General features: G+C 35.4%; 1 protein-coding gene across 4 annotated transcripts; it reads right to left on the bottom strand.

The window, feature by feature from the left end:
* Positions 1-22,938: 22,938 nt before the first annotated feature.
* LOC118264302 (homeobox protein unc-4) lies at positions 22,939-61,929 on the bottom strand. 4 transcript variants are annotated; one of them, XM_035576772.2, is made up of 4 exons: positions 61,501-61,929; positions 37,521-37,693; positions 27,316-27,455; positions 22,939-26,077 (listed from the first exon to the last, which is right to left on the bottom strand). In XM_035576772.2, exons 1-4 carry the CDS (start codon positions 61,712-61,714, stop codon positions 25,573-25,575), a joined length of 1,032 nt encoding a protein of 343 aa, XP_035432665.2. In that variant the 5' UTR covers positions 61,715-61,929; the 3' UTR covers positions 22,939-25,572. The 4 variants fall into 4 exon arrangements, with proteins under 4 accessions (XP_035432665.2, XP_050560649.1, XP_035432664.2 ...); XM_050704692.1 differs by having other exon boundaries at positions 22,939-26,080; positions 61,501-61,928; XM_035576771.2 differs by having other exon boundaries at positions 22,939-26,089; positions 61,501-61,924.
* Positions 61,930-72,089: the final 10,160 nt, after the last annotated feature.

The following is a 72,089-nucleotide window of genomic DNA, read 5'->3' as shown; positions in this document are numbered from 1 at the left end:
CTGATTATATCATTATTTATAAAGATAGAGAAAGTTTGGTGTTGATGGTGACCTCTGACTACGGCCGATATGTTAGGATAATGCTATGTCGTGACAAATTGTCTTGAAACATGGTTCGCAATGTAACTGACGACATAACTGACAAACGACTGACGACTTACTGATGGGATTTGTACGAAGCTGCTTACGTACGTTTTATACGTAATAGTTTCTTTTTGTTTTTTTTTTTTAGTTTTTGGAACGCATTTTTTTGGGCTGTTCATTGTGTTTATCGGTCTGTTTGTGTATATGTCGTCCCTAGTGCTTAATGTTTTTCTTTTTGTGTGTTTGTGTGCTTAGATGAGTGATTGTTTAATTGTGTTGAAATTAGAGAAGTTTCTGAAATGTTGTGATGTTGTCTAGTAGTCGATGCTACGACTATTGAATATGAAGGCACAAGTTCGACTCTCGTTTAAACGGCAATCACACTTGCACCCTTGCACAAATTGCTATATTCTCTGCTAACCTTACTATATAAAAATTGGCGTAATAACTAATATATTATGTACCCAAAACACATATAACTTATAATATATAGCTTCTAATACATCAATTAAAACGTACAGACAATCTAACACAAAAGTACAAAGAGAAGCAATTAACAAAGCGTACTCATATAAGGCAATGAACATTATTCTGAAAAGTACACACCGGGTACACATGAAGCTATACAGAACCAGTTTATCATGACCTCGCTTTGTACTACATTATCGCACATCCAAAGATCAGTTTATGCTGGTTGATACAGCTTGACATGTGTCCACATAAAGGAAAAATATACAATGTATAACATGAGACGGGTGTAATTAGCAATAAATTTAATATTCAATTATTGAAGCCAGTTAATTAACTTGTAGCTTCGGTACAATGTAATTAAATTATGTTTGTCCGTTTGTCTGTCTGTCTGCCGATGCGTACGCGCATCCTACTTACTTTATGTTGACATTTCGTGTTTGTTGCTTGACAACGTTGAGACGTGTGTGTCGTGTGTCGTGTATGACATGTTTTTGCATTATTGGGGAAATTGTGTAGTCATTTATTGTTTTCAATCATTTTAAACGTTTGTTTGCAAATGTGTTTACATTCTAATTCGATTATAAATAAAGACTTACCGCCATACTCATAGGTATTCATTTAATGGTTACTTAAACCCTTAGCAATTATGTTCGAAACAAAATCGTAACTAAATAATATTTTAAGTAATCATTAAATATCTATGAGTTCGGCAGTTAGTAAGTGGTGTAGTTGGTTCCATTCCGGCCTGTAACAAATGTATTTAGAGTTATTAAAACTTCTACTTGTTCGTATAGCTTTAAATTCTCAATAGTATAAAATGTAATTACAAATTATTTGGTCATATTAAATTAATTAAGGATTAGAGTGCTTCTCCTGCAACGAAGATGTATTAGCTAAGCTGTGAAACTATGTGACCGTTTCCACTGATACTAAGCTATGTAGCTGTACGGGGAAGATGCGCACTATATCGATAGAAGTTAAGCCATCCATAGCACGCATCCATAGCACTTATCTTTCCATATAAAAAACATAGCATAGTTAAGTCCGTTTCCACCAGTGCTAAGTTATGTGCACCATCGAATATGATTGGTGGAAGCCAAACGCATCCACAGCAACGTAGCATAGCACATCTCTGGTGGAAAAGCACCCTTTATAATAATAAAAATATACTAGACTTACCTACTTGAATACCCCTACGTTACTTAACAGACGAGTTGGTATATTATATACTGCACATTATAAATAGAATTGTTACAAAATTAATTACGCGTAAAGTACCTACAACGCATATAAAATAATTTTTAATTACATCTCACCTCTCAGAACTAGAGGTTCGCATAAAATTATTACAGTGAATAATAATTAAATAATTAATTTATTTTTTCTCGAGCGTTACCGGGTGAACTTTTAATTAATAAAGGCTATACTAATTATAATAAAAAATGACGTATTATAATTGTTGGGAACACAAGACGGTGTGGTGTAAGCACGCTCGATGGCAATCGTAAAAAGCGCCCCGCCTTTATGTTGCACAGTGGGCTTTTTGAGAATTTTCTGGGTAAAATTATTGTACATTTTCTTTCATATATGAATAATAATAAATGATAATAGTATATGATTCTATTTTTTGAAGTGTTTTCGACGTGTTTCTTGAGTTACCTATTTAGTTGTTGTTAGGTTTAATGTATCTAGTATGTCGTCATCGTCGCGTCGTCCTAATTACTCGATTGCGGCCAATCAAAAAGGAGGGTTATATTTTATTTTGTCATACAAATATTAAAGCGTTTTTTAATGTAAAGTACGTAGTCTTAAAAGTCTGTGAATTTTACAGTTTTGAAACATTTTCTTGGCAAATCGAAAGCTTACAATAAAAAACATTACTTATATTATCCATATTAATAACATCGCACGGAGCAACACGTTGTGTGATCTACAAATATTTGGTTTGTGTCTGGGAAATTGTATGTTTGTAAACGCATCAACGACACAGGAGAAAACCTAAGTGGAGCAGTTTATTTGAAAAAAAAAACTTATTTTTACAAAACGATTATAAAATCTTATTTTCCAGTCCGTTTAATTTATTTCTGTAACTATTATTACTTTCTTATTGTATTTAGTACTTTTATGCCTATCGAATGACCCACAGTGTGACTGCACCATCGGCCAATTACATAAAAGCGTTTCATTTGCCGCTGCAAAGTGTTATTGTGTGACCCCGCGCGATACCATCGACCATGGTTCCAGCCTGATTTACTCCGCTTACGTCCAGGATGCATTACCTTTTCTTCCTATCTCCTTTTGCTTTTTGAATAAATAATGATCTGCGAATATTATTTATTTATTTATTTATTTATTTATTTGAATAGAACGGTACAAGCCAATAACACTATTCAACACCTTACAAAAATTTAAAAATATAAAATTCAGAAAATTAATATAAATATTAATTATATATTGAATATGACACTTTTTGTTCTACGAAAGATTAAATAATGAGACTTTTTTTCTAGTCTATCAAGAGTCTTTTCCAGGGGACTGACGGTGACTGATTAGAAAGATATTTTTTAAGGGAGAAAATCATCCAATGGCTTTTCCAGCTTTGGCCGAAGCGGGACGGAGTGTCAGGCTCTGATGACTAAAAATCACCCCGTTCCTACTCCTGTTTTTCGAGCTGGAGCCCCGGTAACCTGCTAGTAAATCCGCAGCTCTAGAAAGAGAACCGGGTAATATACTTAGGTCTAATATCATTAAAATCGAACGGTTTACGATTTCCATAAGCTTAGTTCATGACAAAACATTTACTGGTCGTAGCAGCAGTAGGTGCTAAAAAGCTTATTATACAAGTATTTAATTACAAACTCTTTATAAGCTTTTAAAAAAGAATAATATCCTTCCATATTACTATTATTATCAATGGGATATTTTCAATTAACTCAATCAAATCCAGGATTAAACAAGGTTCAGTATGCACTGTACGGAACACACCAGTATCTGGCGGTCAGCGAGTGAGAGATCCGAAACAAATGGTCACGTATGCGCAGTATTAATTAATGATCGCTATTATTCTTACCTTATCCAGGCTCACGCACTCTTTGGACTCACCATTGTTTTTGGAGCAAAAGGCCAAATATTTATAAGGCCAGTGTACGCCGCGAGTCTGTGAGCATCGTACGTATGCTGATATTAATTATTGAATTAAAATAAAATTAGAGCTAATATTCATTAACTTGCAATTTCAAGCTTTTTGTAAGGATTGTACTAATGAGACCTGTGAGAAGATAACTGTAGTACACCATATGTAGCTTTTTTCCACCCACACTAGGATTTTCTCCTATGTCGTGTGTGCGTTTACAAACATACAAGTACACACATACATGACATCCAGAAGGAAATATTAGACCCGAAACAACAATTTGTGAATCATACAAAGAGGTGTTCTGTGTGGGAATCGAACTCACTACACATTGCGTGCCAGTTGCCCAGCCACTGCGCCAACCGTTCAGTTGTTATTTGGGCAGCTTAGTTGTAGCTTGGTATATTTATTTCGACGGTATTTGAAAACATTATTGGATTCACGAATATAGGATCTTAAAACTTTAAAAACTTTAATACTGCTTTATCCGCTCTAAGTGTGAGGTATATTTAAAATAATTACAAAAACCTTGTAGCACAAAAATTAATTCAATTAAAACTCCCTTCAGCAATGAAATGCCTGAATAATATCGCGGGGAGTTTCCATTGTTTTAAAAAGTAAGGCTCCTCCGTTCCTCGGCTCTCGGACAATCGCGTGTATTTATCACAATAATAAGGCGTTAAGAGAGTACCTTTAATAGTTTGTTAAGCGTGGTAACGTCGGCATAATAACCCGACTGCCAGCAATAACGGTAACAATGAAAAATAATAACCCACCGTCGTGATACCGGCCCGATTAACGTCCGACTTTTTGTTTTGAAATCGGTACTCGCAACAAAAGAAATGTTTGAGGAAATTTTTGAAGATATTGTTGTTTTTTGTATTATAAAACATTGTTTATTTGTATTGTTTGTCGAAAATTAAATCTCGCGTTAAATCTTTAGAAGACAGAGGTAAAGGTTTCAGTAGACAACGATGATACATTTTTTACATGATACGCTTAAAATTATTGTCATAATGCCAATGGTTGAGACATTATAATTGTTTTATTATGGTATAAGCCGGTAAACGCGCAGACGGATCAGCTGATGGTAAGCAATCGCCGCCGCCCATGGACACCCGAAATACCAGAGGCGTTGCCGGTTAGGAATTTAAGTGTTTTTGGAGAATCGGGGATTGAGAAGATTGGGAAGAAGGGTAATTGGGCCTCCGGTAACCTCACTCACACCACGAGACACAACGCAAGTGTTGTCTCGTCATCACTTCACTTAAAATTTATCTTACACATTTTGCTGTCGCATAGTGGCAGTGATTAAACTCCACTTACTTACCTTAAAATTATTCAATTCATTTAAATAAAGTATACGTGCAATTTTTATCTCCAGTAATACGATATAATGCATATTATTATTTAATTGATTCATACCTTACGTAGTTAACTGGCCAAATAATTTGCAAGTCAAAATATTTTGCGTTTCAAGTCACGCGCGGGGCTGGCATCGTTTTACAAAATGGTTTTTAATGAAATTTATACAAGACATCATCATGGTGTTTGACCATTATTTTTTATGGAGTAAAGGAAAGTGTGGGATATTGTTAGGGTTGGTCAATGGCATGAAATTATGGTGCTCTCTGAGTTAGGAGCACGTTTAATTGCGAATGGGCTGGTGGTTGCTATTCGTGCTTTTGGGTCTCATACATATGAAATTTGACTTACAACAAGTCAACAAGTCAAGTGTTGTGGAACATAAATTAGGTGCTGTAAGTATAGAAATAGATGTAGACAATGTAAAATTATTGAATACTTTTTGTCTTAAAATTAAATCAATAAAGGATTTTCGCATTTGGATATTATGCAAAGCTATTGATGAAGTCTTTGCAAGTAACCCGACTATACGGAAAAAAACCAGTAACAAATAACTTAATCTCATCTCAATCAAACTTAATGAGAAAATTGAATGAGTTAAACACAAAAGTACATTACGGAACAAGGAAGTAATCTCTAAACTTCACTTACAAATTACATTGCCAGCCAATGTTTTAACATCCATCTGAGGGAGAAGCGCGCTTAATAAATAATACAGTTTAGGCGTGCAATCTCGCGGAGCTCTGGATTACAAATGGTTGGGCGTAAGAGCCACGCCGCGCGCCGCCGTGCGCATGTGCAGATCCGCGATAGCTACGCGCTACAACGCGGGATTGCTGCAATACCGCGTTGCACTTTATTATTAATGGTTTTATTAAATTAGAGTTGTATTGCAATATTGTTCGGTTGGTGCTTTTTAAAGTGATACTCGTTTGAGATGGGAAGTGAAGTGGAGGTGTTTTATATTAAGTTGTTGATTTAGAAATATTTAATGTAGTAGATACTACGACGTAGGCGTAGTATTATCCTGATGACGAAATGTCAGTAGAACTAAAGGTACACACTTTCAGTAACAATTAAACAAATTTGATGCTATAGCGTTCTGGAATGGATTGTTGAACTAATACAATATGCGTAGACTTATGGCCCCTAATCTACAAGCAAACAAAGCTTCAATTACCAATCAAAACTCGCCAATAACCGCGCAGTATTTAGCATTGGCAACACAAATCACGCCGTTAACCCCTCCACCGCCGCGGGGGTATTTATCGGCACAATAAACTTGCGTAATTTATAACAAGCAATAACAATGTGTGCTGTATCTGAGGGGTAATTTCTCAAACGCACACCTCGCCCGTAGCAGCGGCTATCGGACAAATTAAATAGCCGTGTACGTCCGTCCGGCCGGTCGGACGAACAATCGGTAGGCTCTACTCTTATTAAATGATAAGCCTCGTAATATTAATGTTATCGTGCACCGCTAGCGGAGGGTTAAACAGTTCTGATTTTAAAATTGTTGCGTTCGTGTTTTGTTTGACAGGCTGTTTTGGGTTACAAGGAGTTTTGTTGAAGAGTTCTGGCCCTGTCTTGACACGTCGCGCGTCGTAGACAATGATAGCTTTTGAAAATTAATTCTGAGGAAAACTGTATATTGGAAAATATTCAGTTTAAAAAGATTGGAATGGTATTTCATGTTGTGGTTATATTTCTGTTGCTATACAGAGGTTTTTCCAAAATCTGCTTACCTTGCCTAACTTTTTTTTATTGAGGCAAATAAGCAGACGGGTCATCTGATGGTAAGCAAGCGATCAGCGCCGCCCATGGACGAAAGCAACATCAGAAGAGTCACAGTCTAACTCCTTTGTCGCGGCGAATTTATAGAAAATTAATGGAAGTATCTCTCTACACAATCTACCGATATTTAATAGCAACATTAATACTATCAACTCAATAGAATTAATGTGTATTTCTTCATTAGTGTTATGAATAACTTAAGTAGAACTAAACGACCATACACAAGAATTAATACGAACATCTGTTCGGACATTCCCATTACCATTTGCGAGTCGTTATACATAAATGCCTCTGTTAATCTCGCTCCGAACGAATTAAAGACATAATTAAATTACGGACCAAATCAATTTGTATCTTATGAGAACTATACACAAAATTTAATTAGCGATACCCAAGAGAAATGTCAAAAAGGTATTAAGAAAAAAGATAAAGAAACAACGGCTGTGCATACCTGCGAAGGGCCGGCACCTTGTGGCAAATTGAAAAGGCCGCGCTTGCTCTCCGAGCTAATAATAAATTCTCAAATAATAATAATTCATAAATAATAATCGTGGAAGAAACAAAATAAAAATATTATACACGTCGAAATAATAAAGGATTTGCCCGGGAACGCGGTCGACACGGGTTGACTTTTGTCGAGGATAACGGCCGGCTACATTATGAGATATTCTACTGCGGATTTAATGGTCCGAGCGAAGAGATACGGAAGGTTTTTGTAAATTAAATATGTTTTAGCATTGCTTATGAGTATGAGGTAGAGGACATGTGTTGAAATCAACGTTAAAGGGTAGGAATAGCACGTTTATCGCTGACTGTTCCGATACCTTTATCAGGCCTGTGTAATAGGCAAGCTGGTAGCGAGCGTGGTGTAATCGACCAGCATAAAGGCGCCAGTGTGCGCCGGCCCCACGAACATAAAATTGTTTTTTCGTCCAACAGCTATAATTAGACGATGCGTTACGTTTTTGTTTGGCCCACATTTCCCGATCCTCTAATTTTTGTGTTTTTTGCCGCTCCTTTTGTAGTCGTTAATATGATTACACCGTTGGGATGATGGCTTCATACGTGTTTTAGGTTATAACTTAATTTGCTCGGGTTACTTATTTGTTTTTTTATTGTTGTCCGACTTCCTGAGAGTCTGTCGTGTGTTTTTTGCGGCCGGTCGTTAGTTGGAGGTGATTGAATGTGATGGTGGGCAAATTGTGGCTCGCCTCGTCCGCGTCTCGTCCACGCTGAGCCGTCACGTATTGGGTTTGATTCCGAATGTTGACTCAGTGTGTCGTAATTGGATTGTAATCTGTTAGCAGAGAGTTTTTGTCGAGATGATTGCGACCGCGATACCACGTACACTCATACTTCCGATCATATTGACCGTTTAGCTTATTTTGAGCGTAAATTAATTTCTAATGAGGTAGGCAGGCGGCGGGGCCGGTGTGTTAGGGCTGAGAATGTCTTAATAATGCTGCGTGTCGGTTGCAATTCAGCGGTTAACGCTTCGTGCAGCGGTGATAAATGGCTAAAGTTGCGCAAGCATTTGAGCTTAAACACCGGTGTCTAACACGTTGGTAATTTGTGAGGTATGTCTAACTAACTTTATACTAAATTTAAGTTCGATAGATAACGTTTTTCCATATCATTTAAAACTAAAAACTGGACATATTCGAGTTGTCGCCAAAACACTTGAATGCGAAAGAAGTGTTTGATAAAGCGCTGCATTCGCTTCACAAGTCGGCGGTAATGGCGCGGCTCGGTTTGACAAGTAAATTGAGCTTGGACGGGCGACGTGCAAATTGGCCGACACCGCCTGCACGCAACGTGCCGGGTTCGTGCCCGTGCGTGGCTCACGGAGTGACACTCGGGTAACACGCCGCCACGAAACACTAGCTTTGAGAACTAAATTATTAATGGAAATAGTGCTCATTATAAAATTGTAAGTTGAATGCTTTTTGCTTCGAGTTTTTTTGCGAGACTTTATTGTTTCTTTAATTTTGTTTGGTTGTTGGTTCTCTATCGGTAGGTTTTGTTTTGTTATTTTATAAAATGACTAGCTATTGCCTGTGATTTCGTCTACTCAGAATTCTTTGCTGGAGTCTGTTTCCTGATTGGTATAAACTGGGTGTCAGGTTGCTCATGAGCAGACGTGCTCTATCGTAGGCCGCATCATCACTTACTACCAGGCGAGATAGCGGCTAAACGTCGACCTATCAAATATAAAAAAGGTATACCATTGAGTAGAATTTTGTATTTTAGTAGCCTATATCCTTTTCTAAACTGTATTCTTTCTCTGTACAAAATCGAAGTCCATTTTATCACGCAATAATAGCAAGATTAACCAGTTGGCGCTAGTGTCGCATAAAGCACTGTTAGCCCAATCGGTTTAGCTATGAGAAGACGACTAAAGAAGGAAAAAAGTTTTAATTAAGTCTAGTTTCTGCTTAGTAGCATCTTAAAGTTGAATTGATATTTTATATTTTCAGCAGACAGTAAACAATTTAGTCAACAAATAATATGAATTTCCTAAATAAAGCACCTTGCTCAAGGCCTAGAGCCTAAACTTAACAGCCGTCTAATATTCATCGCTTGCTTAATACAGCCTCTAATAATATAAACACAAACATAATAAGCAAGGAAGACAACAATTACTGTAGGTGTACACACGATATACACCGAGACCGACCATCAATTGCTTTCCGTGTATCTAAATCAATTTTATTGGACTATTGCACTTGTTAACTAATTATACTCCACAATAACCAGTAACATAGACCCGTATATCAATATACAATGTTCCAAATCAAGGGCCAAGTTACACTGGCCAGTATACTTCTCTTTGTATGATAATTTTAAAATCGACCTCGGCGATGAAAAATTGATTTCTTCTGATACGCTTTTGATTATATGGTTTGGGTATCGTTAGATACAATTATTTGGATACACGCCGTCGGTACGGGATTGTTTTTGGGCTATTATGTTGGTATTGATGATAATAAAGACGTTAGCTTGCGGTTGGCCAACCTGTTTTTTGAGCCTGATTATGGTGTCTATTGTTTAACAATTTGATGATATAGTTCGGGCTTGTGGCTGAGAAATTTATCGCACGGTTTAGGTTTGATTGCAATGTGGTAGAATAGTTACTTGTTGAATGGAGTAAGCTTACGTGGTCGGTTGCGAAAAAGCTTTATTTTTTATGGTAATGTAGATTTTGATCTTTCATCTTTTTAAATCTTTAATCTTACATAACTACATTGGTCCATTGGTCGATCGCCTCTATCATATGAACATGTATAATAACGCGTGAGAGAAGTTTTATTGAAAACTTAAATTTTCTTGCAGAATTTATGATTCTCTACTTCTTTTAGAAAACGTCTTAGCTACTTTTAGGAGGATAACAACATAGCTATTTGTAGACTTGACACTGAGTCTCAACCAAATATGGCTGAATGTCAGTATTTTAGCAAACACCTCTTTCTCCTTTCAACCGTTTGAACAGAGTGAGACTCGTGTACAGAACTTTTAGACCTGATTAAGTAAGTCTTCGTCTTCGTAGCTACATCTTACTATCATCGTATTTCGTACATTGCCTGTCTCCCATGGGAGTAGGCAGACCTAAGGAACGCCAATTGTTACGAATCTTACACACCTCTTTCGCTTCATCAACAGTCATCAGCCTTTTTTATGCATGCTCGTCGGTTAAAGATACTTTTACTACAAACAATAGCTTATGTATATAATAGTAAATATACAAACATGTAGTAATAAGTAATATTATTGTAATGTAAGGCTGTTTACACACAAGACGTGAGTGTTGTGGCCGTAAATAGCAGCAATAGTTGGGGCATCACGTTTGTTGGTGCAAGCCGCGGGCCTACATTTACTTACAATACTCGTAGATGATTCTCTAATGGTGTAATATCTGTACACATTGTTTGTTTGGGTACTAGGGTCTGTAGTTGAAGAGCCGGGTACTGTTTTTTTAAGGAAGAAAATCATCCAATGATTTCTCTCGTCTTGGGCGAGGTGAGAAGGAGTGTCAGACTCTTACTGACTAAAATGCAACCTGTTCCTATCCCTGCTTTTTGAGCCGTAGTCCCGCTAGATAGTCTGCAGCTCCAGATCAGGCATCAGCCCTACTGGGCTCCATCTGTAGTGGTCTGGCTCTTTGCTTTGAGCAGTGCGCGGAACGAGACGCGCATTTCGCATGGCTATGGTTCTGGTCGCGCTGATATGATATGATGGGTCCGGATGGCGAGCAAAGAAAAGCTCGCCATTCGCACATTCGCACTCAATTTATAGCTTACTAAACATATTTTACTTCAATACTAAACCAAAAATAACTGTTAAACAACCCAAACAGCGATGAAATCGTGTAGAAACACATAAAGGTTGTAAGAATATCAATATTTCATTTGATTTTTCTTGTGTTTATTGGTTTGGCAAGTGAAAATGTTACGATTCCGTGGCGACTGCGCGGAGGTGAGGTAATCACTTCATTATATGCCACCGCCGTCTAGCGTGCTGTACTACCTGCGTAGGGTGGCAAACACAGCCAAAATATGAAGGATATTTTGAGAGAAATAATCGTCTTTCTTTTAAACCTTCTCTAGTAAACTAAACTATGAGCTCTAGTATTGGGAAATGCAGTTGATTGGTAATTTTAGTGGTTAGCAATATACATACTTCAATATACAATTAATATATAAAACCAATACCTCCATCTATTATTCATGAATTTTTTTTTGTGATTTAAGCCGGTAAACGAGCGCAGGGATCTCCTGATGGTAAGCAATCGTCACCGTCCATGGACACTCAAAATACCAGAGACGTTACAAGTGCGTCGCCGGTCTTTTGCGGGTTAGGAAGTTAAAGTTATGGTTTTTGGGGGTTCGGGCATTGAGAAGATTGGAAAGGCGTCCGGTAACCTCAATCACGCAACGAATTATAACGTAAGCGTTATTTCACGCCGGTTTTCTGTGAAGCCGTCGTATCACTCCGGTCGACCCGGCCCATTCGTGTGATCTTTACTCTATGGACTAACAAACAATTCTTATAGTACACCGGTCTTTAGTTTTTCTATGGCATGGCCACCACAACTTCGTATTATAGAAAAGAATGGAAAATTGTGAAAAATTGCTTCTTGTTAAGTTAGGCCTGCGATCGCGAGCCCGATACTACTATAGGGGAACTATACACTAATCATTTCGGAACATTTCCCTTTTATATTTCATGGGAAACGCGCCCCATGAAATATAACCTCATTACGTTTATGGGACGGTGAATATATTTAATGTAGGTGATGGTAGACGTGAATTGGAAGAAATTGTGTAAAAAGAGAAATCAATTGTATATGTCCAAGGTTTTTTAATCCCCAAATGGGTGGGCAGTGGTGCAAATGCACACTACGGCACGTAATGCTACTGTACAATGCATACCCACTTTTCACCATTCATGTTATACGTCCCTTGTAATAGGGGGTGAGCTTATTGCCAAATATTGGACAAGAATTCCAGACTCTGTGCTACTACTGAGGGATTTTCGAGCTACCGAAAAATAAGTACTTTGCCTGACCCGGGAATCGAACACAATAAACATATTATTACTTTATTATTTTTACTTTTAAAATAAAAATATAAAGCGGAAAAGTTTGTTTATTTGTTTCTTTGAACGCCCTAATCTCTAGAAATTGTTTTGAATTTGTTGGATATTTATGGATGAAAGCTACAAAATATCACGCTAAGATCAATAGGAGCTGTAGTAGCTAGTCTATCTATTTTAACTAAAAATCAGGGTTTACTCACGTGTAAAATTAATGGAGAAAAGCTCTACTAGTTTGAGTCACGGAAGGACTCTTCATCATGAGCAGCATGCGCAGACGCGGCGACGTTGCGCAGCTTACAGTCAAATATATGTTATATATACATATTATATCTATCTATACTTATAACATGCATGTGCATTAATATGTGTTGCAAATACATACTTGATTTCAGTTTTATGTATGTAGACATACAGAGTATTATTGTAAAAGATACTAAACAACTATTTAAATGAATGACACATAGACAGACGTATTCGTATCTAATCTCATATCAAATGTACTTTCATCTTCTACCATGTTAAGTGATTGTAAATGTCTTCATAACATTTTATGTATTTTTTATTTTGCATTCAGATCGAAATAAAAAAAAAAACTAACATTGCAATCACACACAGACCTCTAATTTCGCTGAACAAAGTCATGCTCAAAAACTTCTAGATCGTACTTTTCTCAACTAGTTTTGAAGTCGACGTACGTAAACTCTTGACCAGATTTGGCTCAATGGAGTGATGGCCTTCCGAAACCAGCTAAGAGAGACTACGTGTATACCTGGTTGAGCACATTGTCAATTTTGAACTTCTGACGGAGTGTAGTGTAAGTGGAATAAATAAGATTACTAAACCTAACATGTGTGATGATGAATCTCCGCTTATTATACCTACTCTCTATCTCAACTTGGATTTCCACGTCGGTTAAAAGGTGACATTTTTATCTAAGTAAAATGTAGTCTTCTTGAAATCAGAGTACGGAGCAGGATATAAGCGAATTCATGCAGACAAAACAGCAGGCAAAAACTAGTTTCACATATTCTAAATTATGTTATTTATGTATATTAAACCGCGTGAGAAACCTCTAACACTCCATAACCGAAGTATCAGCCATTATACACCATGAAAGTCCAATATAAAAAATTAATACAATTTCCTGAAACCGACATTTTCATTTTCAGAAACATTTTATCGTCGTACACATTTAATTTCCTGTTGGAACTTAATTAACTTATGCTATTTTTTTTTCGTGTAAAACACTTTTTTTTTTCTTTTTTTTTTTCGCTTCGTCTAGTCACGAAATGTTGTTTTCTATTAATCTGTGTAGAATGTGCTTCTGTGAGCTATTATAATTATTATTTTATGCTACTGTTTTACATAAGTAAGTAATAAGTTGTGAATTTGAATCTTAATGTGAAATTTGAGTTATGTGTTTTATATATTTATAACCTTTCTTTTTGGGGCGGGGTTGTGTTTTGTGTGTGTGTATGTATGTATGTATGTATGTATGTATGTATGTATGTATGTATGTATGGTGGGTATGTATGTATGTATGTATGTATGTATGTATGTCGTGTGTTAGTTTTAGTGATTCGTGTTTAGACGATTGTTTTTTTTTATTCTGGTCAATACACTCATGATAGGAATATGATGATTCTTTACTCTGCTCCCTGAAGTTGTTGGGTAATTAATAATAGGTTTTAAATACATCTTCCTCAAGCTGCTTTTAATGGTGATTGAAAGATATAACCTATGTAAGTGCTAATAGATCTAGTAAGGGAATAAAACCTGCTAGGTTTCCTAACAGACTAGACTATTAGATATGAGTACTTAAGAATATACTTATTATGAGAATGATATAATTTACATATATTACATACCATACCTATGTAAAAATCAAAATTACATACATAAACACAAACGAACTAAAACATAAAACACATGAAATAAAGTCATAAACCCATAAATATTACATAAGTGTATACAAATTGTTGTATCACGGGTAAAAGTGCCATTAAATATAACTTTTAGTTTGTCTTAATGTTCGGCTGGGATCTGATAAGGGCTCGTCCACGGGTGAGCGGGGCGATCCTGCAATTATAAAGGAATTAGCCCAAAACAGCGCCTTCAATGGGCACAAATTGATATAATAAAAAGTAGCGTGGTTAGCGCTGACGTAGCGTCAGGGTTGTCTCTGGAAAACCGAATTTTCTATCTCAAACGCCTCATTTATTCTGTCTAGTTATTTTAGAAGAACCATAAAGCGTCGGTCTATCAACTATATTTAAAAAATAGCTTTGGTCTGCTGTCATTTTTCAGTTATTGTACACTTAAGTGTATTAAATGTTAAATATTTTTGAACGAAATTGATTAACCGAAAATGTTACACTTATTGTGTAAGCGTATTTTGTAACTTGCGAACTACTAGACCACATAGGATAATTCTATTTATTGGTGGTGTTCATTAGAAATTATGATTATTACGACGCGGCTCTTCGCCATCAACCTACACGACAGTACTTCCAAACCCATCATATAGATGGCTGGCAGACCACAACTGTGGGCTTCTCACGAAACTTCCTGCCTCGTACAGTAAAACTGTGGAATGAGCTGTCGTCGGTAGATCGGGATACAGTACTATTAGAGAAGCTGAGGCGTACTGCAGAACGCCTCAGTAGTTCTCTGTATTTATCTTATTTAACATATAAACTAAATATGTTCCATGCTGCACAGCCCTGGGTCGAGGTGTCGCCCAATAATTAAGTGATTACGTTAGAGACGCGTGTCGCCGGCCGCGCGATTTGTATCTCTGTTTCGGGCAATCATTAGCACCGACTGGAATTGCCCTGGTTCGTGTCCCGATTGAGACATTTCGTAATTATTGTAATACCAACGTTTTCGTAAGCTTTCTTCAAGATTTGTGTGGGAAAACTTTACTTTTTGATGTGTTTAAAAGTGTTTGATTTTATAGATACCGAAAAATACGCCATTTAGTCTCCTATACCACAAATTTCTTAGTAGAAAAAGTTATGGCACTAGCACCAGTATCATTTTCTGATCCCAAGTGCTACCAATCTGAATTGAATCCTATTGCATTAAAAATAAAATTCACATCTTAATTTCCTGACCATATTGATTTATGGTCAGTCATAAGAGCACTATTCGAACCACCATGTACTTCATTTCTTCACGAATATTTCAGAAAGTGAGATATTATCTACTGACTGACTGACTCACATAAAAAAATAACCATCCCTACCTAACCTAGATACAAAAATACCATTAGAAAACAATCACAATTACTCCTGATAATAATTTCAGAAACTAAAATAAAAAAAAGGTCAATTAATATAATTTCCCTATGTATGGACGAATTAATTGCTCGCCCGAGCTTAGTAAAAAGATTAATGCTTTTGATAAGCAGGCTAAATGAAAAGCTGACCGAATTGAATCATTTGGGTTCAAATGCCTTAATTTACATACACTATAATTAGTGCGTGGTTAATGCCGTACCATTGCGCTCTATAAGCTTTTTTGTCACTAGACAGAGCAAGGGGAGAAGGTCGATTGTGGTTTGTAGGTGTGTAATTAGAGGGGTCCTTTAGGTCTTTAGTCTAGTGACCACAAAATTGAATGCATAATGAGTGTCTGTTTAAGGATATGATCAAGGTAAGGTGCATATTGCTTGCCCTTTAAAGTGCGATTTTTTGCATCGCTTTTATGTAATACCTAGGATTTTTTTGCTAAATAGAGGACTAGTTTAAAATGCTATTTAAGAGACTGAAACAGGTTGTGAAAATTTGTATGTACTTAAAGATAAATGTTAACTTGTAACCTAATATTAATATTTTTTCTATAATATCTTAGGAGCATAAACAAATATGTGTTTGTTAAGGGAGGAAAATCGTGCAATGCCTTTCCCGTCTTGGGCGAGGCAAAGAGAGTGTCAAACTCTTTCTGACTAAAAACCACCCCGTTCTTACTCCTTCTTTATAGCCGGAGCCCCGGTAAACCCACTAGGTAGTCCGCAGCTCCAAATATCAACAAATATGTCTAAATACAAAACACATGTGAGAGAACTCGCATAAAACTCATTTTAAGTAAAGTAGATGAAATTGAAACGTCGATTAAAACGAAACTACTGCAACACAACTCCACTACACCACATCCAGAATTAACAAATAAGACAGATTTTTTTGTTTATTTTACGCTTCGCGACTCAAGTAGGCTGTGTAGCCTGTGTTAAGATTAATATGAGAGTTAATATATTCTCAGTTATATATAATTTGCGGCTGCTATTAATGTAAATAACTACGTAGAGAGTAATAACAAGACATTTTATTTGATATACATTGTGTTTAGAAGACGCTCTGTGTGTTCTGTGTAGTTTATTGCCTGGTTAAATATTCTGTAGGCCTACTCTATGTATATGTTTGTAAGTACCTACAGGTATTAAAGCGCGTCGCATTCCGCTGGTGCCTTATAGAGCTATCAGCCCAGTAAGGTTGATGCCTGATCCGGACCTACGGACTACATAGCGGGTTTACCGATGTTCCGGCTAGAAAAGCAGGAGTAGGAACGGGGTGGTTTTTAGTCAGTAAGAGTCTGACACTCCCTGTCGCTTCGCCCAAGGCAAGAGAAGACATTGGATGATTTTCTGATACATGGTAAACTTGTAGTAAACCGTGTCACTGACAATGTAACTCAAGAACGGCTGGATAGAATTTCATGATATTTTGTTACCAGTACCTTTAGTACGAGTTCGCTTCACGTTTAACGAAAACGAAACGAGAGCGCGTTCGGTGTTCTGTACCCTTAGTATGAATTTGCTTTACGTTTAAAGTAATCGAAACGACAGCGCGTCCGGCGCTTTGATTGGTTGGTTTAATCCATCTGGTTGGTTTAAACTCATACTAAGGGTACTGATTGGTTGGTGGCTATCTATATGAAAATAAAAATACAGTTACATAGATACTAAGACAATTTAAACCTGATAAATGAATCATCGTCATCCAACTAGCCAATCTGGAATTCATCAGAAGAAAGGGTAAAATTTTTTAGATTAGGAAATCCAGCAATTTTAGTTTCTTCCAATCCCAACAATTATGTTCTAAGTTACATGCATATGTTTAGTAGTCGAACGTCTTTTAGTATTATATATCTGTACTTACATTTATGTATAAAAAAATATGTAGCATTATTCAGTTATTTAGATCAAACTATGATACAATTGAGGTTATTAAACAGTCAGTAGTAAAATTAATTATTCGTCTATTTCAAGATAAGAATGTGAATTTATGAGCATTATCACCTAAATCATTGACCATTCGCAATTATTAATTTAAATTATGACGCGAAGTAAATTATAATATTAATATTAAAATAATGATTTATTGATTGAAACTTTATATTTATGCATCTGTGGTCAACGGTCAAATGTCTTAATTTTCGAATGAATTATGTCAAACAGATTTGTAATATAATTGTACTATGTTAAATTTTGGAAAATCAATTTCGATATCTTTTTTACTTGAGTGTAAAATAGGCCTTATTAGTTGTAGTTATGAAGTGTGGTAGTGCCATGTTTCGGAACGAACGGAGTGATACCACGGTTTCACAGAAAACCGAAACAACGCTTGCGATGTGTTTATTTGTATGTGTGAGGTTACCGAAGGCCCAATTACCTCCCAATCCCCGATTCCCCAACAACCCAAAAATCCTAATCCCCAAAAGACGAGCAACCCACTTGTAACGCTTCTGATGTTTCGGGTGTATATGCGCGGCGGCGGCGATTGCTTACCATCAGGTAATCTGTCTAATCTATATTTAATTGCTTTCATTACAATTCGGTCATGAAATCAAAGAATCCAAGTATTCTTGCTTTAATATAAGACCACACACTCCAATGATATCAATAACAAACCTAAAACCTACCAATTGAAATCATTTCAAATATCACTTAGCGCCTCAAATATAAACGCCGCCATTTTTTTAACGCTAAGATGGCGAAAATAACACGAAATGAGCGCCAAATGTGGCTCTTAATATTAAATCCCGGTAATTTACCTAAACACCCAGCTATTACGCACTTCATCCTCACCGCGGGTAATATGTTATACGAATGGGTTATAATAACAGAAATGGCTAACGATGATGCGGCCAGCGCCGGAGAATGGTTCGTATCCATTACTCATGTGAGATAGATTGCTCTGTGAAAGTCCGAAAGTAACTGGCCAGTAATCAGTTTTAATCTGTGCAACGTAACTGTTTTGACGTTTTAGCGGGAATGTTTGGCGCGCGTTTTTGTATTTCGTATTTGGAATCATGTCTAATTTGATGTTGGTTTGTTTCTATTTTTCTAGTCTTTAATTAAGTAGATTGTATTGTATAACCGTTCGTTGGTGAAAAAGGAGTGTTTTGTTTTAATTGTAACAGAGCCATGCTTCGGCACGAATGGGCCGGCTCGACTGGAGTGAAACCACGGCCTCACAGAAAACCGACGTGACACAACGCTTGCGTTGCGTTTCGTTTCGTTTCGTTGAGGTTACCGAAGGCCCAATTCCCAATCTTCCCAATCCCCGATTCCCCAACAACCCTTAAATTCCTAACTCCCAAAAATCCGGCAACGCACTTGTAACGCCTCTGGTGTTTCAAGTGTCCATGGGCGGCGGCGATTGCTTACCATCATATGGTGATATGTCCACTCGTTTACCGGCTTGTTCCATAAAAAAATGTTGTATTTATAAAAACAATTTTAAAGACAATGTTTTAGAGTTTTCTTATTTTCAGTATTAAATCACTGGCAGAAGCTAGTTTTGCATATAAATATTTTATTTCATTTCATTTTCCTCCACCAACAAAATAAATATAAATTACTAACATTCAAATACATTGAAACCTAATAAATAGAATCACGCGCACGAACTTTGACTGTGCGCGGGCGCATGAAATATGTTTCCACTTGTTATTTGTCCTTATTAAACGGTTCAAGTGATAATATGACCTCAGGCTGCTATCTTACCAGCTAGTTATTCACCATATCTTTTGGCTTGTCTGTGTTATTTTGGAAAATTCTGGTTTTTGTAGGTACGGTTGGTATTTACTTAGATTTTTATCATTGGTTATGAAAATGCCTCGAACTGCATCGTTGGTTGGGTAGTTATTAGTGTGGCTGCCAAGTACGGGGTCTCGGCTTTGTTAGTATTTTTTTTGTTTTATTTAGGTTTTTATACAGGTCTATCTAATACATACATATATAACCTTACGCCTATCTCTTATGGGGGTAGGCAGAGACGAGAGTTCCTACGATCCTTACATCTTTCGTGAAAGTTTCTAGTTACAGAGTGACTCTTCATCATGAGCAGCGTGCATAGACGCGATGATGCGTCGTGTAGCCTGGGCGACGTCACCGCGTCTGCGAAATTAGTACAGATTTTTCTCCAAATACAGTGAAACTTGGTTAAGTGGGACTTGGATAAGTGAGAAACCTCCACAAATGGAACTCATACTGAGGTCCTACCCATTGGCACTGAATTACCTCTATTAGTGGGACAACCAACCCTCTATATCTGGGATTCGTTCTTTCGATTTATCATCTTAGTTACCTCTATAACTGAGACAGCAAGTGAATTTTAATGCATAAACCTCAGTAACTGAGACAACATCGTTTTGTTTGTTGATTTACTTATTCTTATTCATTTATAATGTGCACATAACACATTGTTTTATTTTAGAATCACACCTCTTTATGTAAAATAACCCGTAGGTTCACCTCCATTAATGGAACCCTCTGTAAATGAGACAAATGTTTATTTATACCTGGTTATCTGAGACACTGGGTTAGTGGAATACCTCTAGTGATTCCAATTTGAAGGTCCCTTGATGTCTCACTTAACGAGGTTTCACTGTATTTGCTTGAGTAAACGTGTATTTTTTTGTTAAATTGGTTTATATACAAAGTTCAACTTTTCAATGAAAAATCCACACTTAGAAAACATGAGAAACACTTTTTTTTTTCAATTTGCTTTATCCAGTAAAATTGATGTTGATGTGACATGCAGCTATCAACTCGATGGATATTAGCAAGTAAAAAGTAAATGGTATGTTGAAAGGCGATATAGTGTTAATCACATAATTATACCCTGCAATTAATTAACTGATATCGCCCATACCTATACAAGGGTTGTCAATCAGATAAGCTTTTTATAAGTTTTTGCGATAAATAAAGTAAGCAGTATTAGCAGTATTTTAGTAAAAAGATTACTTTTTTCTGGGACTCAATTCCTTGGTGCTAAAGTGAAAGCTAATGCGGCTACAATCTCTAGATTTTTAGTGTTTTTAGATTTTAATGTTGAAAAACGTCGTTTTGGCCCGTTTGTTTAAGACGCCTGCTTCTCATGCATGAGGTACCAAAGTGCTAATGTGACATTTTCCGACTTAAATATACTTTTTAAGATAATTTAGACACCACTGACAAACGATGAAGGAAACATCGTGGGGAAACCTTGGTTTAAATTTATACTTGGCTTGTATTTGAAATCGCCAACCCGCATTGAGCAAGCGTGGTGCTTCTCCGTGTGAGTAGAGTTCTTTGGTCAGCAGTGGCCACTTATAAGCTGTTAATGTATTACCTGATATCTTAGTCCATCATTTATTTAATCAGCCCATAACTTTACTGACTTAAAACTTAAAATATTGCAAAATTCTCCAATCAGCAGTTGATCATTAAACAATGATAGTCTGACATAACGATGACGAAGCACGTGCTAGTCCCGATTATCTATTAATCCGTAATTATATTGTAGTGACAGCTTGTTAGCTGCTACAAATATTTATCTAATAAGAGCATCACAATTAACCAATGCTTTATCAGCCGACTGACATGATATAATGCTGTTTTTCTAGATCGCTATTGAAAGTCAAGTGTCCATTTTGGTTGAGTGGTTTAGTAGTATGTTGCCTGTCGGTAATTTTTATGCCTTTCTAAAGTAGTAGAGTTATTGGGATTTATTAGATAGTTTTTTTTAAGTTTTGGAGTTTGTTGTTAAATTACAAACCTCATATTGGTCTGCTCGTTCTTTTATTTATGTGAGAAGAGGCATTTTCCATTTTCAGGCTCATTAAAAGTATATTGAAGGAAATCCTTGTACATGTATTTATTTAATCACAATTATTGACGAGTAAAGAAGTATGTCAAAAAGTACCTCTGCTGTGCATTGTAACTTGGAGATATTAGACTGCAGTTCGTGAATGTATTATTTTGAGGAAGTCTGCAAACGTCTGTACTTATAACAGAACGTTTCTGCTTATCCTTTGCTGAGCTAAATATAAGATAATACCGCATGTGAAACCAATCCTAAATCTTCTCAGTAAGAGGGAAAAAATCTTGGAGTGTATATGAAACAAAATAATTAAAACATCGGGTTCATTTTGCGGTCACAATTACACGGTGTCACATATCAGAGGCGGCGAGCATTTTGTAAAATAATTTGCTCGTGTTCAAAATTATAAACGCCAAAGCATTCGTCATGGCGGCGTGGGGTCCCAGGGAATCGTATCAGTACTCTTTTTTTTCTTTAATTCTTTAAAACTGTTTAAAACCGTATCATTGTTTCTTGCAAATATATTTAAAATAATGTTCATAATTTTGGAGCCTTCTCAATGTCAACAGACGTCGCGGCAGGCCCAGAAGGAGATGGCGGGACGAACTTGACATGTACGATAAGGGTTGACCACAGAAAGCTCTGCAAAGCGAGGAGTGGAAGGAGGGTAGGCCTTTACCCTGCAGTGGGACGAACACGGCACGAACAGTCGACGTTCTAAAGGAGATACTTTATTGGTCCAATTGAAATTAATAATTTGCTTTTGACTTTGATATTATTTTGTTACCATTTACTTTAAAAAGGAGCCCTATATAACTTTCATAAGATGCAATATTGTATCCAATTTACGATAACACTTAATCACCATTATAATTTGAATGCACCAGGAAGAAATGTAAGTGTGAACACTCAATTATGTGTTTACTATTAAGTTGCATTAACGAGTGTTGGAGTAAAGCCATACATATTTTATAACGTTACTTTACCTGCGGTTCCAAGACGTTCGGTGTCTTTGTACCCCACAAAATGGCAGTTAAACCTCTAGTTAATGCCACGTTAAATATTTTGTTCAATATATAATCACATGCCGCCTATGGTTTGCTAGAATTCATTTGTTATTGGAATTGTGTTGTTTCCTATATTTTGATAGTTGCCGGCTGCACAATATGCTCAATTACGAGCGTGCTCGAAAGCCGACCCTAGCACATTATAATCATAATGGCAATGCGGTGTATAACTCTATTAAAGCCTCGTGTTGTTCACTTGAATGCGACAGCGACAGCCGGAGATTTATCGAGCGTTCTAAAGATGTCTGGCGGCTGGCGCGGCTCTGCTTAATTGTCTGCCGCATCTAATTGTAGTCTGGGTCTGGAGTCTGGACGCACACCAACAAATAAATCACCGATATGTGTGTTTAATCGTGTTATATTTTGATTCAATAAATTACTCACGTAACATACCTTTTTACATCTTACATACAGTGTGATAATCAATTTACAAATATCCATTTTCCACCGTTCATTCGTCTATAAATATAAATTAAAACTTAGTCAATATGTTTTGTACCTAATATATTGTTTCCGACTACAAAATGTACAGTTAGTAACCATTTATATTTTATTACTACACATTACTTTCGTTATAAAAGAACAAAATTATATTACCTACAAGGATGTGGCGTGAACTTATTGTATATTGTGTGAACTTAACGTTATATATCTGTAGGTTGGTTCCATATAAATAAATTAGGAAATACAGTCTGTATGTACCATTGTCTTAAACATAAATTAAGATGAACAGACGAATGTATGCCTTATTCGTTTGAACTATAAATCGTTATACACTGGCAAAATATTTCATAAAAAAATAAAATACACTTTAATATCTAGACACAATTCTTAATATTACTTGTAGGTACAGTTTTAAAAGAGAGATCAAAGAGTTTTTATCGTCCGAGGGTAAGAATTATTATTTTATCATTTATGTGAATTATCAGTTTATGGTGATTGTAAATTGGTGTCAGTAGGTTACGGGCGCTAATATAATGGCTCGACGTCAAATGTTAATTGTTGTAAAAGAGTAATAAACGTTATTTTGTCTCCATGTTTCCATAACAATGTACTAAAATCATTTTTATAGGTGTCATCTTATCTAGGGGTTACATTACTCTGCGTATATCAATGTTATGCTTTTGGCAAATTGCTTTAGCAAATTATTTCGTCCTTGAACGTTAATTTAGTTTATCAATGACGAACTTTGTTTGTTATATAATTGCAACTTTGTAAAGTGTAACATGATTACAACTATCTACTTTATATATTATCCTAAAGTCACTTCAATGTCGATGCTTCTTGAATGACAGAGAAAACTATCGAAGGGCCACTTTCGCCAATCATTTCCCACTTTCTGATTTTATGTTATAATTTTGTCGAAGTATATTAACTATCTATTAAATGCCATTGGTTCCGCTTCTCAAGAATATCTATGGCCTTAATTACAGCTAAGCTTGGATTTAATAACGAGTTTTACTGAGAAAATTGTACTAGGATTAATCCGTAGTAAAGCATATAGTAAATGGTGACGGAAATTCAGTCATTCAGCGAAATCTAGACAACACTGCTGACCACTAGGCTAGTTGAGAAAGGGCATGGTGAAAGAGAATAAGAGAAACATTAATAAAAATGTTCTATAGCCATTTTCAAAGTGGATAATTTCACGTGCCAACGGCTCGAGACAATGACTCCGTGACCAATCGGCTTGCACATTGTTATGTACCTATAAACTCACTGCGGAATAAGTAAAAATGGCAGTAAAGTGAACGTAGCCATAATGTTTTGCTAATTGGCTCTCTTATCGGTCGTTACGCATTATACGTTCATTAATTGTTGTTATTTTACGACAAGAGATTGTATTTCTTTCGCCAATAGTAATTTTATTTGCGCCGCCATCTTTTTTAGTTTATGGATTTGTTTTTTTTTTCATTAGTTCGCTGTTCGATGTTGTTCTAGTTCGTGGAGCCGCGATAAAGATTTTGTTATTATTTCTGTAATTTATTTCTTATGCTATGAATTAAATTGAAAATTTTATTTATGGATTAATAAAAGTCTGTTTTTTAATTAATTAAAATATATCACCTTGTGTTAATGTGGTCCTGTCTGGTTTTATTTAGCATCGATATCGAGATATCGATAACACATCTAGAAGTATTAATGTCGTATATTTTAAACCTTTTTGTAAGCATGATGTATCATGGCTGGTTCAGTTTATCGCAGTAATTGTTACAAAGTGTTTCTGTCAAGAAATTATACAGCAATGGCGTCGTAATTAAGTTAATTGCTCACCGTTCTGTCTAATGGACTGAAACTTAGTGTTTCATTGGGTTGTTAAACCGTAATGACACGTTTAAAACTACCTAAAATGTTTTGTTCCTGAAACTCAACAAATTAGCCCGTTACCTACTGACATAATCTTTACACCAATTTACGTGTACCATATACTTGTTTAGCATACATGTTCGACCTAAACACCATTCAAGTCATACGCCATTTTGTTGTAAATAAAAAAATAATAAAATTTGAAATCGCAAAAAAATAAACGAATAAAATACCACATCATCAACAAACGTCAATATAAAATTATTGCCCCGATTGTAAAAGAAAAATATATTAACATTAAAGAAAATAAATATAGATCGTTACTATATACACTACTACCTATATAATACATTGCCTAAGTCTAGTATTCACACGAGATATGTAATTATATGGTACTCATCAAGTCTTTACAAAAGCTGATTAATCTAATGATAATAACATTTTATTGTAAGCAAAGGAACATCTCTGAAATGCCTTCAAGTGTTGCTACACCACTATCGTGGCTACATCAGCAGAAATATTGGTTCCCGAAGTGTTTTCACTTTTAACGTACTGAGAGAACTCTGTTACCATCGACATTTCAGTCACTGCTGAGTCACTCAGCCACAACGTTCACTGGTCAGTCACGAATTATCCGAGAGCCTCTATTGTCACATTGTAGTCACTTTCACGTGTTAAGTAAGGACTCTATACTGAAAGGATTGTGTTTTCTCGTCCCTCCATTTTTCGAGAGGTCCTCTGTAGCGTGGCCTCCACCGCTCAGGTCTAAGGAGACTGCTCGGCCGGAGTCGAAGTCGAACTTCTCGAAGTTCGTACTGGCTCCGCCGAAGTGCTTGAAGAAAGAGGGCTGAGGGTCAGGGGTCGGGCTGAAGTGCCGCCCCGAATGGCCGTCGGACGTCGAGCTGTCGGAGTTGTTCATGCCGTCGGCGCCCGAAGGTGCCCGAAGTCGGCCCGAAAGGGAGAAGTCTTCAGGTCCCGAGTCGTGGCAGGAGTCTCCCCCCACCACATCTATCATGCTGTCCTCCCCCTCGCCGTCCCCGTCTGAGTCGGAGTACAGGCCGCTGTTCTTGTGCTGCGCCAGGTACTCCGCCTTCAGAGCCTCAAGGTCCACCGCGATGCCTTTAGCCCGCAGCTTCCTCGCTTGCCTCTCCAACGCTTTTGCCAACTTCTTTCTTCTTCTCGCCCTGTTGATAAAATCGATAGGGCCCAATTAGTATAGAATCTATAGCTTAATGATTCAGTTCAATGTTAATAAAGTTCATTATTAGGCATCGTGTATTGTTATCTTTCTAATTACTATTGTAGTGGACTGTAGGATATGAATATTTGACACTTTTATCGAAGCTATTGTGATAAAACTGTCACCGTCGATGACATAACGGAAAGAGTGCACACCGGTCCGTGCGTCACGCGTAACCTCTGCACATTGTAATGTATTTTTTATCTCTTTATGTTTTCTTTAAATTACTTGGACACCAGATAAAAGCACGATTACTTGTATTAATCATATGAAATTAATACAAAACCTTCGAACAAATTACATCAGTTAATTAATCAAATTCGCCGCGACATTAAAAATAATCGTTTATTAAAGTCGTAAAAACGCAATAAAAGTTTTTGTTTAAGAAGAACATGAGATAGGGAAATTTATTTAAAACACTTTTTCATGACAATTATTGACACAACGATTAATATTATCAGTTCTGGTCGAATCTGGATTTGGGCAATGTCACGCTTTGTGACCGTTTCATTTCAAAATGTTTTATTGATAGTTTTATTAGGTAAAACGTCGATTTGGAGATTTAATCATTCATAGAATAAAATGATGATGGGGAAAAACACAGAAAGAAATAAGTAATTAGACTTTCCACCCGCCATTTTACCAACTCATTTCTATCTTTAGGGTGCTTTTCCACAAAAGATGCTACGTAGCTATGTTACGAAGATGTAATAGCTAAGCTGTGACACTATGTCCGTTTCCCCTGTTAATAAGCTATGTAGCAGTGTGAGTAAAATGTGCTATAAAGCACCGCCGCCAAGGAAGATGCGCAACTCGAGTATTCAATCGATAGTAGGGAGGCCACACATAGCACACATAGCACGCATCTTTCCATATAAAAAACATAGCTGAGTCTGTTTCCACCAGTGCTAAGTAATGTGTACCAATGAATATGATATGTGGAAGCCAAACGCACGGTTCACAACTGGCTGCCGCGCAACGTATATCGCATGTGTAATGTGAACTTGTATGTTTGTAAACGCACCCACGGCACAGGAGAAAATCCAAAAGTAGGTTCTTAAATCATCTACAGCAACGTATACTAGATCTGGGGTGGAAAAGCACCCTAAATCTAGGTTTTCAGCCTCAATACACACTAGGTTGTAAAACTACGTTATGCACATATCTCACCTCTCCCTGGCTCTCAGCTCGTGTGGTGGTATCGGTTCTCCGGAGCAGGACTGTGGGTGTGCGTTGTGAGCTGGTCGACCCGGGCCTTTCTTCGTGTGCTCCTTCTTACGCCATTTCGCTCTTCGGTTTTGAAACCATACCTGTGTGAGAAGATAATAATATGGTTAGTTATATTTTCAGTATTGTTATAACTAGGTTAAGTTAATTCTGAATTGAAGAATTGTGATGGACTGTTCAAAGACTAATCTTGCTCATCACATTTTGCTACTTTTGTATAGTAGTATTTTTTTTCTTGTTTTAAAACGTTGCCCTTCACTCCGATTTTCTCCTGTGCCATGGGTGCGTTTACAAACACACAAATTAACATACACATCACACCCAGACACGAAACAATCTGTGGATCACACAAAAGTTGTTCCGGAATCGATCCGCTCGTTGTGCGACAGCCATTTGCCCAGCCACCGCTCCAAACATGCAACCAGTTAGGTAGAGACGTGGATTAATAGCCAGCAACATATTTTCAAGTAGGTATTGGATTATATTTTTTACTTCAACATAACTATTAAAGCGACAATCCGTATCTTTGTGGATTAACTGGACAAAAAATCACTTGTTGCACCTACAAGATTAATGTCGTCTAGAGGTCATATCTTTTTAAAAATACCCGGGCATCTGCACAAAAATGATAGTTGAGTAAAAAGTGCACCGTTATGCAAGCCATTGCTCTATTTTGCACGATTATATTATAGCGAGATCACGATTATCTATATCCGATATTTTTTGTTGAAACATTCAATGTGCCAGTAAGTAGGTAGGTATGCCTTTTTTATCCGCTTTTTAATTCACTGTGTTATAATAGTGTACCGTTAAGAACAGATTTGGTGTCACATCGTCATATGTACGGTAAACTGATTCAAACTTCAAGTGTGGGAGAGCCATTCTTCGTCACGAATGGGCCGGCTTGATCGGAGTGATACCACGGCCTCACAGAAAACCGACGTGAAACAACGCTTGCGTTGTGTTTCGTTTTCTGAGTGAGGTTACCGGAGGCCCAATTCCCATCTTCCCAATCCCCGATTCCCGAACAACAACCCTTAAATTCCTAACCCCCAAAAAGCCGGCAACGCACTTGTAACGCCTCTGGTGTTTCAAATGTCTATGGGCGGCGGCGATTGCTTACCATCAGGTGATACGTATGTTCGTTTACCGGATGCGTTTCATAAAAAAAAAAACTTTGACTCGACTAATAGGAGTAGGTGTTATTTCACATTCAAGTCATACTTATCATGAAGCTACTGTACCATGTTGGCTCTCAACACAGAATACCCTAGAAGAACAGTCACTTCTTTATCATAAACAACCTTATTCCAAAGCCATAAGAATCACATTACGGTCAAATTAAACGGAAAGCGTCCAATGAAATCTCTTTTCCAATAACACCAAGTACTTAGTACTTTACTTAAATACTTAACCGGCATCTATAAAAGGTTAGAGAAGTTATCTCGGCGCACAAAGCCATGTAAAGTGCCCGCGACCCGCCAAGAATTGAGACGTTAAATTTCAATGCGCCTGCACATTACCATCGTAATGGCGGACAGGCGTGCGCGCGCATTTGACGCGCTGCATATTGGCGCTATCTTCCGTGATGTGCGAAACTTTGTGGTAACTGATGATGACTGCCTTTGGTTTTAGGCTCTTTTTCATTTAAAATATGGATTGTAATGTATTCTTGAATACATTAAGTATCGATTAGGTATCGATAATCTGGAAACAGTCTGCGTAAACTCGATATTAATTGCTAATGATAGGTTGCCCAGAAAATATCGCAATCAGTAACAGTTAAGAAAAGATTAACGAAAAATTTAGCACCATTGTGAACCTAACTGAACCTGCCTATTGCACTAAAACAATACCACATCCAGTATCAATCCTTCCTGACTCTATGGTGTCCCCGTGTCCCGCGTGTTATTGTTTAAAAGGTTTCTGAAACTTTTTGTTGTTTTAATAACCATTCCTGTGCCACGACCATACGATTTTCGTCTGGTATCGCTTGTATAGTAATTATTATAGTACGTAGGTATGGTGTATAGCCTTTATTTTAATATCAAAACATTGAATATTCATAACTCCGTTATTGCTGTAGTATCTTCAAAGACAAACGATTAACTATCTTGAGTGCGTAAACGAATATCCCACGTCGGCGATATAATGCAGTTATTGTCAATGATTTCAATGGTTTGGTAGTAAAATACTCCGTAAGTATGGAATTTAATTGTAGCTGTAAAATTATGTTTATGGCGGGTCACTGGGACGGTCAGTCTTTGATGGTGGTCAGACCACCGCGCGGCTGCGGAGCGCGGTGCTCACTAATATTCTGTCGCAACTACGTAAGCATCATATGACATCTCTTGGTTCAGACCTTAATTTTTAATTAATACTTACATTTTTATTAGGTTATTTGTGTTATTTTTATGAGATCTGGAGGTTTTAATTAATATTTTTGTGGTAGTGACGTTGTGTTACGGGAGGTTCCTAAGTATATATGATAATGACTTCTTCGTTTCTTGGAGAATATCTTAATCCAATGGATTCAAACCTCATTTACCCTGAGGTTTTAAAACAAGAAACAGAATGTTATCGAAAATTTATCAAACCAAAATGTTACACAGCATTTCTAAGGAGTGAAATAAGCTAGTATTACGTATGAGCAGTTCAAGTCCTGTAAGCAAATGGCAATAAACGCTATTCGAACAAGCGAATACCAAAGTTAACACTAACGTTTACCTAAATGTCATTTGTTCAGGACTGTTACCTATATGAATTTCTTTACGTTTAAAGTAATCGAAAAGAAACCGCGTTAGGCGTTTTGATTACATTAAACATAAAACAAACTCAACCAACACTAAGATACTGAGCAGAAACCATTTGAGAAAGTGACAGAAAAGCTAAACATTTCCTTTGTCATCAATTTTATTAAACAAACCCACTTCTTTATCTTTTCTATACGAATATTTTCAAGTAATACCTATGTATGTATATCCATATAGTATATTATGAAAATGTAACATAGGTTTTGGTGTACGAATTGGGGCCAGCTTTACGAGCAGGCCATCGCGTTTTATTGCAAAAGACGCATAATATGAATATGACTGCCATCTGGCGAATTTATTTAATAAAAATTCTCACAGAATTCGGTATAATTAAATTGTTAAGTATAAATGGTTCACATCATATTTGTTTTTTTTTTATTCTGGTTGCTTTGTTCATACGTTTTGCTTTGTTCAGTTTAAAAGTTTAATCAGGTTTAGGTGGTGGTCTAAAATTGTTGTTTTTAAAATAGGCTTTGGGTGCAGGGAGAAGGTTGCATCATCAAATGATTTCTTCCTCGTTATGTGAAAAGGGATGGAATGTCTAACTCTAACTGACCGAAAATCTATATGATTTTGAGGTAGGCTAACTTCCAACAACTAAGGGAATGTCTTATACTCTTACTGACTAAAAATCAAGTTATAATTTTAAGGCAGGTTAACTTCATAACTAGAAAAAATGCATTTTTAATGCTTCAGTTATTTGATTGCATTTAGTTATAATTACGTATTTCTTTTAGTTATTACCTACTGAATAATTTGCATATAAAATTCTTACACGTGTAAAAGAAATTTTACCCATAAAGTCATTGTTTAAAGAAATTATGATTAAAAAATAATAACCCAATCAATACGAGTATATTCATTTACTGTAAATGATTTAAAAACAATGGTTTTCCGTTAAAAATCGATTTTGAAGGAAACAACCACGTTTTCTATTTATTATTAGTATAATTATAATATAAGTCGCAATTATTTACTTATTGGTTGAAAATCGATTTAGGGCTAGGTAATTAAAATTAAATACGTATTAACGTTTCATTACTATATATTATGTTACTAACACTAGGGATTTCCTAGGATTTAGGGTACTAGGGTATAAACTGCCGCGATTATTTTGTAAGATTTTTTTTACTATTTTTTGCTGTCAATGTATGTTAAACATGAGTGTGCGGATCCGAAACTAACCAAGTACCAAGGTGACTTTTTCCAAGTTATGCATACTTTCTAAGATTATTTATACACCACTGACAAACGGAAAACATCGCCAGGAAACCTATGCTTATAATTTTTAATTACCTATAAGTTTGAGATTGTCAACCTGCATTGAGCAAGCGTGGAGGTAAGTTGGTCAGCAATGACCACTTATAGGCTGATGATGTGATGAGTGTGTATGCTTAAACTAGTACCTTCTATGTTAAAATATAATACATGACATTTCTTATAAACAAATTTATTTACTCCATTATTTTTTTACGTAAAAGGTTTAGTTTTGTAGGCATTAAGACATAATGACAAACAAAAATTAAATAAAAAAACACAATTATATCTAACAAATATTACTATTAATGGCCTTTAATCAACCATTAATCATACAAAAAGCACCCATTAATCTACATCTACATATAAAAATCATCCCCAAACCACATACATAGCTAATTTTAATTAACCCTAAGTTTGTAACGTCTAATCGAATACATTGATTAGTGGGTCGTAATGACCCGGTGGGTAGTAACCCTCTGCTAATGACCTACGTATATCCTCCCACCCCTCCTAGAGGGTGTGTCATTAATACCCCCGCGAGGGAGGAACTGATTTGTTTTTATTTTGTTTTCAGAAGCGTATTGGAGAGTGCAGCGTTTGATGTAATAATTATACATGTATGTAGGTATGTATAAATAAAGATTGCTTATGGATGGATGGCTAAATTTATAGTTTTGTTACATACACATTATGCAACATTAAACCTTTTCATTCCTGAAAGAATAAGCAAAGGTAAACTCGTTTTGTTACTTAGCTTCAATAGAGGAATCTATACTAACTGGAACGAGCAAATAGTCCTTAGAGGACTGACCGACAGACAGACACTTTTAATATTTGCTTTATCGTTCAAAAGTGTCTTCCTGATCTTATTGAAATAAATAATATTGACTTGGACTTTGACAGCTAAAGATACCAGTTAAAGCACATCTGTTTTTCACATTAACAGATTAAGGATGTTTTTCCACTGTGTTCTAACACGCAAATTACATAGCTCTATCAGTGGAGACATTCACATACTCGTAGTTTCATAGCTTAGCTATTACATTTTCGTAGCATAGTCACATAGCCCATCTCTGGTGGAAAAACATCCTAAAACCTGGCACTAGGCTTTTTCAGAGTACCTAAGTATGCATCGTGAATATGAGTTTCAAACCTTGTTAATGAACCTGAAACTTCATTATTATTTACAGTAGTCATAATATCAACCACATCAAATGAACAAAAGAAAAATCTACCAAAAATCCCAATTTTAATCACAAAATCCTTACTTAACCACAGGAAATTGAGGACAAATGTAAAAAGAAAGATCCATTTATTAAGTGATGTCAAAGAGGATAGCTTCTTCCCCTACCCGAGGGTGTAGAAAGACGTTTGTGGTGTCGATACATTGACTTGTCATCCCCCACTTTTACAGGGGTGTCGACACTTATTTACTTTTACCAAGGATCGACACCTACTTTCCCCTATACAATTTTGAGCGACTTTAGTATAGAAGGATTTGTTTTTAAAACGTCTATATTTACATTATTGTGCAAACTGTAAAGATAAGGAATTAAGATTCGAGTGTCTTGGTATGTTTTCAGTTTATATTAATCTTTGTTTGTTATTGTTAGTTTCCAAAAGTGTATTTTTTGAGGTGATCGTAATAAGTGTGTGTGTGACTTTGATAATTTCGCTTCCACTTGCAATAACATAATAGGGTAGATGACTAATTTTTATTTTAATTTTGTCAGTTGAAATCAGACATTAAACCTAATCAAACTGCACATTTCAATAAATGACAAAAGGAAAAACAGTCAGTTTTGGAACCATTTTCAGCTCGAGCATAGTATTACTATTAGTTATTATATTCCTCAAATTCAAGACGGTCCATGATAAAATTGACTTAATATTATTGGCGTTAAACTCGCTTTTACAATGAGACTAATTAGCTACCACAATAGGATACAGACAGAACTATAATTGGTAGGACTATAGTCAAGATAACTAAAGCCTATGATCGATTCTCTATTCATTGAATATTTTACGTGAATATTATAACGATAATAACAAAATATATGATGCAATTAACAATAGTTTTACAGTCTATTAACAGTTTCTACTCAATTGTCCTAAACTATAAAATTTTAATAAAGATTTAATTTTAATCTTCACTCGCTGAGCGGCACGTTGTCTTTGTTAAATCACGTTTTGTTTTCTGTTCAGTTATACTAGTAGGTATCATAAATATTATGTATTATGTTTGTTTCTAAAAATGGCATTTCCTGTGGATTCATCTACGACGGCTATATTAGACAGTCTTTAATCTTCTTTAGTCCGTAATCTAATCATCACCCTTAGTATGAGTTTAACTACGTACTAAGGGTACTGATTAGAATCTCCTTTGAACACAAGAAATAAACTTTTCAGTTTTATTATGTGAGTGTCACAGCTTAACTTGATTCCTAAATGCCCATTGAAATTCCAAATTACAAGTCGAACAGAGAATATTTTCGTACGTGTTTACCACCTAAACTGCTGATGAAATTGTGATGAATTTAGGTTCAGATATAGAAAGATTGATTACATATAGCTATTTTCTTATGTGATGTCGCAGGACAAAGACAAAATTATTAATCTAAACAGTCCAAAAAAGGTCCTGTTAAACAATACCAAGTCGAGAATGTTGTATCCAAAGAAATGGCGAGTTTCTTCCCAAACAAAGTATTGCTGATACAAACAGATTTGTAAACAACCCGGTAAACAATCCCATGATCACGAACAGCGCTGTATTTCAGTATACGCTGTCTCTTTCTTTTTGCACACAAATCTACATCCAGACGTACGAGTGACAGAGACAGATACAAATTTCGCAAGATCGTCCCGATTGCCAGCTAAGCGATTCCTAATAGGGCTGTCGTTAAAATTTTCTTTAACTAAATATAAATTGAATATTTATTCCATTACAAAGTGACTCGGAAATTCAAACGAGTCGCGTTGATTAATATTGAACAGCAGATTATCATTTATCACGGATAATTAAATTCTCGCCACATATTTTCAATCGAGGATTACAAATGATACTTAATACAGTGTCAAGTACGTATAATTTGAATCGAAGGGCCACAAATTAATGAACGAACGGATGACAACTCCGTTTTAAACATGTTTAATGTTCAAATTATACGGTTGTCCGCATGTGTAGCGCCGCATTTCATTAGGCACAGTAATTACATTACAGCAATTTAATACGAAGCAAATCTTGTTTGCTAGTGAGAAAATTATTCATGCACGATAATTCACCGCCTCAGGAGCAACCCTGTAGAGGTCTCATGTCTATCTTTTACCGCTAAGCCTACGGCGGTGAAGTCGGCTCGTGTTTGATAGCGACGGCCGCTGAAAGGGATGGAGCGACACGCGCTACAGGAGAGCAACAGGGACACACGACGATCCTTAAATTTTATATTCTATCCGCATTTTGTCGCCTAAGCGTTCCATTTAGTGTTCCATATTTAAACCTCGCGCCATTCTTTTTTCTTCCCAACCGAGCAGAGAATGTAAGGAGATTTTCTATTTTTTTACTTTTGGGGTGTACCGAGCCAGCGCCGGATGTGTGTGGAATACTGATGTGTGCGTGCGACCGCCGACGCCCTGTTAGGGAATGAAATTGGCATATAAATGTAAATTTTATGCTATGAATTTTAAAATGAAGTCGATACTTCCGCGCTTACGGCGGAGCGAGTGAGCCGTTTTCACAAGTTTACGTCAGGCAGGGATGAAATTAGATTAGAATATGCCACTTACAGTAAAGAATGGGCTTTTAACGTCTTTCGCGAAACTCTTATGTTATGTAAGGCCATGATTACATTCGCCGTCTCTCCGAAACCGACAAAGCTTTATTTAATGCTCGCATAATGTTCCAATGTATCCCGCACATTCGTATAAAACGCTACTGAATAAAATATAATAATCATACACGTTCATGTTGGAGAAAATCATACATATATTCATTCTTATTCAATTATTCTTCAATGAAATCACATTTATGACACTCAATTATTTTAGATTCAATGTAATAGGTTCCATTGAAGCCTATAAATCCAAGTCAATAATACGATACTGCGATCAGAAAAGCAGCCCGGGACGTCGGACGAATGAAAGAAAATAGAGAAATCAAAGAAGAGGAAAAAATCCACTTTACAGACGCAAACAAGTCACTTTAACTTTATTGAGCTGTAATCGAATTGTGACGTCCCTAGGAGCGGCGACGCGGACGAGGTCGGAGCGGCGCGATCTGCAGCCATCCTTATCTGACCCGCCCATTTAAATCTATGCTATTCAATCGTGCCGTCTCACTCGCGTCCCAGGGGTGCCGCCAAGATTGCAATCTTTTGATTTATACCAACTATTAGGAGTGGTGCGGGATAGTCTGTCTCTCAGAGCGAGATCCGCCGCGATAAGTGTCGGATACAATCGACGTTAGTACTGATTATAGAAATGGATTTACTTATACACGCTTTGCGGAAAATATTTTGCTGTCGTGCCTTTGTATACAATGATATTTTAACTTTGTATACTTTTTTATTTTGAGAAATTCCCTAAACTTCGGTATGATAACCTTTCTGAATTAATTGGAAGAATAATATCACGGTCATTTTTGTCAGACACCAAGTAAAACTGTGGGCTATTCAACCCTATAAGATAAAAACAAAACAGAAGACGTATTGCCGAAATGAAATAAGGAAGGGTAGCAGCATTACTTTCCCGTTCGGAGGTAAAAGCCCAAACAAAATGCCATCAATTCGTATATGGCTAAGGGTTGGCCACAAAACGGCGTCCATTCAAAACTGTATTATCTCAAGTCGAACATTATTTCGGATCCTAAAGCTTATATAAAAAGCGGCGAGCCGCGCGGTCCCCGGCGGCCGCTTAGCCTCGGAAGGTTTGGGGAAAATAAGGGAAATCGTCCCTCATTTATATTGAACGGAAACCTTCAGCATTTTTACCCTTATGTACAAGTATGCGTCGTGTTTGTTCTTCTATTTTCCTCAAATAAGATCAGCTTCTCGGTAATGTTTTGGTTTATTTTGATGACGTGATTATATTTGTTTTGACTTTATCCGGACTTGGGAGCGTAACAAATACGTAGCTATATGTACCAAAATAAGGTTGATTTTCTTGAAATAAGTCACAAACACATTCATGGTTATTAGCGTTAAGAAAATGGTGGCATCCGTCAATTTCCGGCGAACACTTAGATCTGACGGAGCAATCGGCTGCGACCATACTAAAGCAGATTTGGTGCGTAATAAAATTAGGATGTTTCGCTATGGTAACAAAATGGCGGATCGTAAAGTGTCGATGGATTAAGACATTAGGTGTGTAACCGTTGCCATACGTCGCTTGCTAAATATAATACGACAGGCCGACACTACAAAGCAATATGGGATGTTTAAACCCCGTGACTAATGTTTATGGCTGAAAGTACCGCTCAATTTTGTATACTTTTGATACATATCCTGCCTAGTTTATTTAAAGTTTAATGGTTGATGGTGCTAAAAGTTCTCCCCTAAGGATTTGTGCTTGAGTGTGAAGTGGCTGTGAGTTTTAAAGAAAGTTGGGAATTAGACATATGGAGTATTGGGGGTGATTCGCTGGTTATTCTCGTTTGAAGTGGTTAGGATTATTGAGTATTTGGAGCATTAATCAAGCATTATATAGAAATAAGCTACCCATAATGTTTTAATTTAATAGGTACCGTACTCAGTTGATTATGAACTTAAATATAAGATAGAGTATTTTACAATTCTGTAAATTCCTTTCTCGAGAATTCAAACACTATTTTTTTCGTTCGTTAGTGAATGAGCAGATTTTACTTTTGAAGACAAACTTTAGATTAGTAAGATTACCTCAATTAAGTATTTTTTGTGCTTTTCCATAACTCCAAAAGTTTTAAAATATATAAATACATTTTTAATCATGAAAATAAACTAAGTACTTTTAGATTAGATTAGATTTAGATTTCAGCCACGAGCGTCCCTCCCACTCCTCTCTGTTTTAAGTACTTTTAAAGTTTTTATAAAGCGTGGTACTCACAGCTACTCTGCTCTCTTTGAGGTCCAGTCTCATGGCGAGGGCCTCCCTCATGAACACGTCAGGGTAGTGGGACGCCAGGAACGCTCGCTCCAGCTCTTCCAGCTGCCAGGAGTTGAAGTTCGTCCGAGATCTTCTTCTCTTTCCACTGTCACCATCATCGTCACATACGCCACCTGGGGAGAAAATAGGGGATTTAGAAAAACAGTTCGTGATGGTCTACTGCTGGACTTATAACCCTCCTCTACATAGGAGGGTTTGGCATGATCATGGCGGGTAAGTAGGAGATCATAGTGTTTTTTATTTCTTATTAGTTCTCCAGGCACTATTGGTCCGTGTCTAACTCTCCTTTTTTAGAAAGAAAAGGCTAATTATTATTTATTGGAAGTTTCATATTACATAGCAATAGTAAATACGTAGGTAGCCCGTTAGAATATATAAGTATACATTTTTTTTTACTTTTATGACTCATTGAAAGATAAATTCTGTATAAACATAGTATAAATGAAGAAAATAATTCAGAAATTCCAGGCATCTTGGCTCAAAACCTAAAAAACTACCTAATCCAACGTACTACCTAAGAGCAAATTCTAGCCTCCTACTGCTGTAGGCTAGGCCGCGCCACTGCCTTACGGAACGCACTTCGCAGAAAATAAAGTGATTAAGAGATAAAAGCACCGCCTTCTCAGACACTCAATAAAACAAGCACAATACCAATTCACAGTTTATGACACTTCGCAGTGTGAATTAGTCAAGACAATAAAGGATATCTATACATATAATAAAATCGTAGAAAAGTGCTGTCTGTACATTGAAAATAAAAATAAAAAAAATAGCAGGGATTATTGTTATGTCGATGTCGAACCCAAAAATGTAATTAACTTTTTTTTTGTCTGTTTGTCTGTTTGTCTGTGCGCGCTAATCTCAGAAACGGCTGATCCGAGTTGGATGCGGTTTTCACGAATATATTGTGGTATGCTTCAATTAACATTTAGTGTTTGTTTCATGTCAATCGGTTCATAAATAAAAAAGTTATGTCAAATTAAAGAATCACGTCGAACACTATTCTATGCTTATACCATTAATCTCCGCAACTATTTGACGGATTTGGTTGAAATTTGGTACAGATATAGTCTAGAACCTTAGAAAGGACATAGGATAGTTTTTATTTCAAAAATCAAAAAATTTAAATCCATATCTATATCTATACTTATAATAAATCTGTAGAGAGGTCAATTCTGTACATTAAATATATTTCCAAAATAACTATCAGCGGGTGATTAGTGATCGATACTGACGCCAAAAATGCAATCAGAAAAATTTTTGTCTGTCTGTCTGTCTGTCTGTCTGTATGTATGTTCTTTATAGAAACAAAAACCACTTGACAGATTTCATTGAAACTTGGTACAACTGTTCTTTATACTCCTGGGCAGGTTATAGTATACTTTTCATTACGCTACGATCAATAGGAGCAGAGCAGTGCACTCCACTTTTTAAGCTTCCGTCGCGTGTGCAGCCTTAATGGTTAAAGCTACACAGAAATCATGTACGACGGAAATGTTCTCCTTAAAATTGTTTAAAAAATATTCCACGACAGCAAATGTCTATCTCTTATGGTTGACTCACAATAACACGTATAACTCCCGATAGCTTAGCAGTTTGGAGCTTTCTGTTTATATTTGTCTACTCTTACGTTTATAACACATTCATTCATTCATTGATTCATTCATTCATTCATATTATAATATATCTGGTAAAAGGGTCAATTCTGTACGGTGAAAATGTTGAAAGAATAAATAGTAGAGGGTGTTACTAGATCGATACCAAACCCAAATATGTGATTAAAAATGTTTTTGTCTGTCTGTCTGTCTGTATGTTCAGGCATCACGTGAAAACTAACGGTTCGATATCGATGAAACTTGGTATAATTATACCTTATTATCCTGGGCATAAAATAGGATATTTTTTATCCTGGAAAAATACGAAGAAAAAAAAATCTTTATTCTTCAGTTTTATTCTACAGAACGCGAGCTCAACAGCAGTAGCTCAAACAAGGGATCTCCTTAATTATTATGGGCCTCGCCGTATTTGGGTCCAATAGGTATTGATAAGATGTCATTGTCAGAGTTACTCAAAATGGAGAAATAAAACTTCCACGCGAAGACCGACTTCCGCGCGGACGGAGTCGCGGGCGGAAGCTAGTTCTTTAATAAATAGCATAAAATACGAATATACATGTCTATTACTTCGCTACAGATAAAGATATAACTAATTATACCTAATCTGCTAGTGTTACCCACCTGTTCCATAACCACAGTCCTAAAAATCCAAAGAAGGTACGAATTAAATTGAATTTGAAAGCTGGCCCAACGGTTAACGCCTCGCAATTACATGGAAGTGCTATCATCTAAAACTCATATGACAGTGGAAGGGGCTAAGTCCCATCATCGTTAAAGCATAACGAGCAAACTTATAACATTTCCAATCATCAGAGAAGCAGGATTGAAATGAACAAGACATAATCGTAAAAGGTCCGTGGTCGGAACAAAGTCCATTCAGCCAATTCGTGTGCAGTTAAACAAAAGCCGCGACCGGGGGCTCATAAAAAAGAGATAATCTCCTACAAAGCGTCAGAGCAAGTTTTTGAAAATAGAATATAATTTCTAATTTTCTCCCGGTGATTTTAATTAAAAATGGTCCCGGGAGAACAGGACGGCTACACGCCCGCCGCCTCGGGTTGGAAAGGGACAGCTATAAATTACTCGCTCGGTCCTCCGAGGGGCTAAATAAATTAGAAGTGATTAAGAGGAACGCGCTTCTGTTCTGCGCTGAATGTATCGTTGTTTTGTTACTTTGATAATATGGTAAAAGAGGTTTTTACCTTAATTACGTAATGAATATGATTAAATTAAAACAAAAAATGTGATTACGAATCCAATCACAAAAAGCGAGGCAATGAATCATCCGGAATGTATTTAGGAAGTGTAATAATTGCAGTGTATAATATTTTTCGCGGCCACTGTGACATGAACAGAATGTTTTCAATTAATCCAGTATTCACTTGCCGTTAGACTAATTGAGTTGTTTTTACTTGTCAGACTGCCGATACGTTATGTTGTCGCCTTAAGAGAAAAGGCTAAATTACGCGTGTTGGAGCGAGACAGACGTATATCCCTAATGAGAGGAGTAAGCGAGACGGTGTCGGTTATTGTATTAAAACAAACGACCGCCTTGGGCCCGCAGACAACAGTTTTGGCGCGCTTTAATTTAGTCTGCTCAATGTTTTAATGTCACTTGGGAGGGGCTCGGGGGGGGACTTACTAAGTATCTATTTGAGGGCTGTATAACGCGGTTTATAAATTCGTACAGTTAATAATTCTGCTACATTCTGTTGTTTTGTTACGACGACAAACGAATGATTTATTTGAATTTTCATTGTCAGCCGTTTTATGTTTGAATTTGAGTGGAATGTTTTACCTTATTATAGCTTGTGTGACTAAGCAAACACTGGTCCTTTTGCAGGCTATTGTAAACACAATACAAATTCTCAAAATAACCTTTAAAGATTACCAAATCATATTAAAGACTACCGTACGAAAATGAAAAGCAAAATAACGATCCCATAAACAAGCGAGAGTAGGTATCCCAAAGACAATATTTTTATTTTATTCATAGAGAGGCTATCGTGGCACGACATCGCAGACCGGAATTAAATGTTTCTATTCAATAAATGCGATTTTATTTGTGATGCCATTTATATTTCTATTACGGGAAACAATAAAGGGGAATTGATACTCTATGGTAGCGGAGCTCGTTGTAATACAGATAATTTATGACTTATATTCGAGAGATTTGTATCTTTATCTATGTTTCGGCTGATTGCTTATATTGGGCTTTTGCGCTGATTGTAATACTTGGGGACTTTATTACTGTATTTTATTAGATAATGCTGATTCGGGTTTTCTTGTTGTTAGTAGTTTTGCTCTTGTCATCAAAATATTAATAGTTGGTTGGAATTGAATGTTACCGAAAAGATGTTTTATGGTATGTAATATACTTAGTACTTCTGTAATTAAGTGCCTACCTAGGTAGGTTAAACGAGATTTTCTTATTAGGTAGGTAGTTAGGTTAATATGAAAATCTGGTTGTTTTTCCGAAAGCAGATAGATATGTAGAACTGGTTAACTTTTCTCTGATTTAATGAAAGTATTTTTCTCTGTTAATGAAAGTATTTTTATTATAAACTGCTGAAAATTTCTAAATAAAGGTAAGTAAATAGTCTAGTTAGGTACCTTATGCGTGATAATAATGAATTAATGTTTACTTAGCACCAAGACTATTAAATTAAATCAATGAATTCGATACCAATTTAGGACAACAAATTATAAAGTCCAATAATAAAACAGCTTACATCTAACTGGAACTATAGAAAGACAGCGTTATCATTAAGAATTAATTAAAGCCATAAAGTAAAATGAATTAAACATAAAATTACGAGCAAGAAGTCGTTGAATGCAGACACAGGCGCGTAATAAAGATCGCGCTGTGCAATCAAAATATTGTGCGAGAATACATTACAATTTCATTATTCCGCGAATCAATCGCGACGCGGACGGACTCGGGTGTAAAACTTGGTAAATTTCCCCCCGTAATAATGTCCCGTTCGAACAACATAATCAGCTCACACAAGCCGATAATTTCCTTACTACAACTTCACACGAGCAAACGAATTTGTTTTCAAGGAACAGATTAAAATAGTCGCAGTCATTTTTTTCATTTTTCGTGAAAGTGTAATACGAAATTGTGGGCTTGTAATTGGTTAATTGCTATCAAAATGGTTGGTCGTGGTGATTCCTGCGGTGTGTACCCAAATATGGATGAAGTTATTGCATTGTGATAATAAAATGGAGACCGTGGAGATATTTTGGAATGTAATGATAGAGATATCGTGGGTCGTATCGTTTCCTTGTAAAACAAATATGTGAATATCGGTAGTAATCACGGGTTGTAAAGCTTCATGTGTTTGACACTGAGAAGTATTTACTTAAGAATTTTTTCGGTATCTTTTTACCGCAAAGAATATAATAATAATGGTTTTATTGTGTCCAAAAGTTTACAATCTCTCAATCAAAAGATCTCATGTTTGGATCAAAAACATATCTATTAAAAGGTTATATTTTATACTTTAGTAATTTTTAAGTGAAAGACATCAAAAGATGCACCTATTTCATCGCTTATTTCGTTTAAATATGCGGGATCATGTCGAGATGTGTTCAGTACTTCATAGCCGGTGGGGTGCCTCTCCTCACTGTAATTTGCCTTCGATCCCGAGAAATTAATTTCCAAAATCACCGGCAATAATAAAGTTATAATTTTGAACGAAATAGGCGGTTGTGCCTCGTGGACAGATCACAGGGGCGGACTTCGAGTTACGGCTGAGGTAACAAGATGCATTCAAGGATCTCCATATTTTGTATTGTGTTATAAAATAAGGTAAAGGAATGCTAATATGAATTTACGTTGAGATTCTAAAATTTTGGTACCTGCTAGGTAGGTTGTGTTTAGACACACACTGCATATTTTTATATGCAGTGTGTGTCTAAATGATGAACAAAAAATATTGATGAAAATTCAATATAAATGAACACTTTTTCAAATCAAAACTATTGACGAATTTAATAACTAAATTTAATTTAGCAAAATTTTGTAAAATAAACTTTAGTGAAAAAGAAACAATGAAAAATATTGTTACACCGCTGAATACATCCCTGTGGCACCGAATGAAGACATTGGCTACGAAAAGTGGCTTCATTAGCGGACCTGGCTGCGCTGGGTTCTGCGAACCGACTCGGAACGACTAATTGAATTTATGTAAGTATGTAGCGGGTAAACTACGGATTACGACTTTAGGAGAAACGTCTAGGTTTAGTATGGAAAGTTTTTTTTATTTGAGTAGGTCTAGTAGTGTTGTTTATTTGTTGTACGTAGTGTTTAGAGTATCACATCTTATTTTTAAAAGTAACAAATATTGTATACAACGTCACGCCTTTTATCCCCGAAGAAGAAGGCAGTGATGCTGCAATGCTGCTATACAATGTACACCCACTTTTCAGCATTTGTGTCATAAGTAGTATATAATAGGGGGTAACAAATAAATATGTATTAAACAGTATCTAATAATATCTATAGGTGAACCTCATTTGTAAATCCATAAGTTATCGTGAAAAGTAATCTGGATTAGACCTACCTAAACAGTTGACTAACGCGATAATCTTTCCCAGTTCTTCATAAGCAACAAATATTTTATTGAACATTCTTCGAATCGTCAAGTACCGGAGAAGAGAAATTAAAAAACCAAAAGAAGAAAAGAAATATTAAAAAGAAAAAGAAAAACTGCCTATTGAGTTTCATATTGAAATAATTAGAAATTATTTTCGTACGAGTATTATTCACGCGTGCGTCGAGGATGCCTGTTCAAGAGTAACTGGTTATTTAGGAAGCTGTTTCCGTAGGTAATTAAGTTAAAATATGAAATTATGACTGTCATAAGTTTATCTCGATAACATGACTATATTATCAAAACTTTTATTGCCAATTAATGGGCTTTGATAAATCGGAACATGCAATAACATGATCGTTAAATAAGCCATCAAGATAAAAATACGAAAATATATTTTAATTGCATAATGATTTCATATGTAAATAACTGAATAGCTATTGAATTACGTTGCAATACTTTTTCAATTACGAATATTAACACGTTAGTCACCTTGATCTCTACTGATCGGAGTTAACGAGGGATTCGCCTTCAACAAATTCTGTCGGTATTTTAAGATATGTATTAAAAAATACAGCATACACGTTACTTAGTTGATACACACACCAGTTTTCCTTGATTACCGTTGCCACCGAAGGTTGTAACTTTTTAATTTCCATGACATTTACCGAAACGTCATTTTTACTGTACGAACTGCAACACAATTAATTTACTAGCCTTGCCCTTAGTTAATTGTGTCGTCTCTTGCCACTCGTAATTACTAGCTGGCTTAATGTAGGGATTATTAAACACGACTTTTCAAATTATTAGCTATATACATATCATTTGAGGATATTAGCGAGCATTAAGAATGAGAACGGCTTAAGAGAAGGATGCTTCTTTGTTTCTTACTCCCTTTTAACATTATTGACCTAATAGGAAAGGTAAATGAAGGCTTATAGACATGTGGCTTCAAGTGTTAAAACGGTGGTCGTTACTCGTAAAATTCATTTATTAGAAATTTGTTATAGTATGTCATTATCTTCCGAAGTGAGCAGCACCTGTACTTGTATAAAAGTAATATGGTCAATTTAACTCCATCGTCGTTAAAGAATTTTATTGTAAATAGTCTTTTCTCGCACTATTAGGGCTTTGTATTTTATTGGTATTTTTGTTGATTGGTTAATCTTTACATGCGGAGAAGTAAGCTGCATTCTGGAATGGAATTTCAACTATAAAGAAGCAAAAGCTAAATTGACTGAATGTCAACTTCGGTACATCAAAATTGTATTCTCAGAATGACCTATCGGCATCTACAGTTATGTATGACCACATCCTTGTTGCGAAGCTGTAGAAAGCCTTGTACTCACAATTTGTACAACAACACAAAGGTCCGATAACATCAGCATTACATAAAGATACTTTTACATAAGACTGTGAATAGAAACAATTTTTCACCGTATCCCCGACGCGTAATATTTCGTGGCGCATCTACCTGCCGGATCATATCGCCGGAGGCCACCTCGCGGCTCGAGATTGAAACATGATAAATTGATACTACTATACTTTATACACAGACAACCCAACCGCTATTTTATGCCCGTGAAAATAAGGTGTAATAAAATTTTAATATTTTACCAAAACAATATTGATTGCCGCGGACTCGGATGGATTGGACCTACGTTTTGCTCGGCGATAAAGACACGCTCGTCCGGTGAGAAACTTCTTGTTGAATTTATCGTTTTGCTGTCATCTGACGGTTATTAAGAGTTGCTTTATGATTTTTGATTGTGATCGCATCTTTGACAAGTTTATTGTTTCATATTAAAGTTTTAAAATATTGTCAGGTTCAGTGTTCAGTCGTTTTAAAATTATGTTGGTACTTTATGTTCCGTGAGTCATGTTCGTGGCGATAATAAAGCATTTTGTCACACGTTTCCCGCCGCCATATTACCAATTTACGGAAACCAATTGGCGAACGTTCATAGTTTGCGGTGCACGTGCAAATTGTTCGTGCTGTCAAACCAAATAAATGGCTGAAAATCTTCTCGCTAGTAACTTGGCTTTGTTATTCTAATGCAAATTGGTTGGTTATAACTAAAGTGTATAATATTTTAGTAAGAACAAGTAGTGATTTCGTTAAAAGTCTAATTTTGATATTTTACTGTTACATTTAAATTATAGAATAATGAATCATTGAAGAGTTTGATATCATATTTAATTTCCAGATTTCATAATTTATTTTTTTTAAGAAAGAAAACTGTTAGTAGTCAAGTCCTAACGTCGGTCACCGGTGACCACCACAATGTGTTAATCACTTTGAAAACCAACAGCTGTACAGTTTGAATAAATAATGTGGTATAATGTGACAAAAGCTCAATTATAGGTTTTCACGAATCGCAATAGAAAATACAAACAAGAATTAAACATGCCAACAGAACTATACAATATTAAAATTACTTTCTACTTAGTTATATTAATTATACATTGCTGCACAAATTATACATTGATATTTGACTGTCACATTTAAATTATAGAGCTTCAATGACTAAGTAGATAGATAGATAAACAGATATAAACTTTATTGTACACAAAGTAAGTAGTTTTACTATTATACAATTTACAAAGTATGAGAAGGGTAAAGGGCAGTTTTATCGCTAACAGCGAATTTCTACCAACCAACCCTTTATATCTATTTTAAGTGTAGGTAAAGTACTTGTTCTTGTTAAGAATTTATAAAGGCGAAAAAAACTGCTTTGAGGAAAATATTGAACGCTAACGTGGTCACCGGTGACCGACGTTAGCGGAGGATTTGTCTGAAACAGTTTTCTATTGGCAGTCAAAGACTTAATTTAGGCAATGTATATCCACTTCGCTCGACTAAGGAGATCAGAGATCCCTTCCTTTGAACACCACTCGACCAATAACAAGCTCAGATTGCTGTTACGTCATCACAAGATCTTAACCAATACATCGTAGGCAGAACTACAATACACCGCAATAATTATTAGGGGATTACTCCCTAGTGACTTCCCGGGTCTTCCAACATATCGATGCTAGTGATGTACCTACCCGAATTTATGGGGGACCTCCGATTATCGATAAATCTCTGAACCATTAATTATTGAGATATTGTGTTGTTAGTGCGACTAGCTTGAGGCTGATTTGATTTTTGAAAGAAAAGTAAATTGGTTTTTAAGTTTTCTAAAACGGTAGCTAAATGTAACAAAAGAGCTTTTTTATGAGATCAGGCTAAACAAGGACACGAATTACTCGACAGTAAGTAATAAATACCTACCTCCCATGGAAACCCAGCGAAGTGACATGTGCCTTATAAGAAGCCTTAAAAGAAATATGCCTTTTTCCTAAAGGAATTAAGCTCAATGTATGGCATTAGACTCGCCCCTATTACATAGGAGTATCACACACACTCACAACAACTCTGACAACAAGTACCTGTTTTTAATATTTTTAACACTTGAATCTACATTAGGAAATAAAATACATTATGTTACGTAATATTGAGTATATTATAATAATTTATACCCTAGTGTTTTGCAGTAAAAACGTCTTGACGTCTTAACTGACGGGACAGGTGTTTCGTTCCTTGTCTGTCTACATTATTATGTTAAAAATGTGCTGAAAACATTTCATGCGAAATTAATCACCGGTTTATTTTTATGAAATATTGCATGAAGTGAAAATTATGTGTTAAATACAATTTCTTATTTCGAAGCATATTTTAATTGGTATTGGATACCTTTTTAACGTGTTTGAAATATTGAATAACGTATTACACATTTTTTAAAATACTTAGCACGAACCTAAAGACTTTACCAAAAAATATATTAAATAATGTAAGTGGATAAATAATATTTAATGTTTTTTTAATGTTACACCAATATAATGGTTTCATAATTGATATTTTATGGTGATATTGTACTAAAATATATATAAAAAAACAAATAAATGAAACTAGCACTACCTATGATATAAACAAAATAAATCATACATTAGGTACCAAGCTGTGTTTATTTCGTATATACACATCTCTAGGTAAGGAAAACAACAAGGAAACAGATAAACTATTTCCTTATTCAGGAAAAATAAACCAAAAATATTATACCGTATCATAACATCACTATTTTTTGCGTACAAAGTTCCTAACTTCGGCCCTATATTATCTGTGGCGAATCCCGCGGGAGCAATAATTCAGCCAAGTCGGTTTGTTGTATCTGTGCTCGACTTATTTAATCATCTGATGTTGGCTGCATTGGCTAAACATAATCACTGCGTACTACTTGGAGAGGAAAAGTTTAATCTAACATAATCATTTGCGTTCTAACTACTAAGTTGTTATCGATATGATTTTATTACATTTCATAGAAACGCCTATATAGAAAATTGCTATATTTTCTAAATATTGCTTACATAGAGTCTGTTATTCTTAGAAATTATTTATTGAGCGAGTATGTGCTCGTATTCTTTATGAAATACTTCGATTACTAATATAAACATTAAAGATGAAATACCTCAATTACGTAGGAGTATGTAGAATCAACACGATTTTGAAAGATGAACAGAACTTACTCGGTAATTCAGTTTTTTGTTGCAGATAAGAATTGTAACTACTTAAAAACTAGAAATCCTAAGCTAGGATGAGCATAACATTGTATAATGTTGACTGAAACAAAGTTTAAAGACCTGTAAACTGTACTAATTTTACAAATATCAACCCGTCACAAACAAATTAATGAACATTAAAAAAATCATTGATATCAAAGTAAAAAGTGTAATATAATTTTATCAGTTCAATTTAACCGCTCTAATTCATGTTTTCAAAGCCGACATGTGTATTTTATTTCGTGGGTTAAGAACTAGAGTAGCGTAAGGGCAAAAACTCAAAAATTTTTTTTTTCACCATTCGCTTTTTCAATCCCCATATTTGTATGTGCCGAAAAACTGGAACGATGTAGTGTGTAGATTGCTTAGTACAATAATAACGCATAAAAATTAAACAAGTTTGTTTATTGCTAAAAGGAAGTATTTCTACTTACAATAATCTTGACATTATTTTGTCAATAAAGTTATGAGCACAACGATTGTAACTCGACTTACGAGCGAATAGGACACCGAATTATGACTTTGTAGCCTTAAATGTTTTGTGCCAAATAAACGTAAGGAGCCGTTACTGCTTATGGGTCCTTGTTTTGTACGCGTCTGTAATTTTTCTCCGTGCCAAAAAAACGTAAGGGTGGGTTACGCTACTATGGCACTAAATAATTAAAGTAATGCAGTCCGTTATTATGACGTATGTCAACCAGTTTTAGAAAAATATATGTATATATATTTTTTTAATTTAATTTTTTACCATAAATTTACAGTAATCTGTAGCCAATAAATAAAGCTTTATTTTAAGTAAAAACCAGATATACAGATACTATAGATTTTGCCACAAAAGACCTACAAGTTGACGGTAGGTAAATTTGAGTTGTTTTTCGGCTCTCCTGAGAAGTTGTCATTTTGCCCTTACGCTACTCTAGTTCTTAACCCACGATTTGGTAATCTATGATGGTGGATATAACAAAACAATATTGTCCCAGGGGTGCTATAGGTCAGACGGCCCGCGGCCCTACCGCCTCACGTCACACCGAAGATAGCAGTACCAACTGTCAAACTATAATGACAATTCTTTTTTCAAAAATATTGAGGAATGTGGAGATTTTTTTATTTAAATTCCCTATTTGATATAGGTGTAAAATTGTAAAACATTTATAAGTTACGTATTTTATTGATATTAAAAAATGATTTAGTTTTAATTTTGATTGCACGGTCGGTGTGGTGGCTGGGCAACACGGGCTGCCGTGCAACGTCCACCAATTGCTGTTTCGGGTATGGGTGTCATGTATATGTGAGCTTGTATATTTGTAAACGCACCCACGACACAGAAGAAAATCCTAGTATGCGGCAACGTATATAAAAAAAAAATCAAATAATACAATACAATTATAAAATAAGTGCATTTATTAAAACATGTTCCACTATAAAGAAGTACTTATAACATAAGTCCCACATTGTTGTGACAAAATGTCACATACCTGTCAATGTCAACGTGACAGGGACGCCATAATTGTTTATTGTTGTGACAAGGTGTCACCAACTCATTGTAATTCTATTTTAATTGAATTACAATAACATGAGTTTTATTCTATAATGGATAATAAATACATATATCTCTGTAATAAAATAACTTTATACATATTAATTAATACATTGACTACCTAAGTAGACATATCTTTTATAAATGTAAGAAATCATCAAACATTGTTAATTTGCCTTTGTTAAAAATTGGTATTGTATACTTTTCCCGGTTATAAAAGTTATTATACTTACATAGGTTAGGTGTATTGTTTAGACACTATAATGGTTAAAAGGAGTTTTCTAATACCTTTAAACAGTAGTGATAAATAGTGACGGTAGTGCATTTACTTGTCAGCACTCTCGTAGCTATGCTTTTTTTTTTAGGGTGGAAAATCATCCAATGACTTCTCCCGCCTTGGGCGAGGCGAGAGGGAGTGTCAGACTCTTACTGACTAAAAACCACCCCGTTCCTATTCCTGCCCGTCGAGCCGGAGCCCCGGTAAACCCGCTAGGGTCGTAGCTATGCTACGAAGATGTAATTGCTAAGATGTGAAACTTTGTGACTGTTTCCACTTCCACTGATACTAAATTATGTAGCTGTGTCGCGAAGTAGCTGTCGTTGTGCTTCACTAAAAACCGAAAAAAGTCCAATAATACTTTGCCCGACCCGGGAATCGTACCCGAGCCCCCTTTCTGGCAGTCGCACTTGCGACATTGCGTTCAGTTGAAATTAATGCTTTTTGACATTGACTTTGAATTGAGTATCAAAAACGATCAAAACCTCTAGGTATAATCAAAAATCTAGCTCAAATACTACTTCAAACTTTATAAACTCACTCTACAACCCACAATAGTCTACTTAACTAATTCGCTATATCTTTGTTTACTAACACATTAACCCTTCGGCCGCGGCGGGTCTGACAAGTCCGTTTCCATACCGGCTGTGGGTACAAAGGACCATTATCTTGACTGTCACAATTTATTTGTATTATTATCACTTCTGCTCGTTCCCTGGCTTGTAGTCTGTCTTGATAATATCTTAATTAATTTGTTGGGAATGTTGTGATATGTGTGTGATGAATTGTTTGTTCTCGTTGGTACTGTTGTGATTTTGCACGTGTAAGTAATGTTGTAATGGAATTGATTGTGTTGTTATGATTTGTTGAAGTTTTAATTAACTTTGCGACGTTTGCATGTAAGATGGGGAACAATGGTAGTGTATTTTTAATAGAAATTAATTTAATGTTTTTGTTTGATCTGGGAAACTGTTCCACAACTAATTTTCAGTTCGGAAGTTGTAATGTAATTTACACTTATAATAGTTATCTTTAGTTTGTGAATACATCAAGTATTTGAAAACGGTGCAGCCATTTACTTCAAATAATGTTTAATACCACCTAATTTGCCACTAAAATGTCAACACACATAAGAAAGTAGATATACTAACAAAATTAGGTACTAAAACTATTATCGGTGAACCATAATTTTAGAAATACACTAAATATGCGGTGATTAGCCGACCTAGTATATCTGTTAAATAAGTTTCACCTATAATAGTTATTTTTCAAAACTACAAGTAAAAAGACATCAAACTCTTAAAAGGTGACCAAAAATCCTAACGGTCCTTTAGGCCCCTAACCAGAAATGTCGTATTTAAACATTGCGCGCATCGGGCGTGACGCGCGGGTTAATTTTATGCTACATTAATACAGTGGAGGGTTGGAGCCACTTTTTAATAGGGTTAGTTATGGTGCGGGGTCTCTCACACCCCCGTGAGTTCTCAGGGTTAGCAATATGTTATAGTCAATGGGATTATCTGCTTGTTTTGAGATAAAATTGGATTAATTTTGGATAAACAGTTTGAGGGTTTATTTGCACTTCTATTATGTTATTTGTCGTGGCTTATTTTTAATGGAGGATTAGATATTTGATAGTATTATTATATTATGACTTTCTCATAGAACGACAAATGACTGTTGAAGTCTATTTGTGCTCTTAAAAATTTCATTAATATTTTCGATTAGATTATTTACATTGGATAACACAGTAAAATACTTACAATCCATTCCGAAATAACGCCCTACAACTTTAAAAACATAAAAAAAAAGTTCTGGGAAAATTTTGCCACCACAAAAAAAATCATCTACCACCCCTAATTTCTTCTAACGCAAAAACAACAACAGCGAAAAAAACACAAACGGAACATTATAAAACCAATAAAATTATATTAATTTATTCATAAAACATACTGGAGCGTGAAATTACTTGTTTGTTTTTTTTTAAAGAAAAAAAAGCGAGTGGGTGACATTTTTTCTCTCAGTCCCACGCGAAATCGTATTAAGGCGAATCAATTGGTCACAGAGTATGAAACAATAGAATTATTATGAACGAATGAATGAACGAAAATAATAATATTACATTACAAAACGGAATATTGCAAAGCGTAATTAACTGGGAACAATATTAACGATATGCAATTAAAAGCAATTTCAGGGTAATTTCATATTATATTGAAGTTTTTTCTTTGGTAACATATTGCTACATATTTATTTTTGGAGGTTCCCAGTAGTTGACTCAACCAATGCTTACTGTATGACAAAATACTCGTATAATAACATGAATGAATAACTTAAATGACTCACAATTGGGGAAAAACCGTAAAAAACATATGTTTGTTAGCTTCAATTCTAAGATTTTTTTCATTTCTACAAAATAAATTGTTGATAAAATTCGGTACAATATTGATATCAGTAGACATTTCACTTAATTTCATCATAATCTTATCCGCGTTTTATTATTGTTTGTAAGTTAAATTATAGCTACACTTGTTATTACTCAGATAACTGTATAAAGTGTTTAATGATTGTTAATTACGGTAGCCGAGAGAATAAAGACAGCCTGTCATATTTATTATTATAAATATTATCTGTCCAATAAGGATGACAAATTAATAAACAAAATGGCATCTGTGAAGGTGACACTCGTTACTTGTAACACGTTTTGAGATGTTCCGAAATTAATACGCTCAGGGGAACAATTTCATGGAACCAAAGAACCAATAAACCGCTAAGTTACAGGACATATTGGCAGAAAATCACACAAGTCTCCCGTGACCAATTTCCAGAAGGGGTGAATGGGACCAAAACGGTGCACTATGAAAAAAAGTAAATAGTAAAAAAGCGAAACGAATTTGACAAATGCGTGTTTTGGGGCACGCGACGCACGATTCGGCACGCGTCGCGCCGCAAGATGTGATGACGAGACTCTATTTTGGGTGCAATCAAATTTTAATGGCTCCTTGTCACATGTGCTTATTACGAAAACGGCAATAAACGCTGCAGAAAATGTCACAACTGTTCGTATAAGTTATCAAACTTTGAAGGAATACAACAAAACAAGCAATAGCCGGGTTATAAACAATAGGATCAATGTAGCACATTAATATCTCGTTATGCAAAATGACAAAAAAGTCTCCGTATTCTTGGTAATACTGAGTGAGTACTTCATTACAGTATCAATTTAAACAACAGCTGTGCGGTGGCGGACAGGGTCTGAAGAACATGGCATCTTTGGTTTTATTTTTAACGCGAGCTCGTCACTCCCCTGCGTTGGGTGTGTGAGGAAATGACCCTTGAAATTGGCTCCTACCCGACTCGGTTACATTTCGCACACCTTGCGACTGTCCGACAACTTGACTAATAGGCCTTATTACCAACATTTTTGGTCTTTTGTCACTTGTTTGGTGTAATGACGCTGTTTTTATAGGCTTGAGCAAGACGCCATGGCGCTTTCCCCTTGAATTACGTTGGGTTTTTGTGTAAATAAATTTTATGGTAGATAATGTTTCATAGAAAATTATGTCCTTAACTCATTAAGCTACCTATTAGATACCAGATAGACAGGTAAGTCAAATGCCAAGAATAATGGGTAAACATTTATGCTAGGTATTTCATTATTCACACACAAAATTATGATAAATAGAAAAAAATTAGTGTTATTGAAAGTTATTGAAATGTCAAGTGAATGATTTCGAAACATCGGCGTAGCGTTGTTAAAGGTTATTTATATACAAAATTTTACGTCAAAAGAAATATTGTTAGAAATTGAGTTTATTTGCAAGCTAGTTAAAATCCAGTATATTATAGAAACTCCTTATTTGGTAAGCTCAAGGGGCGCGTAGAATGTAATTTATGCGTTGTTCCATTGCAGCCGAGTCTCCCCTCGGCCCCAGCCCTTTATTGATGTACTTTTGACTAGTTGTGATTTCTGTTTATTAGGCCATTTAGCTATGTTATTGTTGTTCGTTTGTTTTTCTATAAAACTGTTTGTTTTGCTTTATTTATTGAACATTTTATTGCTCGGTTTAAAGATATTGTTTTGAAAGCAATCGTCCGATAAATTGTTGTGGTTATTTATCGTTTATTGTGATCTAAAATGTGATTTTTATGTAAGGCTTGGGCGAGGTTATAAGTATGTATTTTAACTAAATATGCGACAGAAATGTACTACTACAGAGTTGCTAATGGCGCCATTTTGATTTTATACTTCAGAAAAAAGTAGCTCGTAAATAAACTTGAAAACCATCAATAATAATTTACCTATTCTACCCATTTCCCTATTCCAAGAAATAACTAGGTAAATACATTGTAACAACAAAACACATTTTCCTCAATAAAAATTCCACTAGCAACGATAATTTCTTTTTTTTAAACATGGACTCGTTTCCCGCCTTTAGAACGAATGACTTTTCTTTTCGCGTTTAAAAAAAGAATCGATTATCTCTGGTTTGTGACTATTACAAATAGCCTCGGTACGCAATCGACCATTGTTTTCATTCATAAAAAAGTTAAGTAAGATGCTTTTTTTTACTTCGTTCTCATAAATCCGATGGAAGAAAAACATTTCCAAATAGACGATTGATTTAGAAATCCGATTTTGTCGATTCTCGTCACGGTAGTTGACGACTAGTCAAATTCAATACTTTTTTATCGATACGTCAAAAATATATTTTTCTATGAATTTTGTATGAAATACAAACTTATGACAACACGTTTTTATTTTGCGGCAAATAGCACATTTATGTCAGAAAAAAATTTTAGGGTATACGTAAAATAAAGTACGTACATATGTCCATGAATAAAAGCGTGATTATTTTTTAATATTTAGTTGTACAGAAAAATGAAAATAATTTATGTAAGTTTGAGCCAGGAAAATACCCAATTTTAATATTATAAGTTCAAACAGGTTCTCTAACCATTTATTATGGACATACGACAATAGTTATTAAGTGGAGAAAATATAACACACCACATTTTATTCTATGTTTTTTAACCGATTCTCCCAAAAGGAGTAAATTCTCAATTCGGTCGGTATGTTATATACGTCAAATAGATGATTGGTCTAATTTCGTTTCTGTTCCTTTTTATTATTTCTATATGTATAGGAAGGAAATACATCAATATACACTGTAAAAGTATTTATAACAACACCTATAAATAGGTAAATGTATTTCAAGGAAAAATAAACCAAACGTCTATTACTTTAAAGCACAGTTTCCGTCGGTATGTATGTGTGTACCATTATACAATCAATATGGTACATTACTACAAAAAAGTCGGAAAATACGGAAGTTTGTTTGTTACTTATTAACGCTTTATCTGCATAACCAATTGATTTTTAGATAAACATTGCAATATACATTGCAAGAGATTTAAAATTGTAATACTGTAATTAAAAACTCCTTGTCTAACTTTGTAATACTTACTTATCTCTATATATAAAAAATCAATTGCTGTTCGTTAGTCTTGCTAAAACTTAAAAACGGCTGTAATGGTTTGGCTAATTTTGGTCTTGTTTTATTTGTGGAGAACAGGGAAGGTTTAAAAGGCGAGAAAAAAGTTAGAGGCGGTAAGTCTGCTAGGTCAGCAAGTTACTTTATATTTTATTTTATTTAATTTTGAATTTAAATTTCTCAATTTCATAATTTAATTGTATAATATGAGTCTGAAATATACAAATTTTAATTTAATAGCTTTCTGTGAAGGAATATAAGCTACCTTTTCACCGTAAGCAAAGCCGCGTTTCAAAGCTAGTTATGTTAAACAGCCAAGGCGATATGTCATATTAATTAAATTACTCAGTTTGTTAAGCTCTGTAGCTAATTAATCAATTTGATATTAGTGATAGGTGCCTACATAAGTATATAAATACATAACCATTAATAATAATCAATTTATTTCGCAAAGCCGAATATTATAAACGTACAAATTAATATGTTCGATGCTAATTTCTTAAAATAAATTAATATTTTTTTAAACATGTTTGTCTAACACCCCGCTGTGAGATGGCTAAAAGAAAAAAAATATATAATTCTCAATGATTTCTTCATCGAAGGTTGAAAACAGATAAAATATTAATTTTATTGAGCCTTCGTACAGATTTATATTAAAATAATTACGTAATTAATTATTGGGTTTAATATTTATTTAACAACTAGCTGATGCTCCGCGGCTTTGCTCGCGTCAATTTCGGATGTTGGGATTAATAGAAGTAGCCTAAGTTACTACTTAATACATATATTTTTATCAAAAAATATTTCAATTAATTGTTCCCAAAAGATGTACAGATTTTTTTACACATTGTATCTATATTTTGGAAGAAGTATATATAACGCCTAGTAGAGAAAACATATTAGGCTTCTTTGTTAAAAATAAACTGTACCAAACTGCTAAAAGTAGGTACCTACTAAGGTTAAAAAATATAGGTATCAAAATACAAAGTTAGTTGCATTTAATAAAGCTTGCGAGATAATTTATATTTTGTCTACCTAATAAGGTTAAGTAAAGTGTAAAACTTATCTGAGGATATTATAATAAATTATTTATAGGCATGAATAATTTCTGCTCTACATAAAAATACTTTTTAATCGACTTTAAAAACTCAGTTTGACCTGTATGTATTATGTGTTTATGTGTGTTTGTGCGCCATTATCGACGTTTGGCTGAGACAATTTTGATACGGTTTTTATTATAGTTTTTTTTCGGACCTAGGAGCCCCTTCTCCTCAAAGAAAAGCCGAAACAAAGTCAAAGATCATTGTCTCTTTTAAATAGAATTTTCAATAGAATCTATATTTTAATACGCTATACGGATTTATAATTTTTATTTACTTATTAATAAGGTTTAGGTAATTTTCCTACATACAGAACCACATTTCATTAGCCTACTACCTACCAATTAACTCTAGTCTACTTTTATCTTTTTAAAATGAGATCACCAGCATGACACACGTATTCCATACAAAGAAAGCAATTCCAATAAATATACAATTATAAAAATGATAACAGAAGCATAAAACTTGTCGTTACAATACTTAGTTTTTATTACTTTACATTATCTGTGTACAAATGAGGTAGCATTAATAGTTAGAGTTTATCAAATTAAGGACTATATTAATGTAGGTAATATCACACTTCTTATCCTAGAAAAGGTAGGCAGAAGTAGGTAGGCATCCATATTTTCAGTTATGTATTTACAATTTAAATGGAGCCTATTGCAAAACACTATCTAATTGTAGATTCAAAGATACCATTCAAAATTATATAGCTACCGAAATTGCCAATTATTATTTGTCCAACACTCTGGCTCTGACCAAACCAGTTCGTCCACCTAGTTAAGCGATTAATAAGAAATAAATAAACCATAAATAGCCCTTAATATCGGTCACAAATAGGGCCATAACCGCGAATTAAGCACAGACTAGTAACAACACTATTAGACACAGTTTACATGCGATATTGTCCAAGATTACAGTAATTATTCAGTTTATGGCCACATATGTGGTCGACAGCTTTGTGCAACTTCATAGACATGTATTATCATAACAAGCTGAAATAACAAGCGGACCTCATTACATACGTACACACAGATAGCGTATAGCTGTATCTCCCAAACACTTCACACGTGATAACAAACAGCTATACCTAATAATTTACACAACAAAAAACCTATTGATATTTCTATTACTCCGACAAAAAACGTTTGTATACAATGAGACCGAAGTATGCGTCATCTACAAAACATTTAACATCCTAATTTCGTGAGTAACACCTCAGCGATAGAGCCGACAAAAGAATCGATAAACATCTCGATACAGTCGGTATCGATACGAAGCCCCGCACAGCGGGTAGCCGCGGCGTCCAACTAATAACTTACATTTGGATTACGCCCGTTACCCTCTTAGCACCTTGGCCAACGTTTACTTTTTATTAATATAAAATTTATTCAAACGAGCCTCGAGAATATTTCGGGAATAATGCGTTAATATTATAAAAGCAATAAGTTATGCCTAGAAGGATAAGTGTATCGGGCGCGACAAGATCATTATTTATACCATTATTTGTTCGTTCCTTTTAATCTTGGGGTCAAGTTACCTTTTGAGTCAACACGCGTTTAATCGAGACATTGTATGGGAAGATTACAATATGTTTTAGATGAACGATTGGCCTTGTCTTGATTGCATCTTTGAGTATCGAGTAATATTCTAACTTATGATAATCGATATTGACAGGTCATGTCTCAATCGATTGGTGAGTTATAAATCGATCGTTTTTGTATCGAGTCGTGACGGGATTGTTTGAATGTCATTAGTTCCACGAGGTTATAAGTAGATAATTATTTTAATGTGAAATGTAGGAATAAAATGGAAAGTTTACAACGATTGATGAGAATGAGAATTTATTATCATCGACACCTATTTGTTGTTGTAAATGGTGATAATGTTTAATTAATTAAACATTTATAATTAAAGTTTAAATTTCTATTTTTTATATAATACGTAATAAGTATTTATAATTCTATGAAAAGAATCGATTTTTTAATAACATGTTTTCTGTTAATCGGATTAAGATACAACACGTTTATTGGATGCTGTTGATGTCGCGAGTCGGTCATCTTTATGTTTTAATCCTTTAAAAACATGTATATTTTGCTTTGTGAATTGTTATTAATTATCATACTGTATGTATTTCATAAACTACGTTTTTACTAGCTGATAATCAACATCAAAGAAAAATCAATGAATATAATAGAACAGTGAATAAAATAAAAATAAACTAATGCAAATAAATAAATAAATATGAAAAGATCCAAGTGATCCAGAATTCTAGATAGGTATCTGCGATCTTTTACCTAGATATGTTATTAGTAAAAGAAACAATACTTAGGTTACCTAATACTCCCAGAATAAAAAAATAATTTTTATCCTACCTAATAACAAAATACATAGTTATTTTAAGTACTTCTTGGTGAAATTCAACTTAAAAAAAAAACTCATTTGGATTGCAAATTAAATTGCGTACATTATAATTAATTTCAGATTTCACATTAATTTTGTTTCGTATTGAATTTTTGTATCAGTAGGTATATTTTTTTCTAAAGTATACATAACTCTACAGTTCCAATATTGCTTAAATATAAAATTTGCACAAATTTACTATCACTCAAAGCGTGAATCTTATTATTTGAATAATACATAAATATAGTAATTGTTTCCAATTAGTTTTTGTAAAAGGGATTTAACTTTCATATTAATATTTTTGACAGGTTTTAATATAAACGATTATGCAAAATAACTTTTTACTAGAATTTATAATTCTAATAAAATTTTAAAGTGCCAATTCTATAAAATAACTTAAAATGGTTTGGCATCGTTAAAAACTGAGGGTTAAGTATTGCTTCTTAATAAATTGAATGTAATTTTTAGTTAGTCATTAACTTTCTAAAGAAAATTGTTTATTTTTTTACATTTAAAAACAAACCGAAACACTTACATAAAAAAGCATTGCCGTTCGCAAACCGTATATTAAAAGACCTAAACAATTAAAAATGAAAATCTCTATTAATAATGTCCTCTTTGTTTTCGTTTTTTTGGAATCACAAACATCACTTTCCATAATCATATGCGTAACATCAATACGAAAAAACTATTACAAATTCTAACAAATATTATGACAAGCAAAAGCATAAAAAGTAAAAAAAAACTCTAAAAATCTACTTATTTTTGTAATTACAAAAGTACGTTTGTTTATGTGTTAAATACCTAACCAAATTTAATTGCATCTTCAAGTTATAAAAATAAGGAAGATATTTAGGTATTAAATCAATTTTATTAAAGGATTATAGTAAGTAAATAGTTTGTCTAATTTTATACAGTTTTTTTTTGTGTTACACAGTTTTTTGTGCTTTTTAATTTAACTTGTAAAGGTCATAGTAAAAGTAATAAAAGTTTTTTTTATGAAGTAAGTGTAATAATGACAATGTTAGCGACATTCGAATTGCTGGAGGAAAATGTAAATTTAAGGTCAATTCCATCATAAATCAATTTTACAATAGGTACTTATTTTACTTTTTTTGCTTTTAACATGTAACCATGAAACGGTCATAAAAATCTTACAAAAGAAATTATTGTAATGCATCTTTAATTATTTCGTTAAAGGAAAAATAGAATTAACATGATCATAAATAAAAAAAATTAAATCAATTGTTTGATTAATGTTAAACACAAAAACTAAAAAATAACAACTAAATAAAAAAGAATAATAACTGTACTAACCCTGACAACAACTCTAATAAACTGCCTAGGCAATTTTACATGCACTTTCTTTTCTTGTAATAAAGAAAACACATTAAACCAAACAAATATACTACACTAATTTAAGGAAAATATTAAAAAACAAAACATATGTACACTAAACTCATCGGTGCTTTTCACTACAACTTATATCTACAGATACAAATGGCATAATGCAATAATTTATACCTAATCACTAAATACGAATATTCCAAAAAACTGAATATCATACGAAAAATATTGAAAAATTTCAATATTTTTCTAAAAACCGCACTCTTCCACCTCTTTTTGTAAAAAAAAAAATAGCGGAAGAATTAAATAAAAAATGACTGTATTCTTTGACATAATAGATACATAACATAAAAAATACAATATAGGTATGTTATGCTCCATTAAATTAAAACATTGCTCATTTAAAACTATCCGGATATTCCTAAGTTTTTTATGATAATGACCTCAAGAAGATACAAGAACTAAGATACCTAATTGTTTTATAACAAGATAGGTAGAAGTATATAATTCTTTTAATTATTAATTTAGCAGTTCCGTATCAGCAAATACTTATCATTTTTGTTTTGGGTATACCTAGGTATGAATACTTTGAGTTGTTTTTTCTGAGCGTTTCATGATCAAACTTTTTGTTAGTCTACTTATTTTTTTTATAGTTGAAGAGTAAGAAAACTTATGTGTTTTTGTATTTAGAATTGATTATTATGTTTTACGATTGAGTGCAATGTGCATTAGTTATAAAATTACACATAAAAAACAAGTAATGTTAAAGTCCAGGCCGTTTCAAGGGTTTGTTTTTTAAAAAGAAAATCAAATCATATTGTAATAACGCTCAACTTTCATCTCTCGAAATGAGAGCTTTCAAAGTTTCCCCACATCACATAACCATCGTCCCGTACGTCACTTACAATATATTTTGTATACGGTCTGTGGTGCACTATGTCCTACCTTTACTGCTGGCACCGTCCTCATTGGAGTCTTCGCTGGGGGGCCCGTGTGGGGCCCGCGCCGGCATGGGATGCGGCAGCCGGGGCCGCGCCAGGAACGGCGGGGGCACGCCGAAGAACGGCAGGAACGGCGGCCACGGAGGCCGGGGGGCCAGCTGCGCCGCGGCCGCCGCGTACAGCTGCAGCGGCGCCGGCAGCCCGCCCTCCAGCACCATGCCGCCGCTGCCCGAGCCGCGCCGCGCCGATATCTTGCCCACCAGCTCACCTACGCACCGACCCCATGCCCGAGTCCCATCGCACAGTATGCTTCCTTGAGTCACTACGCAGGCGGCACTACACTAGCACTATGGCGCGCGCGTCGCGTCCGCTCGGTACTACGGAGTGCTCGGCCCGACACGCCGCGCCCGCCACTGCCATGGCGCGCCCGGGGGCGGGGCCACCTACCCCCCCTACCCCCCACCACTGCACAAATTAATTCTCCGCCTCCTTCATATCATAGATTTATTTCTCCGACAGTACATCGCGCCCGCTGCTAAACGCTTTCAAACCTTATGCCATGAAGTTACAGATCTGTATTGAATAACGGCCCATAAATTAAGGGACGGCATACATTGAATTAACGGTAACGTAGGCGACGGGCGGCGGGAAGTTGAAATAAACCTTATTTATATGACGATAACGTTTGTTATCGCGCGGAAGAGGGTCCGACATGGGATTTATAGGGTCGCCGTACGTTTGCGGGCCCGTGGGGTTGTCATAATCTTTTCCAGCCGCATGGCGCGCTACACAGTGACATGTACAGTATCGGCAAGGAGTTATGGAATGTTGCGAGCGTTCGTTTACCATTGCCCTTCTACTTACCTACACTTTTGTATGAGAGCCAAACTTTGTAATGTGTACATACAAGATACAGTTACAACGCTACGCTACGAACATACGGAAATACTTAATTTGTTTCTGTTATATGTTCTCAGCTAAACTAAAACATTTGGAAATTATGATTGATGTGTGATCTATTCGCCGGCTGAGATGAAAGGTGTTTATTATCTGTAATGAAGTAGAAAAAAATAAATATATTCATAGGAATTGTTCGGAGGTAATGACTAATAACTAATAACGGGTTATATTTTAGATTTCACCCATTCTTTTAATTTGACAGGTGATTGTGTGATGGGCGAGCAATCATCCGGCGGCGGCGCGCGCCTCACAGAGATGCGCACAATGGCGTTGCGTAAAACTAGATTACGACGCCTCCCAATCGCTCTAATGACGGACAAACTATCAATCATACAAAATTAACACGTTTCAGATTATATTTTTGACAGTGATGAATCATAAGCGACCGAAAGGCAATCAATTTCACAACCAATTCCTTATTCCATTAAACAAAAAAGTAATAACGTAATTGACATAAATAATAATAAAATATGTCAAGACAGCGTAACGAGCGTTCGGACGCGACATGACAGCTCTATCAGGGATCTGGTACTGAGTGCAGGGGGGGGCGGCGCCGGCGGCGGGCGGCGCGCCCATTGGCGGAGCGCGGCGGGGGGGCGGGGGCGGGGCGGGGCCGGCGGCTCAGCCTTGCATGAATTTAATTAGTGCGAGGAGCACCTCGGGCGCATTAGGAGCCGCGATGGGCGAAGCAATAAAAGATATAAAGGAATGAGTATAAATTAAAAGTTAAATAGAGAGCGCGCGTGCGAGCGAGAGGTGCGCGCCGTCCCGCTCGCGCGCCGCACTGCTCGTAATTGTTTGACGATCTTATTAGTATCAGTTAAATGTCGTTCTCTCTTTTTCTCGCGCGAATTTAATTACTTTTTAATTAGAGAGTCGGTTAATGAGAGTTTTGCAGGATTCGCTGCGGGCGTCGCGTCGCTCGCTCGCCTTCACCTCGTATTGTCATTTTTGCGAGTTACTCTAATCGAGATTTGTATTGATTCAGTCGATTCCGAGATTTTCTGATAAATCTCTCGTGATTGCGAGTTTTGTGACTCATTGTCTTTGTTGAGCTGAGCTTTTAAAGATGTTTTATTTTTCTGTTGAAGATCGTTAACTTTATTAGTACCTAGTTAGAAGTGAGTTAGCTTTAAGTATAATTAGTTACTTATTTGTATGTAATATTCCCTTTACTGTACTTACTTAGATACTGTTTCAGATTGAGAGGTCCCTTTAGAGATAGAGAAAACTTTTAAAGTATGTGTCTGTACTCTAAAAGTTTTCTTACTTTAACATCATTATGTAGATATCTGCTACATTCATTTTTATTAAAAATGTGATTAATGGATTAATAACCTAACCATTTAAAACTTATAATTATTTAAGGTTTTAGTGATCGCTTTCAGCGTATCTTTACGAGGTAGGAAAAGTACGAGTGAATTGTATAGGTTGAGATGACTATTGAAATCCTTTATCAGGAGGCCCGCAAACTTCTCTACCACATCAGTCACTTGATCTGCTCGGTTGGCGGAGTGGTTGGGTGACCGTCTGCTATGCAACGTGTCGCAGGTTCGATTCTCGCGCCGGCCAAAAAGTTATAATTGGATATACTGAGTAAAATTGCAATTATTAGCCCGGAGTCTAAATTTGGCGGTGTATCACCCCCGTGCCTCGGAAAGCACGTAAAGCCGTTGGTCCAGCGCCTGATCTCTTTCCAATCATGTCGGTCTGCCGTCCCATCGGGTTCAAAAGTGCTCTTTTGTTTGTGCACACACTTGTGCACTATAATATTTTCTGCGTAGTGGGCTAGTCTAGTTAGACAGACTGGCCACCGTGATCGAAATCGATCGAGAGATTTATTTTACAAAACTTAAAGAGTCTTTCCTCGGCAGTTAGAAAAATAGATTAATTAGTAATTAGCCTCATACTTAGTTAAATTACAAAAGATATAGCGTACAAAGGTATATCCTGGATTCGCGCAACTCGTGTGAAATGGTTTGATGATTTGTTTAAGAGTCTCCTTCGTCGTACCGTAAGCCATCGTCTATGTAAAGCTACTGATTGCTTACCATCAGATGACCCTTTTTGCTAATGGGGAAAGACCCATAGCCTTTAAAAGAAAAGGAGAAAAGGAGCTAGTTAATATTCTTGCAAATATATTTAATAAAAATATTACCTATTAGTGCAAAACTAAGACAAAAACCAAAATTATTTATTTACTCCTGAAGTAAACAAAATTATTAATACATTCAAACACATAACCGCATACATCAGACATTTCAGTCGACAGTACAACTGTATAGGTGTCTCACTCTAACACGTAGGTATTCTATATCTCTATCTCCTTCTCGTCATTAGGCGGGCTATGCACGCGCGTATCGTTATTCCTCATTATGTCGGGCTTACGTTCAAACGTTATGTATTGTCTGGCGGTGTATGGGCCGCTTTACTTGCTTTATTGATGTGCTTCTAACATCTAAATATGCTTTCTTTATATAAAATTGGTTGAGTAGAGATTTTAAGAAGATAGTAGAGAAGGAAATAGGAGAAGAGAGTAATTAATTTTTTTTTAATCTACTGACGTAAATGTTTCGGTTTGAGGTTGGTTAAAGAGTTATTCGGTATTTCGATTGCGAAAATATCAGCAGTAAGCTCACAATCATCTAAATCTAAATCTAACGCAACAGTAGAAAAAAGAGATAGATACCTTTACATCTGTTCTTAAAAAATGGCGTAGCATGGCAATTTACATTACTATCTGGTAATATACCAAGTAATGGGCTCCTCCTATCACTGTATTATAAATAGCTCTCCTATATGTAAGGTTTAGTGACAAGCAATCATTTTAAATGATCTCTTACAGAAAAGAAGAACGGAGAAGTGTGTTTGGCGTAGAGTCGTAGCTCGTAGCTCGTAGCGCGTAGTACGCTACGAGATCTGCTACGAAAAAATAATTTTATATTTTATGGTGATTTTTTTTACCAATTTTGTATTGCTATATTATTATGCTTAATTATATGTGTGTTAAAAGGTTTTCGATTAGTTTTTAATTGGATATTTATTGTTGAAATGTTGTGGTTTGTTTTTGAATGAACTTTAGTAGTACCTACCTATATTTTATTTAAATGGCTTAAATGTAGTATACAATTAAATTAGCATGTTTTTCTCTAATTTTATCCGTTAGCACACATTTACTCAGCTGATATTTAATCTAATGTCAGTTATAAAATATTATTGTTCAATTTGTAAACAATTTTGTGGCATAACAATGAAAATCTTCTACAAAACTGACTTTCGTTTCGTTGACGTTTCAAATGTCGGCTGCCGCGCAACGTGTAGCGGGTTCGATTCCCGCACGAAGCAACTCTTTGTGTGATCCACAAATTTTTGTTCCGGGTCTGGGTGTGAACTTGTATGTTTATAAACGCACCTACGACACAGGAGCAAATCTTAGTAACGGAGCAACGCTTTTTTTTATGACGACAAACCGACCCTATAGAAAATCCAAGTAAGGCGGCAACGTATCTTTTTAAAAGAACAGTTACAAATCCTCTCGTCAGTATAAAATATAAATTATAAACTATATACTTACAATCCTATCTAATATTACAAACCTCGTCCCCAGCACTAGAGACCACACATAACTGAAAATAAAGCCATCACCAATAAAACAACGTATTACAAACGATAATAGTTATAATAATCTGCATAATTCTTCCCGCCGTTAGATAATGCCGGGCTGTGAACTTGTGACTGCACATTTTACTGCCATTAATGTGTCAGGCCTTAGTGTCGTAGTGTTTTATGATCTAGACCTCACACGATGCCTAGCCTATCATTTAACTGCTAATTATTACGTAGAATATTGTTTTGATTATCATTTGATGTATTATTAGAACTACTTAGGTAACTATGTTATATTAAACCATATATCGATACCTTAATAAGCAAACTAGCCAACTCCACATTTTTCAAAAAAATGTTAATATGTTGACATCGTTTGAAACAAAAAGTATGATAGAGTTTTAAGTGTCTCCTGAAAAAGGAGTTAGCTGGTTTGCCAATTAAGGTATCGATATATGCAACGTCACGCCTTTTATCCTCGAAGGGGTAGGCAGAGGTGCACATTACGGCGCGTAATGCCGCTATACAATGTACACTTATTTTTCAACATTTGTGTTATAAGTCCTATGTAACAGGGGGTGAGCCTATTGCCATATACTGGATACAATTCCAGACTCCGTGCTAGTTTAAATACTGAGAAATTTTCTAAAAACAGAAAATAGCCCAGTAATACTTTGCCCGTTCCGAATTTGTATTTATTCCTTCTCATACATTTACTACATAATTGTAAAGAATACATACATACATACAAACAAACAAATTTGTTTCAAAGCGATTATCTCACGAAGTACTAGTTCCAATTGAAAAATCTTCTTGTCAAAGATAGTCTAGTATACTATATTTCTACATGAAAATTCAGTCAATCTGGATTTCCAATAGAAAGAATATAAAAGTTATAGCTTTGCGACTTCAAAATTAAAAGCAAGATAATCAGGTGACAAGAGGGGTGTAAAGTGCATAGCTGCGGGGAGTGGAGGAGAGGGGGGAGTGATTGATGATACTCACTTTGTGTTACCACACCGATGAGGTGTGACTCAATATTTTGTGGTGTGTGTATAGAATATTGTGTATCGCGAGTGTATTATGTGTGTGTTTGATACACCACGTATGGTCATCGAATATTATTATTTGATAAGTTTGCTGTTTATTTATTAAAACTGTGTGAAAGATTTGTTAAAAACACCAATCAAGATAATCTTAGTTAAGGTTAAATATTCTTCATACATTTTGACCAGATTGCATTGGTTTTATTAAAAAGTTGACGCAATTTGCAAGGTACTAAAAGTAAAGAGGAAACATGTCAATTCCTTTCTTAGTAAATACAGAATGCAGAATTTTGTAATTTTTATGTAAAGTGTAAGTTTTAATAAAGAAAAACCTGATGCATAAGTGTATTGCTTTTATGTTAATAAAAAAAAACTAAAATACGAACTCGTAATTTTCAAACATACCAAAAACACCATAACTTAACTAAATACAAAGACATCTTCAAAACATCAACTGTATAACTAAAAACAAAACCAACTCGTGCAAACACTATCTCGGCCTCTCAGATCTCGTTTCCATTTCCGTCCGTCACGTCAAAACTTGAACTTCTATAAATATTGATAACACAAGATGGATGGTTAGCACGCGCGGCGCCAATTGATTTAAAATTAAATACACAATTTTTGGCGATGATTGATGCACGTCACGTCACGCCCTGGGAACGGGTTAGGGGTAACCTTACTAAATGGAATTTTTTGCACATTACCACACGGTCCAATGGACACGGTCATTAGTTGGGATTGAGAGGAATCTCGTTTAAACTGTGTGAAAATTTTTCAAATAGGAATTTATTTAGGTCATAGTTGCGTGTTGAATTGATTTCCCGTCTGGATTATTTAACATGTATATATTTTAATATTTTATACTTCATTAATAGTCCTTAAAGGAACTATTTAAAGAAACTGAATAAGGCTACAAATGAATAAAAAAAACAGTCTGGATCTAGATATAATGAATGGGATAGGTGTACTGAAAACTAACGCAGCTAGATCAGAGGAAACATAAAAACTTGCAAGAAAATAAATTGAACTATTTATTATTACGGTACCATCGATATACACTGCTTATATCATTGATAAACTCTCATAATATACATACATAGTTAGAAGATCGATGAAATACAAATTACATCGAGATAGCAGTTAAAACGCATGATCTCATTGCAATCAAACAGGATGTTACAGTATCGATATATCGAGACGATAGCTGTTACTGGCCGACGATAATATTTCTCATCTTTTCTCTTATTTTAAATGTGTTGGTTTTGGTACATTTTTATATTGTAATGTTAGGTAATATAAATATATTTAAAGTTAAAAGAGTTCGGTACGTGATGTGTGTTGCGTTGGTTATCGCGTAAGTTACATTATGTTATGAGCCCTAAATATGGCAGGAAACTAGTCTAGTAACCTTCTTAAACAGTTACGTTAGTAAGCCGTAAAATTTAAGTAATTATACAAAATGCTTTCAAACATTAATTTAGTTTAATTACTCCTAATTTTCCACCAATCCAAACCATCTAATCACTGTTCCTATTTAAAGACAAGACACCAGACACCAATCTCAATAACAACAAACACTTAAAACTCACAAGTATAAATAGAGGAGCAACGTACGTACGACATCAATAAAACTTTACGCGAACCCGCACATACATAATTAACTGACATCAAACCGAGCCACTCAACTTCCTGGAGCAAGTCAAAAAGCGGCCAGATTCATAATCTTGTTAGCACTCAAATTTGCATTAATTAAGGCGTTGAGGCCTCACAGTTGTGTCTAAACTCTCTGAGGGAGGCTGAGGGTGGAATGAGGGGTACAGGGATGGGGAGGGGGGGTTAGATAATATTCAAATGGTACATGTAACGACGCGGCTGCCGCTTGAGCCCCGCCGCCCGCAAGCAATATAGATGGTACACTCGGATGCTTAAGTGTTGGCTGGTGTTTTCTTGTGATTTATGGCTGAGGCTGGGTTGAAGTATATGTATTTTTTTTATATAGTCTAGTAAGTATTTGTTAAGTATTGAGTTAGAAACGAATTTATAGACAACGTTTTCGTCTCTTGGTTGGTGAAGGTAACTGTTTACTCTATGCAATACGAATTGAACAGTTTCATGTCCCACTCAGATAACAGAAACTTCACAATTAAATTGACCATTTCGATTGTGATTTTTTTAGCAGTGACATCATAATTAGATATATACATCTTAAGATTATGACACACTGCAATGTGGAGACTTAGGGAGCAAAATGAAGACACGTGTTGATGCTAAGAATACCTTTAATTAAGTGTCTTATACAACTAACTTACGCTATTTATAAGGGCGAGGTGTCACACACACTACAACACGTAACTTATTCCTTCTTGTAAAAGTCAACCGTGTCTCTAAACACTGTATTAAAATTGACAAAACACCTATTCTGCTATCTATCATCAACAAATCAAATACCATCTTCGAACCACTTCTGTGGATCCCTGTACTCGAGTGAGAGCATGGAGGGTGCGCTCGACAATTTCCTCGTCGGGTAATTCACTAGGATTTAATTTAAATTAGTTTTGGCTTGGCTTAATAGCTTCCCCCCTTTAGGGAGTGGGGTTGGGGGGCTGTGGTTGAACGTGGCGCCGCTCCAAACGATGTATTCTGATGGTTAGACCGAGAGCTCTCAAGTTTTTGAATGTTGATTTTCGATAGCTCTGTTTAGTATTTAATGGGAGGTGTTTTGGGTAAATACTGGGGATTAGACGTGTGGGGATTATGTGTCGGGTTTATGTGTGTACAAACCTTTTAGGTAAACGTTTAAGATTGTGTTTTAATTATGTACCTTCATGTCCAGCCCATGAAATTGGTGTTGGTAACAGAGTTACTTGGTAAAGAATTATTGACTCTGGCCTCAGTAAGAGACAACTAGAGATCAAACACTATGATGGTTATATATTCAAATTACTGTAAATGCTACCGTAGCAATATCATGTAATTACTTTTACAAACATTCAATACCATTCCATTCACCCAGAACTCAAAACTTAAAACCTCTGTAAATACCAAAACTACACACAAATTAACGCTCTCCGAACATATTAAAAATCTTTATTTGTAACTCTTTTCGTAAATCTATGACAATATTTCCCTAATAATATCATATTTGCCAGAATACAGACGTTCCAAAGAGCTAGTGAGTAGATTGGGCCGGGTTTGACACCCACCTAATTATTTGTGTCAACTTTAAAACGCCGCCAATTATATTAACGCCCCTTTACGGCGCGATGGTAACCGCTGTCGAATGTTTACATAAAATCATATCATTAGGGAAAAACTGATTTTTCAATAGAATATGGTTTTATTTGGGAGAAATTGGTGAGCTTTTAGCTCTAATATAAAAAATACTCAATATTGAAATGGGGTAATTGTGAAGTTTTCTACGACTAGTATTCCAACTTTGATTGCACGGTTGCCGTGCAACGTGTAGTGGGTTCGATTCCTGAACGGAGCAAGTTTTTGTGTGGTCTACAAATTGCTGTTTCGGGTTTGGGTATCATGTGTATGTGAACTTGTATGTTTGTAAACGCACCCACGTTACAGGAGAAAAACCAAATGTGGGATAACGTTTGGTTTTTTTTTTAAATCACTGATATGGGATTGAAGAAAACAATTCATTTAGGACTAACATTGCCAATTCTACTAGGTACTTCTTAATTCTATAATTCTCATCCCCTAAACAGTCAAACCCCCGTGCAATAATTAGTGCTCTCTCTATAAAACGGCAACAATCATACCACGTTCACATAATGACGTCACAACCTACTAAAACATACATAAATGCTTGCAGTGTAAACTTTACTTGAGGTAACACACCAGCACTTCCACCTACACCTAAAATCTTCATTAAATTATCGACCTTAACACTAAGTGATAAGGTTGAGAATGGTTTATAGTAAAGGAACTTTAGGTATAGCTTGATGTGCGACATAGTACTATATGTAAACGGTTCAGGTTGTGTTTCTATGTTAATATGGGACATTGGGACTATGGGACCATGGGACGATTTAGAGATGAGCTATAGACTGCTACATATGTATGTTTGTAAAGTTTTGTATGTATATGGGAAGTTAGAGGTGGTAATCTGAGGTAACTTGGTTAATTGCACATAGTTTTTAATTGGTTGAACTATGTGTTATATTATTAGTATTTCTCTAGTCTTATTGACGAAAATTTCAGTGATTATGTGAATGCTATGAATAGCTGTTAAAAGCTGAATATGTTTGAGTTTAAAATTAAGCGGAAATATCCGATGTATATTTATCCGATGTATCCGATCTATATGTATCGTAACGGACCGGAGGTCTAAGACGCCCTCATTCATGATGGCGCGGGTTCGAAACCTACCAATAGCAAAGTACTAATGTGACTTTTTCCGAGTTATTTGTACTTTCTACGATTATTTAGACTCCACTGACAAACGGTTAACAAAAACATCGTGAGGAAACCTGGTCTTATAATTTCTAATTATAAGTTTGAAATCACCAAGTCACATTGAGCAAGCGTGGTGAATAATGCACAAATCTTCTCCGTGTGAGGCTTTGGTCATCAGTGGCCACTTATAGGCTGTTGATGATACATAGGCGTGTTTGGCAACGTTCTTTTGTTTGATGTCATTGACAAACACTTTCCTTAGCTATAAAACCTCAAGAATAGTTCAATTAAATATCTGGATTCTTTTGGTATTAAATACAATACATATAAGTTGTAAATAAGAAAGAATTTTCAGTTTATTTTGTAGACTATTTAATACATATAGAATACAAATACACTCACGGTAAAACAGTCTTCTCTGACTAAGCTATAACAGCAAGGCTTTAGACTAAGTAACATGCCATAACATCACGCTTGTATACTGTATATGCGGGGTAAGTAGACATCGTAAAAGTATACACACAGTGGCAAGTTGCCAAGCATCTCATCATCTAGCCGCTCGTACAAG

Source organism: Spodoptera frugiperda, chromosome 26 (genome assembly GCF_023101765.2).
Source record: "Spodoptera frugiperda isolate SF20-4 chromosome 26, AGI-APGP_CSIRO_Sfru_2.0, whole genome shotgun sequence".
NCBI classification, from domain to species: Eukaryota; Metazoa; Arthropoda; class Insecta; order Lepidoptera; family Noctuidae; genus Spodoptera; species Spodoptera frugiperda.
Note: the sequence above shows the minus strand (reverse complement) of the source record. Positions and strands in the feature narration are given on the sequence as shown.

What these genes read in the sequence shown, in the direction of transcription:
- LOC118264302 (XM_035576771.2), bottom strand. Translation starts at nt 61,714, where the DNA reads ATGGTGCTGGAGGGCGGGCTGCCGGCGCCGCTGCAGCTGTACGCGGCG. An exon ending in GGACGGTGCCAGCAGTAAAG is followed by an intron (nt 37,694 to 61,500) that starts GTAGGACATAGT and finishes TTTTCTCCCCAG; the next exon opens with GTGGCGTATGTGACGATGAT. An exon ending in GAGCTGAGAGCCAGGGAGAG is followed by an intron (nt 26,090 to 27,315) that starts GTGAGATATGTG and finishes TTTTATCAACAG; the next exon opens with GGCGAGAAGAAGAAAGAAGT.